The sequence below is a fragment of the Xenopus tropicalis genome, chromosome 3 (assembly GCF_000004195.4).
Source record: "Xenopus tropicalis strain Nigerian chromosome 3, UCB_Xtro_10.0, whole genome shotgun sequence".
Lineage (NCBI taxonomy): Eukaryota > Metazoa > Chordata > Amphibia > Anura > Pipidae > Xenopus > Xenopus tropicalis.
Genome location: NC_030679.2, coordinates 129435632 through 129496579, shown reverse-complemented (window position 1 = coordinate 129496579; position 60948 = coordinate 129435632). Strand labels below are relative to the sequence as shown.

The following is a 60948-nucleotide window of genomic DNA, read 5'->3' as shown; positions in this document are numbered from 1 at the left end:
TGAAGGCCGAGTGCTTTTATACAAGTCAGAGAACTCAGAACTGTCTTCTAAAATCCTCATATTGTACAACAGTAGGTACATTATTTATTATAATACATACGTTTTGCACAGGTTATAACTGATGATATGACACAGCTCAGGATATTCAAAGCACTTGTATATTATACACACAAAAGCCACAAATATCCTGTAAACTTTCATTCACTGTGTAAATCATATCCCAGGAGACTAAATCATTTTTCTGTGGGATCCAATCATTTCTTCTTCTAGTTATCAGGCCCAGACTGGCAATCTGTGGATTCAGGCAAATGCCAGAGGGGCTGCTGTAAGATGCCATAGTCACTCACTAGTTATTGGGCTGGGGAGCTGTTTGGTCCTCTGTGTACTTGAAATATAAGGGCCTACTTTGAACCCCAGTCGCTAGTTATGCTATAGGGGAGGTGGGTCCCAACTGAGTGTCAACGTTGTTTGGATCCTTCCTCAAAGCAGCACCAAATCTAAAGTTACTGCCACATACAGTTATGACCCTAATGCGTTCGAATGTTTTTCATAAGACTACAGAGCTATCATTAACTATACGGAACCCCCCTGCACAGGTAGCGTTACACTAGCGCCCCACATGGTGCACACCACTGCCATGTGTCTGCCACTCACAAGATGGCCGCAATTGCCTACAGCGAACTTGTGGCGATTTGAGCCCAACCCAGCATAAGATTCGAGAGATGTGATTGGGTAGAGTTGGGCGCGCCCATTCCTAGACAGAGGCGGTGACGTTTGGCACATGCGCACTTCACGTAGTAGTGGGATAAATAAACATGGCCGCTTATGCTTCATGAGTTAGAAAGGAAAAAGAGCAGGGTATCGGGGAGGTAGCTGGCATAGTGGTTGGCAAAATGGCAGCGCCGGTAGAAGGAATGGGAGGCCTGGGGTCTTTGGTAAGTAGAAATGTGAATGCCTGGTTCCCTATGGGTATGTGGGGATGAGGCAAGGGTGACTGGTAGAATCGCATTACTATGTACAGCATGTAGGTGAGGGGCTGGGGCTGTAAGGCACCCTGGGCATTACTCTTCCTTATTGTAACCTGCGTCTATTTGGTTGTCAGGTATGAGGTCCCTCTGGGCAATGATAGAAAGGTTTATTAGCCAGCGAACGATAACTCTGTGCTAGACCTAGGGTTGTCACCTGGCTAGTTTGGGCTTGGCATGTATAGTTAAGCTAGCATAGATAGGTAAGTTATGGTATGTTTTGATTTATATAGTGCTACTTATGTACTTAGCGCTGTACAGGTAGGTGTTCCTGAATAGGTGGCAGAGTGGCGCAACTTGCATACTCTGTGTCTAAGCAAGATATCATGTTTTGCCTGTGCCAACACACCTTGTGGGTAGGTACCCACTGGGCACACTTTTAAAATGTAAAAAAAAAGGGGGAAAGGCAGGCAGTCTGACAGCCATGTAGTTACAGAATTATTATGCCAGTGTTTCCTAGTTAATAATGATTTTTGAGAGCCATTGATTTGCTTGTAGGTTAGCATAGGGGGGTGGTAGTATGGGTGGCAGGAAGACCATAGTGGAACAGCTTCCTTCTAGGCTTGTCTACTTTCTCATCATTTGCAGCTTCTCAGTAGAAAACTGGCAACACATTGGGGGTCAGTCTGGGTTGTAAATGGGCAGCAAAGGGATGGGCTTGGGCGCACTCACAAAGTATGCTTTCTTTTCATAGGGGGCAACAGAAGCGCTCTCAGTTGCACAAGCTCTGTCCCTGCCCGCAGAAGCCTATGGGAATGATGTAAGTACTGATGGGCATGGATCTACATGGCACAACTCGTGGGTGACGCTTGTTTCACAAATCCAAGAAGGACGCTCATATTCTATTCCTTTTTCTTCCTGCAGCCCAACCTGGAAATGATGTGGGCCATGAAGGCCTATCAACATGCAGAAGTATATTTCAATGTAAGTGTATCTTAGGCAAGGCATGGAAGAGGGAAACAGGGTGCATTTATAGAGAGCAAAGAACTTGCTCATGCCTCATCAGGTGCAACCAGGCAATGGTTAAGGTTCCAATACGGTCACAAAAGTGGTGACAATAGGGGCAATGGTTCATGTGCTTTTACATTAGAGTACTATTAAGCCCAATGCTTGTGCCCTTACAGATGACAATGCCACTTCATGGGTCCATATGGAGAATGATTACTTATTCCAGTGGTATCTAATGCACCTTTATTTCATGATCTCTAGCTTATATCATCGGTGGACCCCCGCATTCTGAAGCTGACGCGTACAGATGATGTAATTTACAAAACTTTTCGGGAGGAGTTTCCTGAACTTCAGATTGGCGTATTGGATCCTGAGGAAATGAAGTCTCCAGCTGCCAAAGAGGTAACATGTATGTCTGATACACATATGGCAGAGAAATGGATTCTTCTTATGGGATGGAACCTGAATGCCAGCCATGCCAGTTTCATTGCCTATTGAGACCTAAAACCTGTACCCAATTTCCTTGGGTATTGAGTAATAGGTTTGGGCATGGCTTCAAATATTAGTTTATGCAGCTTCCCCTATGCACTATGTGTAGCTATTCACTAAATTCCACTAGCACAACTGCCCAGTGTTTATCATATGGATCTTATATGCTGAACAACAGCCTATATTAATCTTATTAGAAATGGCGCCCCTTCTGCATGCAGTTTGAGACCCAAGTAGAGGATTTTAACTACGGGACCTTGCTCCGGTTGGACAGCAGTAAGGACTATACTGAGGAGAACAGCATCTTTGGTGAGTATAAGGATGAACAGAAGGCTGGGTGTGTAAAAAGACTATGGGATTCTGAGTTTTATGTTCCCTACCTCCACAGGCATGTGCTCTCAAATATAAGCAGTGCAGCCTCTGGGCCATGATGTTTTATGGGTATAGGTTTAAACACCTTAAAAGACACGAAAAGCCATACCAATGGCTTGGCAGAAAATAAACGTGACACCCACCTGGGCCAATTTGCCTGTGTCGCAGTGAGTGTGCCCCCTGCACAATTTTCAGATTGACCAGTGAGTGGAAAATTACTTGCAATTTGTCACTTCATTGACCTAAAACGTACTTACCTGGGCCTTACTGGAGCAGATGATCACCAATTGGCAAATAGCAATCTTCTGCCCCACGAGACCCGCTGGGTCTGGACAGTTATACCATTGAAGTTTTGGGGCTATTGCAAGCTTATTGCTGCCTGTGATGCTGGAAATCATGTGCTGGCAACTGCTCTGGGTTCCATTGCACTAACCCAGGTGTGGGCTTATGGTAGGTAAGATAAAGAGAGTGACTTTTAAGTGTCACCCCTTTAATACTGGCCACCTATTAAATCCACATTCTGCATGGCTAGTTAGCAATGAATGTAAATGCATGCTACAGTCTGAACTGATTTATGTGCAGCCATGCAGCATACATCTAAATTAATTGCTAATTAGCCATGCAGGATGTGGATCCAATACATGGTCGGTATGACACATGGGGGATTTTGCCCACTGCTGCCATCTGGCACAAAGCAGGGGAGTTTGAATCAACTCTGTCCACCTGGCTTTGCCTCTAGTGTAGTTTATTGTAATGTATATGCAGTGGGGACAAATGAAATCAGAGCTTAAGGAAACAGGATGTTGCCCCCTGGGCCTGTGCAAGTGTATTATTTATTATAAAAGAATAATGTGTTGCTTTATTTTTAACAGCTACCCGAATCCAGTTTTATGCCATTGAAATTGCACGGAACAGGGAAGGATGCAATGACGTTGTTTTCCATCGCAGAACCGCAGCCAGCTAGAACTGGAAGAGTCTTCAGCCAAAGCAGCTTTACTGCACAGAAACAGTGGGGAGGGGGGGGTCATAATGGGGATCATCCTCTAGCTGCTGTCACAGCCATATTCCTGGATTCCATAGCACTGGACCAATGAACAGCGCAACTAACATTACTCATACCCACAATCCTCTTTATCAAAAGAACAGGCAGCCTTGTGTTTGATAAAGGAATACTAATAATGAGCAGAGATCTAACTTATAATGAGTTAGGTAAAGAGCACTTAGTAATATTTGCCTTTGGCAGCTAAGCAGAGGCTCTGGTAATTCTACCTGTGTACAACTGCTGCACAAGAAGATTTGTACAAGCACCACAAGTACACTGCCATCACTTAAACTCTCCCTGCACAATAGCCTCTCAACGTTGCCATAGTTTTATGGTATCCTTCTGTACAGTCAGTTGGTTCTGCTGCAGCTATGCCTCTATCATTTTATTCTGTTTTTTTTTTTTTTTTGCTGGAACAACACAGCAACCGTTTAAAGGGTAAATTCACCATTCATATGATATAGACAGTAATATCATTTTTTCATCTGCTATGCAGTTTCTATGGTCTGACTTACCTTAACAACTAGGAAGTGGTTTGAATGAGAAGCTGAAATAAGTGAGGGCTTGAAAGTCATTAAAATTGTAGCTGTTTAGGAATTTATAGGTCAAGGACCTCCCCCCATTTAAAAATTGGAATGAGTCAGGCAATTAATTCAAAAAAATAAAAAAAGACCAGTTGAAATGTTGCAAAGACTAGGATATCATTTGTGCTGGTTGTAAATTCAATTCAACTGATACAACTAACAGTTATAATCTGTGCCATCAGTGCTGTTAAGTGCCTTGTCACCAATTGATATCAATAAAAAACTGTTGCATCCATGCCACCATAACGTGTCACAGACCTGTCATTTATGGCTGTATACTTTACTTCTGCCCAGCCAAACATAGATCTCTCCTCTCCAGGACTGAGCAGCCTGTGCACATGTATCCTTACCACACAATTGCACACCTCAGAACCCATCCACAGACCACTTGTGTCTCTGTGTTTAGCTGTAGTCCAACACTATCAAGCCCAAGCAGCTTATGGAGTGGCTATGTATCTCCCCAGGAAGCAGTGTTGTAAAGCAGTTTTTCATTCATATAAAGACCACGGTTTTCCCCCATACAAGCAGGCAAGTACAATTAAACTACTCCATTGCGCTGCTAGAGAAAACAAAATCCATCCATAATGTTGGCACAAACAAATATAAAACACTAATGAAATAATACCAACAAATGCAATGGTACATTGCACACCTCTTCTTTAAGTGGGCCAAATAATCCGCAGCCAAAAGCGCCCCCATTAACTTCCATGCAAATCGCATACAGTGGGAAGTTGTTCTTTATATTTATTTTAGCGTAAGCTAGTGATGTGTGGGTTGACAAATAGTTGACCCTAACCCACCTCTCTTAAACCTGCACCGGACTGGCCCGTGATTTCCCGTCTATTTATAAACCAAAGCCCATCCCACATATGATGTCACAGAGGGGGTGAGGCAAGGAGGGCACACACCTATAAATAGATGCTGCCGAAGCCAGAAGTGGGGCTCATTTAAGTCGCCGGGCAGGGAGGAAGGCAGAAGGCCTGGACCCGTACAATCCTCCTTTTGATGTGCAGATGTCAGCCCGATCCTTCCCCTCACTATTGTATGCCACATTACTGGAGATGTTGCTCATAGCAACCAATTAGAAATTAGGTTTGAACAGTCACCTACAAGTGAGAAAACAAAAACAAAGATCTGATTGGTTGCTATGGGAAACATCACCGGTGATGTTGGCTTAAGGTGGCCATACACGTAGCAATTATGATCTTTCCTGCAACCACTGGTTCCAGGAAAGATCGTTTGTTTCCCCCACTGACATTCAGGGCTGAAAATTCAGATATGAAGGTAGAAACAATAGGGATTCTACCTCTACCTGCCGATTCAGCCCTAAACGCAGATTCTGCTTGGGCACCCTCAACTGCATCCGATATCTGCAGCCTTTGCGATATCGGTCGTCTCGTTAATACGCCATACATGCCCCGAATACCAGTATGTATGTATGTATACCATGTATGGCCAAGCTTTACACACTATAATAAATATGCCCCTATGTGTTGCCTATGTTCTTCTATACTAGCGCATAAACACATTTAAAAAACAGTTGATCTCCCGTTAACGTGTAAGGGTGGTGTATACAGAACAAGGTGCTGGCAATAATCCCATCCTAGAAATCAGAAGAAAAAGGGACCTGTGATTGCCCACAGGCAAAATAAGCAGAGAGGGCTGCGTCCTCAGTAAAGAGGATTGTTTATTACAAAATGTCCTTGCAGAACCTTTCAACCCTTTCAGTGCAGTCTCTGCAGAGCATTACTCCATAACAGCACAATGCTCTGCCAGTCCTCCGTTCATCCACGCTGAAGGGAAAAGGGATGGGGGCTGTAAGGGGCGATTTACTGGTCACTCAGAATGAAACATACATACATATATATATATATTTGTAATTTTCAATAGGGAGTTCAGTCCTGGTGAACAAGTGTGTGTTTTTTCCCCTCTCATTCGCTCAATTACTCCTCGCAAGCCTCCATTTAAAAGGAGGGGCAGCAGGAGGTCCACTCGTCATTATATATATATTTTCCCCATCCGTAGAAAGAATTCAAAACGTTACCAAAAAAATGTGCAGGTTTTTATACAAGGGAGGGGAAGATGATTTTGGGAGAGGAGATGGTGGTCGGCGTTGGTGAATGGAGAGGTCAGCTCATCATCTCGTTACTGTTGGGGCCGCAGGATGAGTTTTTCATGGAGTCGTTCACTTCTCGTCGGAAGGCGGAGAGGTTCTGTGTAAACCTGTAGTGGATGAAGAACATGCAAGTGATGATGCCAGTTATACATATATGAGCCCATATGTAGCATCTGAGCCACAAGCTAAAAGGCACAGCGGATTTTGTAATGAAAATAATGATAGGTTGCAAGCGGGACAGTCTGAACATAACCCCAACTTACTATAGGTTGAAGGACATCAAACCGGGGACAACAGCTATCCAGATTTCCACATTCAGGCATTAGTGTCTTGGCACAATGATCAAAGTGGACATAATCTCACTACTAATGCATGGGTTAAAAGAATGGGTTGCGGATCAAAAATAAACTTTTGGTAGGATGTAGACTGATATTCTGAGACAATTTGTAATTGGTCTTCATTTTTTGTGTTTTTTTCATTATTTAACTTTTTGTTACCAGTTTGGAATTTCAGCAGCTATGTGGTTGCTAGGGTCCAACTGTAGCTCCACAGAAGGGAAAAAGTCAGAACAAGAAGGCAAATAAAAAACTATAAAAATTAATTGAAAAGTTGCTAGGAATAAGCCATTTTTTAACACACTAAAAGATAACTTGAAGGTGAACAACCCCTTTAATATAAATGTAATCTTTTGAGGAGCATTTTTGCAACTTATGTTTTATTTTTTTATGATATTAGCAGTTGTTACACTTTTACAAATGAAAGAAAGGGTAGTAAGAGTAACTCCTCCTGTTCTGCCCAAGCAGCTGGCCAACCAGAAGCTTCAATTACTGATAGATACCTTTCTGCTCGGTTCTATCACTGAAAGTAACAGGAGGGATGGACCTGAGCAGAAATGTCAGGAGAGGTTTCTGTGCTTAGTCAGAATGCAGAACACAGCGCCTCTACTCCCTTAGGCACACCTAGGAAACTGATAGAATTTACCTGTCTCTGTTCTTAGTGAGTAAGTTCCCCTCAATCCCCTCCATAAGGTTTTCGAAGCACAGGTGCATGGCTTGCTGCTTCTCGGGGGGCTGGCTGCTTACAATGCTACTCCGCAGGTCTGAGAAGTACTGACAAACGAACAAAGTTAGGGAGGCAACATGAGGCAGAATGAGAAATATAGGATGGAAGAAAGGTGGCAATACAGAGTGTTGAAGTGGAGTAAATTGGTACCTTCTCATTCAAGAGTATTAATCCCAGAAGAGGTCTGCTCATTGACCACTGATTCCGGCAGTCTTCAAATATGATGATATTTAGAACGGTGGAGAGCATCTGGGAGGGTGTGGAGGAAAATGGGAGAGACATGACATTCATTTAAGGCAGAATTAACTTTCATATTTATTAACAGATTCTGCATGTTACCACTAGGTGGAGCCAGCAGTGAACACTAAAAGCAACTGACTTACGAGCATAGGCCCAAAATTACATAAGGGTCACCTGTGATAGATCTCTGCTATTGCAGGCTAGTAGCTGCTCTAAAATGGCTTTCCACCGACAACAATAGGAGTTGCCGGTGGAAAGCCCTCCGCATTGCTTTTGCACGAAGTTTTTACCTGCAGGCAACTTTGCGTGACTTCAGCAAAAATGAAGCAATGCAAAGGGCTTTCCACTGGCAACTCCTGTTGTTCTCGTGGAAAGCCATTTTGGAGTGGTTAGTCGTCCTGTCTGTGGGTTCTTACCCTAAAGGTAGCTGCCGATAGCAACCAATCAGTAATCTGCACGGAACAGCCTACTACAATACAGACGATATAAAGTAAATATCTGTCTGGTTGCTACTGGCAACTATGTTTGTAAATCATTCCCCAAATGTTTAGCTAAATTTCATGGAAAGAGTACAGAGATCAGTGACCAGCCCGTGGGTGTGGGTGTTACCTGCTGGATCATCTCCGGGTGCTGCTGCATGATGTGCAGGAATCGCTCACTCTCCTGCGGTGGGGGGGCTCCCCTTTTCTTACCGCTACGAGACAGCTGCTTGAAGAGGTATGTGACAATGTGGTCCAGACAAGAGCAGCAGCCTGTGCACACCATGGTGTCTTTGGGAAGGGAACAACCAGTCAAAAAACGAATGAAGAAAAAGCAGCGGCAAATGGGAAGTGGACATAATGCTAACACACAAGACACAATAGGGGTTATGTAATAAAAGGCACTACGTTTCTGTAGGTGCAGTAACCCATAGCAACCAATCAGGCAGAATTTACTGGTCACTTGTTTAAAAGCAAACATCTTTTTGGTTGCTATGGGTTACTGCTACTGGGCAAAATTATTGGGTCTCATTTATAAACACTGGGCAAATGTGTGATCTAATTGTTCAGCCTGCAGCTGGTTAAAGAAAGGCAATCACTGGTTAGTTCCGATGGGTTACTGCCTGAGGGGAAATTTGCCCAGTATTTATAAATAAACCCCACTCCCTTTTATTACATATGGGGGTATGATACACAATATAGCACACTACACAATGTAGCATGTTACACAATATAATAAGTGTTGGTGACTTACCCAGAGCTGTGAGCCCCTCAGATATGGAGGACAAGATATACATAATAACATGTGGCTCCAGGCTGGCAATGAAAGACATGTGATCTTGAGTGAGCACTTCCAGAAGAGAGTAATAGGACTGACTCAGCTTGGGGTAATCCTGAAACCAGAGGAACCATACTTAGTAATACACATATGCATACATCCCTCCCCTTCCCACATATATACATAGACATAGAATGTATATACCAGCAGGTCACTGTGTGGCACGGACAGCAGCAATTTGACAAAGGTCTGCAAGGCATTGTCCAGAGCCTCATCCCCGTACAGACGGAAGACTCCAAAATTGACGTAGTTCCCACTAAGAGCAGCTTTCAGCACCGAGAAACAGATGGAGATGCCCTTCAGCTTTAGCACATACAACTGCTCCTTTGGAAGCTCTCCTAGGGTCAGGATCCTGTTACCTGGTTGAAAGAAAGATTGCCTCATGTATAGAGCAAAGGCTGTGGTGTGGGGAAGGGGGGCAGAGGCTACAGTAGAGAAACTACAAGGGTGCAGACTAATATCCTAAGAGAGGTGGTGGAACAGATGGAGACAGTAAGATCAATTGGCTTTGGTTTATGCACCATAAGTGGTGATCATTTTGCTGGTCTCTCGGAACAAAAGGATCCCGTTAGGAGACGAAACGTCAAACTGCAACCTCTGAGACCTGCAAGAGAGACAGCAAAGTAGAGGTTAATTATGAGGAAATAAACTGGAGCTAAAAAGGAAGGGTTCACTACAGAAAGAAGGATGGTGAAAGAAGAGTAAAACCCAGAGACACTGACCTGTTGTGTACCAGCTCAGCCATTAACTTGAGGATGGGAGTTGTACAAGCTGGGTCATGGAACCATAATTCTATAGCCCTCTGTAGGATTGGCATGTAAGCTGGGTATCTGAGCAACGCTAAGGTAGAATACAGAGGCAAATCTCTACTGACTATGGCAAGTAATGTAACAGTTATTCCTAAGCTTCTCTCCCTCTTAACATCTGGGAGACTGCCTATGGTGTTGGACCAAGGTCCCTATCTAGGTCTGTAACCTTCATGGTCTGTACTTCACTTGGCAATAAATATTATATCAAGCAGTAGCATTCAGTCATTTCTCTCCCACTCTCTCTGTCTATCTTTCCTCACATTTCAGGATACATCCAGTCAAACAGCATCATAAAGCTGCTCTTTGCATTGAATGCGAAGGCGATACCTCGTAGGTCTCTTACCAACCCAACCAGGCTCCTCTGCACAGAAAGAAAACATTTTATGTATCAAGCCAGTGGATAACATGCACAAATATTCTATATATACAAATTTGAAAATGTTTCAGTTTATAACACAGATGTCCCAGTGTGTATCCCATTTATACAATAGGGCTTTTCTCTGCTCTGTATCTCAGTTTATAGGGGGATCCCCAGTGTGTATCCCATTTATACAATAGGGCTTTTCTCTGCTCTGTATCTCAGTTTATAGGGGGATCCCCAGTGTATATCCCATTTATACAATAGGGCTTTTCTCTGCTCTGTATCTCAGTTTATAGGGGGATCCCCAGTGTATATTCCATTTATACAATAAGGCTTTTCTCTGCTCTGTATCTCAGTTTATAGAGGGATCCCCAGTGTATATTCCATTTATACAATAAGGCTTTTCTCTGCTCTGTATCTCAGTTTATAGGGGGATCCCCAGTGTATATCCCATTTATACAATAGGGCTTTTCTCTGCTCCGTATCTCAGTTTATAGGGGGATCCCCAGTGTATATTCCATTTATACAATAGGGCTTTTCTCTGCTCTGTATCTCAGTTTATAGGGGGATCCCCAGTGTATATCCCATTTATACAATAGGGCTTTTCTCTGCTCCGTATCTCAGTTTATAGGGGGATCCCCAGTGTATATCCCATTTATACAATAGGGCTTTTCTCTGCTCTGTATCTCAGTTTATAGGGGGATCCCCAGTGTATATCCCATTTATACAATAGGGCTTTTCTCTGCTCTGTATCTCAGTTTATAGGAGGGATCCCCAGTGTATATCCCATTAATACAATAGGGTTTTTCTCTGCTCTGCATCCCAGTTTATGAGATGGATTCCAGGTATATCCAGATTGCTGAATAACTTCATCTTCACAGTCTACTTATTTCCACTATTACATTCCTTCTTTAACATTCACATTTTTTACCTTGGCTTCTTGCTCATTAAAATTGTTGCTGTTGAACATCTGGGCAAGTGACTCAAAGGCAGCAGTGAGTGGCATCATAAACTGAGAAAACTGCTCTTCATCCTCACCTGAGCAGAGAGAGAAAGAGAAGGATGAGGGTATCTATGCTAAAAGCCCATGCCCTCTGTCCCTATTTGAACTAAGCAGGCAATACCTAGATCGACCATGAGAAGACGCCCTAGAGCAGTGTAGAAGGTTGTTCGGCAGCGCATGTCTGACAGGTTGGATTGACTGTTAATTCCCAGGAAGGAGAAGTGCTCGCTCTGCAACAAAGTCCATATTAGAGAACTGCATTTCATTGATGTTCTGGTGTTCAGGCTTCTGTATTACTTTGAGGCAAGCACCATATTTGTAAGAATTTGTTATGTACTGAACAAATTTGGGGTATCCTACTCCTCCCCACCAAAAGCTTTCCTATAGTCTGCCACAGAACTGCTGCTGGCATTTTAACCAGGCATGCTGGTGAAGGAAGATAAAAATTTGAAGGAGGAGTCAAAGAGATCAACTGATATTCATATATAATTAAACACTGCCATTGGAAAGTCATTAGTAGCCTCTGCAATGAAAATATCACCCTTATCCTTTGAGAAACATTATTTAAATATTCATGTCAGAGGCACAGTAAAACAAACATTGGCATGTCTCAGCAAGAAGAGTCTTCATTTCCTACACACAGTTATGGCACAAAAAAATAGCTGCATCCCCTTACTTACCGTATGGTTGTTTAACATGAACTGGACAGCGCTGAGCTTCACCAGCTTTCTGACACTGCTATAAGTGCAGGTAGTTAAGGACAAGCAAAATGGTACAAAAAAAGGACAGACAAGTCAGCCCCAACTGATATCATAACCTAAAAATTACTGCTAAACAGTATGGGATGAGGCATGCACAGAATAGGATAATGATCCCAGTTCATTCTTGAAGTCAACAAGTAAAATTTAAAAACTATGTGCACATTGGTGATTGGAATATAATGAGTAGTAAAATGCGGGCTGCCCCGATACTCACAATACCCTGACACCCTTTTCCTGCGTACTGCTGATGGGCTCCCCATCCCTCTACTATTATTGGTGTTGTGCCAAGCCACCCCCCTCAACAATAAAGGTTGGATTACTGCTAGTATAAAGGCCTGATGCCCACATTACCCACCTAATTTTTTTCTGCGTGCTGCAGATAGGCTATTATTGGTGTCCCCATAGAGGAAGGGTTAGTGCTGGTATAAAAAAACCAGATAAACACAATACCCCAATACCCACCCAATTTTTCTGTATGCTGCATATGGACTCCCTATCCCTCTGCCATTATTGGTGTTGTGCCAAGCCAGCCCCCTCTGATGTCACCATAGAAGGAGGGTTAGCATTGGTATAAATGCCCCTTCTCAACATAAGGCCAGGTTGGGCCAATGCTGAAAAATATCCAGGTTAGGACAGGATGGGTTTTAAATTGCGTGTGTGAATACAAACACTTTCTGCATACTCCAAAATGTGTTGTGTACACTGGTGTTAAGCCTAAACTTCATTGCTGGCATAAATACATAGATAGTAGGTATAACTGACAGCCATGAGCTTTTCAAACAATATGATTAAAACATGGCTGAAGGCCGTCCACAAGTATTGGTCATTTTGTTTCTACTAAGTGGCAGGGCTGTTGCACTACTTCCTGCAGAGAGAAACCCCGTGCACATTAAAGCTTAGGCCCTCGCTTGTTTTCCATTCATCTGGCGTAGTCTACATCTGCGTGTCATAAATAGGAGAAAGCAAGCAATACCAGGTGAACCGAGAAGGTAGGTGGAGGCAAACAGCTTAGAACAAACCTAATGACCAATACCTGTGTTGGTCTTTTAGATAACCATTCATTTCCCTCCAAACAACCCTATGTGGTTAGTAACCAATCAGCTCAGGATATCCTATTGATAAGTCATTCAGCAGCTGCAGCGTCTTGGATGTGATAGGCTCACAACGACCCCAGTACTTCAGATTAGTGATTCTGTGCAAGAAAAAACAGTGATTAGTTTTTTTTATTATAACAAATGCATGTGCCTGGCTAACAAGATACATAAACCTATTTCTTGATTATACAGGAGGAAACTAGCTTATAAACAATGTTTTTAAAAATAGAAAGTAAAAAAGTCAGGAGCTATTGCTACATCATTAATATCATCACGACAATGATACAGCTATAAAATAAAAAAAATACTAGCAAGGGACTGTCTGGTTATGGGTTAGGAAACAATGCCTGTTTGGTAAGGTTCTCCATTGTGGATCTCCCACGTTTGAGAGATGCTGCTTTCAAAAGTTAGTGCTTGTTAAAGCCAAGCAAACAGTCCACCATTTTTTTCAGGACCACTTGGCCACCGGGACTCGTCAGAGTCTATGGAGGATTCTTCAATTTGGCTTTTCTGTGCAACCAGAATGGCAGCTCCCACTCAGGAATTAACACCTATGCAGATGAATATGGTTCTCTCAGCAGATTAACCCCAAAATATATTTTATGGAAAATGCACAGAAGAATAAAGCAAGCGTGAACCCTAGCTGGTACATATATTGTACAGTGAAGTTTTTTTTCTTTTTGAATCATGCATCCTACTGGGTGGGTCATTTTATACAAAATAAATATCTAAATTGTGCCTAGAAGTGTGATGAGGTGTACATCATACTAACAAGACACAAAGAAATGTGCATGTAAGACAAGGTGCCATAGAGCAGAATAAAAATAGATGGCACAGACCCAGTAGCCAAGAGCAAAGATCCAGGAGGCAGAGCAAGGTGCTTTATGGAGGCAGGTAGAGGTTAGCAAACACAATAAGAATACACAATGCATTAGAAATGGCACTTTTGGAACCTTACATTTTTCCAATGAAGATACTCAGCACCATAGTCTCGTCATTAAGACCGAGGACATCAGAAAGGCGACGATAAAGCTGCAACCCAGGAAACAGAGGAAATGTCAGTTTATGAATTAGGGGATGCACGGCCTAAAATTTCCAGTAATGTAGCCTAAAGCTGGGCTTTCAGGTGTAGCTGGGAGGGCAAATATGCATTTTCCTCAAATCTAAGCACAACAGCCCAACCCTGCAACTGCTTCAGGCCCCACAGTTTGGGAACCGCTGGTTAAGGCTGACAGCAACTTAAATTTCTGCATTCCTTACAGATTTGAGCCTACCACTGGAAGCGCCGACAGTACATTTACCAGTGAAATATACATAAAGCAGTGGACAATGGAGACAAGTAGAAGGGGGTGAAACAGATGCCCATTTTCCCACTTATCCTATGTTAGTAAACCCTCAGAGCACAAAGTTCTGCCAACTTAAATCCAGTCTCACCTTGGAGGACTTTTGCACCTGGTCTCCGATATAGATTTTCCTAAATTGCTCAAAAAAGCTAAGCATGGACAGTTCCAGCTTTTCATTGCCAGCCTGTGCTAGGCGAGAGTCTGTGAGATTCATCAGCTGAAGGACTCTGTAAGGAAGACAATGTGATCTAAAAGGTTAATGTCACTGCTGCAAACAGGGCATAACCCTAACTAAACAATTCTAGCTCTCATGGGCTCCAGGTTGGGATATGCTCTCTGCAATGAGAAGGCCAAACCCAACAGCCCCTCCCATTTTACCATTCTTAAAAAAGATCTATAATTCTTACCGGCACACTAGCTCTCCATCCATAGCATCCTGCTCATCTGTGCTGGCAAAGGAGACTCGTCCACCAATTACAGCCCCAATAATGTAGACCAACCAAGTGAGGCGACCTGATGGGAAATGAAGGAAGGGATTAGACACCTACATATTTGTTGTGTGAAACGCAGAAGTGGGCTAAAAGTGCCCACTATAAGGCATATAGAGCATTTGTATATAAGTAATCTCTGCAGGTCCATTTACATTGAATCAGAATTCAGTTACATTCTACAGCCCATCTGATCATTGGTTATTAGTAGAACCAGATTTCTGATAGACAAGAAAGCTCACATTCATAAAAAAAATCAGTGATAGGGAAAATTAAACCCCAAACAACCATACAGTGCCCTCACCTTCCTGCACAGCGAGTTCCATGCTGGGGGCAGAGCCACTCTGAAGCAGTTCTTGATAGGTCTGTGCTGATTGGTCAAACAGCTGAACCAGCAGAGCACAGGTCTTGTCATACTCACAGCGCCCAATGGTTGAGAGCTGATCCAACTGCTGCTGCACTAGACCTGCATCCTCAAGAGGGTCTTCAAGGCCATCCCTGTACCAAGATAATTAATAGATATAATTGTTACTTGGCGTGCATAACAGATTTAGTCATAGGAAAGCAAATAAATTGTCACTGAAAAATGGAATGCTACAATATCCACATACGCACGTCTGACCACAATTCCATAAATAACAAAATGCTCTAAGGATTTGTAGTATTTACCTGAGGATTATATGCACGGATTCCAGTCGAGATGTCACATAGGCTTTCGTCACCTCCGGTGTGTAGGTCTCCAAAAGGTGTGGTTCTGTTGCTTTAACATAGGGAACGGATGCTGCAAGACGTTGCCACAAACTCAGGAGGTAATGAACAGAGTTGGGGGCAAATTCCCAGTGCTAAGAGGTGAGAAGCCAATAATTAGGGACAAATAATTATATACACAGCCAATGATACTCATAAGCATTTTTCCTGGACGTGTATGTAATCACCTGATCACTGTCCCCAACCTGAACTATTCCTGTTCAATGTGTCGCCATATTTGTTATATACCAATAGTGTGCTTTCTTATATTATTCATACCTGCAGGCTGGTAACAGTGAAGTTAGCTATGAGCCTGATGACTTCTGGATAGTTCTCCACCTTCACAAGCTCCCCCAGCTGGTAGTTACTCTTCAAGCGGGCTAAAAGCCGACAGAACTCGTGGTAATTATTGGGATCAGAAAGGCTCTGCAGGAAAAAAAGTGTACTTAACCGTTATGCAAGTCCAAAGAGGAAAAAAGGAAATCAGTACACAGTTTGCAGCCTCTTTATAATTTATTACTGAGCCCCAGAAGCTGTTTGAGTATTAGGAAATTGGTCACCCTTGCCTTGATCCTCACAGGCCTGCACTGGCAATCTGTATATTCTGGCAAATGCCAGAGGGGCTGCTCAAAGATGCCATAGACAGTTGCTATTTATTGGGCCTGTGGCGGGGATGGGGGGGAAGTATGAACATCTGTGTACTTGAAATGGCAAGGCCTATTTTGAATCCGGACCTGGATCCACACATGGGCAAACTGTTAGATCCAGACTGCTGCACCTCCCCTAAACTTACTTGAGGATTTTCCAATATCCTTTTCACTCCATCGACCAGATGAGAGAGGAACTTGGCTCTTTCTGCATTATTAAATAAGGAACGCCTTACAGAGGCAATTTGTACAAGACAGGACAGGACCTAGGGAAAGAAAAAATGGGCAAAATAGTCATTCAGGTCAGGTCCCACATGGTGGGGAGGATTTAAACAATTTGCTATTAATCTGAGTGAGCACTCACCAGTGGGGAGAAGTTGGGCGGAATGGAATGATACAGATCAAAGAAGAGCTGTAGTGTTGAGGAATCCAAGAATGCTGCAAAGACATAATCAGGTCACACATGCGTCATAAGAACAGATCACAGTGTCATACTGTTTGCTGGAGGGGACCTTTACTAACATTGGGGTTGACCTATTACTCTGCCTAAGTAGTCTTTGCTACTAAAATGCTAGCTTGATGGGGTTCTAAACAATATCATTAACAAACCTGAGCGCCAGCTTGTGGGGATCTGCACTGTACAGAGGTCATCAGAGGACTCATCTGTAGAAGTACCGATGAAGTCAAAGTTGAGACAGTTGTGAGTTAGTTTGAGAAGCTGCATGAGAAGATCATGTTGGGACCCATCTGAGAGGAGCAGAGACTTCCCTGAGGCCTGTAAGAGTCAAAAGTCAGTGAGTCTTAACACAAACACATTTAGGGAATCCAATGGACACAGGGAAGAAAAACACAGAAAATGAATCTATTTATGAATAATGAGTTAAACCAGGGAAACGTTTCCCACATCACACTATCAAGTGTTTCATTTTGTCTACCCTTCTGCCTTCAAGCGCAGGGAGTGTGGGACAATATCAAGCTGGGAATAAGGTTGGGTTACACTTGACTTTAATGTACAATTCTGTTTGCAGCAAACAGAAGCAAATTCTCCCATGCCTTGAAATCCCCATTCACCTTGAAATTAACTTTTAGTGTGATGTAGACATTGATATTCTGAGGCAATTTGCAACTGTTTTTAATTTTTTTGTAGTTTCTGAGTTATTTAGCTTTTTGTTTAGCAGCTCTCCAGCTTGGAATTTTAGCAGCTATCTGGTTGCTAGGGTCTTACCTACCTTAGTAACCAGGCAGTGGTGTGAATGAGAGACTGGAATATGAATAGAAAAGGGACTAAATAGAAAGCTAAGGAAAAAAAATAAAAATGTATCCTCACAGAGCAAGTTTTTTGGAGAACAGGGTCAGTGACCCCCATGCTAAAGCTGGAAAGGTGTAGACGAAGAAGGCAAATAATTAAAAACTATAACAAATAAATAAAAAACTAAAAGTAAACCACCCCTTTAAGGCTTCCACCTCCACAAGGTTAAGGGGAGGCAAATAAAAATAAATATGATTCACCAGTGCTTTATATGCATTAGTACAGTAGCATGCAGTACTATACAGACTAACTGCAACAGTACACAATCTGCTTATCTTCCGTTACATTGGCTAAAGGAGCCCAAACATGGGCTGATTCTAGCTGCCGATATCGGTCCCTTAGACCGATTCGGCAGCTAATCGGCCTGTGTATGGGCACTATCGACGGGCCTGCCCGACTGATATCTGCCCTGAAATCGGTCAGATATCGATCGGGCAGGTTAAAAAATCTAGTCGAACTGACTTTGCCTATACCCGTCGTTATAATTCGGTCTAATTAGTCTGGATTCTCCCGATATTGCCCACCCGTAGGTGGCAGACATCGGGAGAAGATTGCCAAGCGAGCGGATCTGAAGGAGTATGGCCACCTTAAGGGAGGTTCAGAGATATACAAACTAATAATACTACAGTAAAGAAGGGCTCTGAAGATAGTAAATGCTAACAGAGCAAATATACCATGCCCCCCCTGCTTTCTCCCAACAGTGATAGCATGGCCCCTTTCTGCTTGTGTACATGGGCAGATTTTAATAGTTTAGAGGATGAATAAAAAACAGGTGGGGGGGGGGGGGGAGGAGGGAATAGCTTGTAGCACCTTTATTAACAGAGCTCGACACACAGTAATATGATTTTTAAGAACAAATATATTGATGGAACACATTTCTATAGGTACAGTCCTTGGACCTAAAAGTCAACGCACCTGTTTGAGTAGGTTGCATGAAAGTGTGAAGATATCAAACAGTGCGGAGTCTCTGAAGGATGAGGCGATTTTGCGGTGCTTTGTCAGAGGATGCGTGGCATCTGCCTACAGGACCATACAAACACCCAGAATTGCATCACACATATTACACATTTACTCACATGCTGCAGATATCCTTGATTACAGGTCGTAAACCCTCAAGCTGTAACTGCAGCAAACTCCAGCAGCTAACAGGACTATCACTATTAATGTGGGATGAAACTGGTGAAAAGGGACGCTGACAGATTGGATAAATATATATTTTATTGAGAATGAATGCCATACAGAGTCCCTATTTCATTGACCACATTTCAGATGGTTAAAATGCAATATTTACAAAGACTGGCAATGTATTAAAATATATACATACTAGCTGAAACATAAATGTAAACCCTCCCTAATAGTAGGTTACAGTTTCGCTTAAATGACATGTAGAAGCATTCTGTGGCTGTTAAAATGGTTACGTACGTCACACATGTAATAAGGGCGGTTTGGAAAAAGCTCTTTAGTGTAACTTCAACCTATCCATACCCCAAAGAAGGCATATCTAACTAGAGGCTTCCCATTTTTAGGCGTTAGTACATCATTAAGAGAACACTGAAAATTATCTTAGATTGTAAACTCCACAGGAGCAGGGATTTACTTGAATGTTGTATAATCTCTGTAAATCACTGCCACAATTTGTCAGAACTTTATAAATAAAAGGACTAACACTATTCATAATACATATGACCCAATCTAATTCATGTAACAACCTAATCCTAGCTGGGCAGCAGACAAGAGACACGTACCAAGTTACATTAACATTGCTTTCCGTGTTCTCGTCTGTGTACATGGCTGCAGGATAACATGGGAAATCAGCACTCACCTGATTGATTTCATTTGTCAACTGCGATAAAATACTGACTCCAATAACACAATATTCCACACTGTCCTGGGAAAACAAAAAAAAAAAAAGAATTTATTTAAAAACATTATCAAAAATCAAACAGAAGCAAGTACACAATACATGCATGGAATTTCTAAATAGGGAAAGTATAAGGAGAGGGAAAGCCATAGATAAAAGGTGATATTTCTCAAGGGCCCTCCCTTCCCCCTCAGGAACTACACAGTGTTGCCAAACTCTTAAGCTGGCCATGCACGCATCGATATAATCGTACAAAACTACACGACGTGAGGCTCCGAATTATCATCCAGGTAATTTTCGTACCATGGTACTTGGTTGTTTAGTTCATTGGACAGGTTAGAAGTTTGGTCGAATAATAATAATAAAATCTGTGCACGTATTACGTATCTGAGAATATTCTTGGGGGACCTACAGTGCATTTCTAGTAAGTCACTTTTGTACGATTGGTGTCTGCCAACAATTTCATGTTCAAAACATCCCCCAATTTATTAGTTTTAGGACTATTTGTATCCTACAATTTCAATCTGAATGTTAGTTTTAGATTGTTGCGTAAAATGTAGGATCAATACCCAAACGTTTACTAGGAGCTCTATTAACTGATACATTTTGAAAAAAACATGTTTTCCTGTGACAGAATTAATTTAATGTTCATCTTCCGTTCTGATATAATGGCAATAACGGTCATTGACTTCTAACCTGCAGGAAACGTGTCACGTCTCCAATGACATTCCGGAACACATATTCATCCTTCTGACTGTCAAACCAGCCTAATTTGGTGATCCGAGCATATAGCTGAATCAGAGCCTGTGTCACGAAGGAGGCAAGCTTAGGCCGGGTGGCCAGATACGTCAGCACATAATTCCCTGAAAAAGGAAAGAAAAAAAAAGAAGAAAAATTAAACCAAACCAAAGCAGCCTCTATGTATCTATATCTTAAAGGGGTTGTTTGCCTTTACATAAACATTTAGTTTAATGTAGAGAGCGCTATTCTGAGTCAATCTGCAATTGGGCTTCATTGGTTTTTTTTTATTTGTAGTTTTTGAATTATTAAGCTTTTTGTTCAGCAGCTCCCCAGTTTGAAAATTCAGCTGCTATTTGGTTGCTTGGGTTTGATTTAACCTAGCAACCAGGAAGTGATTTGAAAGTGAAAATGTAAGACCATTCTATAACATAATAAAAGTTAACCTGACATTAAAATTGAAGCAGAGCTGCATGTCTGCCACCTAGTGGATGAATTGCCCCTTCCAATGGGATGGAAATGAAACTTAAAAGTGATGTTAGATGACAGTTATTATATCCACTTATGTCTTAGTGAATTTTTCATTAGCATGTTGACAGTTAATGGGACATTAATTATGTATATTAAAACCAGTAAGTGTTTTATGTTGTGTCTTGCTTAGTACACAAAGGGTAATCTTGTGAGAATTACGACGCATGCTTTTATCAAAACCTGCTGCTCAGTTAAACTGAGGGGATCAATTCCACTGTGATCATTTTATGATTTTACCAGCAGGAGAGCCTATGGAATAAGATACCTTAGTATCTGGGCAGAGGAAATGGGCCTCAGCTCCCAAAGCCACTGCAAATATGTAGATAATGAGGATCTCTGCACAGAATCTATGCCCATACACGATACTATGCATTAAGTGAAGTTCAAATGACATTAATAATTACAGCACTGGAATTTAAGCAACCCATCATTAGTATGGTGTAATGGAGTAACAAAAAATTTTTCATGCTGTGAGGGAGCCACCCGCAGGGACCCAAACTAATCAATAGAGTCTAAATGCAGGATTTGGGGTGAATGCTTATTTGCTTTCCTAGATATTTCCATAGAGAGCCCAGTATGATGGACAATTAAGTTGATATGTTAAGTGTATTCTCCAGAGGCCTTTTTTTAAGCCAGCAGAGAAGTACCCAATTGTGTTATACACATATACATTCATTACAATTGTTCAAGGTGTTTTTAAGTTATGTTTTGTATATGTAATTACAATTGATAACAGTGTTTGTCTGTCTCTTTCTATTCTCTGCCCTGGTGGCCCTGACTTTTGAAACAATGTGGCACAAGGCAGCCGAGTGACAGATCTGTCTTTGCCAAAATATTTCAGCCAGCACAAGTAAAGTGCAAGCAGGGCTTAGCCCCTGCGCGTTTATTCAAAAAGCAACGTTTCGGGGGCGTACCCCTTCGCCAGGCTAAGCCCTGCTTGCACTTTACTTGTTGTGCTGGCTGAAATATTTTGACCGGACTGTGTGGAGAGTGCCGACTCTAGGCTGTGCACCAAGTAGTAATTCTCTGGAGGAGGTAAGGGTGTGCTGGTGTAAAAAATTCTTTCCAATTGTAGATCTGTCTTTGCAACATTATTTAAAAAGTAATAACCAGTAGTTAAAGGGGTTGTTCACTTTTGAATAAACTGTTTGTATGATGTAGAAGAGTAATATTCTAATACGATTTGAAAATGGTCTTAATTTTTTATTACTTTTATTATTTTTTGCAGTCTTTGAATTATTTAGCTTTATGTTCAGCCACTCTCCAGTGTGGAATTTTAGCAGTTTTCTGGTTACTTTGGGTCCAAATGACCCTAGTAATGAGGTAGCCTCTCAGAACAACTGTTTTATGGGCTCCTGGTGTAAGTGATCCCCATTTGAAAGGGTCAGAAGAAGAAGGTTGTAAATAATTATAAAACTATAGTAAGACCAATTAAAATGTTTCTAAGAATAGGCCATTCTATAACATACTAAACCAGGGGTCCTCAAACTTTTTAGGGGTCCAGTTCACGGTCCCTCAGACTGCTGGGGGGCCGGACTATAGCTAGTCCTCAAACTATGGGCCCTCCCCCCCCCCCCGCTGAGTCCTCACCCCTGGCTACTTACTGTCTGCCTCAGCGTGGTCCTCGGCCCCAGGGTGTCATGTCACACAGGCCAACGTTAATGATGATGGACAGGTAGTAGCCAGGTGTGAGGACACAGCAGGGGCCGGGTAAATGACCTTGGCCCGCAAGCCATAGTTTGAGGACTCCCGTACTAAACGTTAACTTGAAGGTGAACAACCCCTTTAAGCAAATGCAGCTTTCAATAGCAAATACATTTACAAATAACTATAAGCGCTGAAAATCTGTAATGAATGGATACTGGAGAAGAGGCTTAGAATAACAATTTCTTTTATTAGGCAACCATTTATTTTTTGGGGTTTGCAGTAGCATCCTTTACAGGTTATTTGGATTCAGAGAGTCTACAGGCACTCAAGATGAGGAAAAGGGGGGAAAATGCCACCTTGCAGACAATAAAATAGGAAAATAAGGGGGTCCACATAGACATAATTATCTATAGACGGAACCAGTATCAATAACCTGTTAAGGAACTCTTTTAGAACTATTAGACTAATGTAATAATGTACAGGCAAAAGCATTTAAATTTCATCTGTTTCAGTCCCTGCCCCCCAGTGATATGGAAACTGAATCTTAGAAAGAAACACATGACAAGCTGCTGATACTCACGGATGTCAATCCTTTGCTCCAGAGGGAGGGGGTTAGTGCTTCGTGACACCAATTTGGTGAGGCAGGTGGCGGCCAGTAACTGAGAGTATGAGGACTGAGAAAAGAAGCAAAAAAAAAAAAAATAAGTATTTGTATGTGAAAAATATTACTAACCCATAGATCATTATATGAGCTTTGACAACTGTTTCCACACTTTACACCACTATAGTACAGTTATATGCATGTTCTCCATTAAATCCACTTTCTTGTAACTTTTAGTATGATGTAAAGACTGCTATTCTGAGATAATATGCAATGGTCTTCACTTTTTATTATTTGTGGTTTTTGGTCCAAATCACCCTACCAACCAGACAGTGGTTTGAATGAGAAACTGGAAAAAAAATAGGAGAGGGTCTCAATACAAAGATAACTAATACAAAATCAGAATAAAATCAAAGCTTTAAAGAGTAATTGTTTTTTGGCTGCTGCGGTCAGAAAGCTGGTCAGAAGTGGAAGGCAACTAACTCAAAAACTATTAAAAGTTGCCAGGAATTCTATAACATACGTTAAGTTACCTTATAGGTGAACTGCCCCTTTAAGGTTTTCAGACAATTTGGGCCTTACAAATGTTGCGCAATGTGGCCATACACTGGGATGGCCAAGCAGCACATTTCAGCCTTTAAGTCAATTGTTTTGTTAAAAACAGTTTGCAGTGAGACAAAGCTGACTACACCTTGTCCGGGTTTGAACTCGTTAGGTGCCTCCATTTACTTGTGCACTGTTATGCATCTCTGTGCAGGAAGCCCACCAATAGGTTGAAATACCTTTCAAGGAGGCACCCATATGTTACACACATACATTAAATCAGTGATCCCCAACCAGTGACTTGTGAGCAACATGTTGCTCCCCAACCCCTTGGATGTTGCTCCCAGTGGCCTCAAAGCAGGGGCTTATTTTTGAATTTCTGGCTTGGAGGCAAGTTTTGGTTGCATAAAAACCAGTTGTACTGCCAAATAGGGCCTTCTGTGGGCTGTCAGTCCATATAGGGGCTATCAAATAGCCAATCACGGCTATGAAATAGCCAATCCTTATTTGGAAACCTCATGAACATTTTCACACTTGTGTTGCTCCCCAAATATTTTTTTTTATTAGAGTGTGGCTCACAGGTAAAGAAGTTTGGGGATTCCTGCATTAAACAATTACACAGGAATGCTAAATTGAGATTCTGACCAACTTGCTAGCAATGTAGCACCCACAATAGCCCCACTTGCTATTGGAGAGATAGTTAGTGCAAGCAGCAGCTTGGCGGGACATAACCGCACAGTTCCACACGTGCACATATACGCCCTCTTGCCTTCCTATCCTGCCCTGTGTAACCTACATTTACCTTTCCCTATCTTACATGAATTATTACAAACTGTAACCCCCACTCCAAGGAAAAGCCCCAGTTGCCCCATACGTACACTTCCCCTCTCAAGCAACAGTTGGCATTTGCTTAGACACTCCGGGCTGTTAGTGAACTCCACAAGCGCCTTCTCAGCCTGCAGCCGGGTGCTGGTATCTGTAGTCTCATACAGCTGCTTGCACAGGATCTCTAGCTGAGCTAGACTCTACAAATAAAAACAGAAAGGATTACATTTAGTCAGAAAATCCACCATTTTAATTCCTCAAGCCAAAATAACATGTTTGTGGGAAAGAGAAACTGCCATCAGAAGCACATGATCCAATGAAAGCAGAGTCAGACCTACTCATGACAGTCACATGGTGAAAATGGAAGCAAACTTGCCTAATGCCAATACTAACACTCTACTGTGTGTTTATATCTCTGCTAGTTAGTTTCTTCCCAAGCAAAATGTTTGATATTTACTCAAAACACAACAATGATAACACATAATCTGAACTATGTTATTGTCTGGTCAGGTCACAGAAAAACAACCACTTTACTCCTGTTTCATGATAGAGCCTGGGCCTGTTTATTATATGCTGCATAAACTATATACAGGTATTCAATCTGATATCCAGAAAGCTAGGGACCTGGGGTTTTCCAGATAAGGGATCTTACCGTAATTTGGATCGCTATACATTAAGTGTACTACAAAATAACTGAAACATTAAATAAACCCAATAGGATTGTTTTGCCTGATTATATCTTAGTTGGGAACCAGTACAAGGTACGGTTTTAATATTACAGAGAAAAACAAAATCATTTTTGAAAATAAGAATTATTTGCTTATAATGGAGTCTATGAGAAATGGGCTTCCCATAATTTCTGGATAACAGGTTTCCAGATAACAGATCCCATATCGGTCATGCATGCTGATAAAATCTCTTCATTTTTACTTGGCACAGGAAGTATCATGGTACTTGTATTATTAAATACAGACACAAGGCTTTCTAATAGATAAATCTACAATAAGGAAGTGAGCATTTATAGAATGTAATGCCTATTTATAAATAGGGTATGTTGCCTTTAAACCTTTAAATACCATGGATCATAGAATCCAAGGCACAGGCTGTTAAGGACCATAGTGCCAGTGCCAAGTTTCCAGCTGGCTCTTTGAGCTATGTCATGCCAATGTTTAAGCAGAAACACATGGTGGGGCTGATCAAAGATCCTCTGGAACCAAAATGGTTAAAGAGACCTTACAATCAAATGAACATAAATCAAGCATAGGAGTCTTAGGGCTAACAGTGCTCTTTTCAATTCCTGGACAATAATTGTCTGTTGAGCTTGCACAGGGAAATGTGATTCAATGGTCATGACTCCAGCTGTTCTGCTACAGCTCCTACCAGCTACCCATTCCAGAGTTTGGTGGCCACAGGTTGCTGGGAGTTGCAGTGACCCTATGACAGCTTGGGGTCCCTCCATGTAAACATACACCAAACACGTCACTGGAAAGGGTAGTGAGAAAGAGAGCTGGGAAACACAGTGGATGTAGTGCAGCTTTTTGATAAGCAGGGGGTACGCAGGGCAGCGATCTGCTAAACAGAGATAAGTGGGAAAATGCTGTGACAGAGTGACACAGCGTTAAACAATACCCTCCTACCCTGTCCAATCAGCTACTGCGATGCTGCAAATTCACCCTCACATACACACACTAGCTGCAAATACCCAGAGCATCCCCTGAAATCCCATTCTTCCCTGACCAGTGCTCAATATTGGTCAGGGAATTCTGCCACTACTTTTCCTTTTTAGGACTGTTGAACCCCTAACCAACCCCTTGTTAGTAACACCTTGGTGACCAATTGAAGGACAGAGTTACTCACAATAATTATAACTTGCTAATTATCACAGTGACCAAGGGACAAGTGTTTTGCTTCCTGGGCAGACCCCTCCCCCCTCAACTCGTGCTAGTTGTGTTTATTTTTGGTATTATAAAAGTTTAGACTATTCCCCATTTAATAGCTTCGTTGGAAACTAAGCTAGCATTATCTGTGCCTGACGATCATAGTCTGTTCCTACCCAACGTGCTTACGCTGCACTAAAATTCTTGCTATGTCAGAGCCAACTCTCATGCAATATTATCCGCACCAACAGGGGAGCTAAGCAACCCCTAAAATGCTGCAGTTACCCACAATGCCACTGTGACATAGTAAATCCCACGCTGCCTAGGGAGAAACCTGATGTAATTGCATAAGATATTATATAAATAGGATAGAGCAAACACAATTTAGTTAGTATTCAGGGTGAGTAATAATTAACTAAATGTGTAAACACTTAAAAATAATAAAGAACAGTACCTCTGGGGATCTATACCTCCCAGCATCCTTAGCTAGATGTCAATTGAACTAAGGGGAAAAAAAAGCCCCTCTTTACCGGGGACCCTAAATTATGGCTTCATATTGCTTTTATCCACCCTATGGATGCCACATGGTATAAAGAACGCTTACACTAACGTGAGCACGCAATGAGCCCTGCAGACTGCACTCGAATTTTAGACTCATTTCTAGCACCTACTGCTGGCTTTCTAATTATTATTCTCAAATAAGCCACATGTATTGGTTTATTAATAACGATGAATTAATAATGATAATAATGAATGCAGTTTGTTGAAGGGAGACTTGTCACTGGATGAAAAGGGACATGGCTGTAACTTTAAACATACATTATGCACTGGGGATGTTAAACTGGAAGCCATTCAGCTGTTGCTAATTTACACCCACTGCCACTCAGCCCCCAGCAGTCTCTGTCTGTCAGAGGATGCTGGGAGTTGTGGTTCCATGACAGCTGCAGGTGTATAGGCATGACATGCCAGGTTGGCAGATGAGGTGCCCAGGTGACTGTAATGGCTCAGGGCTACAATAGTGATGGCGCTGTAGGAATGAAGGCAGGCTGCAGCAGTAGGAGACAGGAGGGATCCCCCCCAACCCCCAAGGCTGCCCCTGACAGAATGACATTTGGCTCAGCTCCCCCCTGTGTGTTGGTATAGCCCAAGCACAGGCTGCCCCTGACAGAATGACATTTGGCTCAGCTCCCCCCTGTGTGTTGGTATAGCCCAAGCACAGGCTGCCCATAACCAGCATGGAGCGAATGGAAGGCGCGATGTACACGAATACAGTTCCCTGCTTGGCAGACATGTCTGCATACTATCGCTGCGTGTGACTGCCGACAACACAAACCCCTCTCCTTCTGTTTACATCCACTGCACATCCAGCAGGCCTCAGGCTCCTGTCACTTATTGCCTGTATTGTTTCCCTCTGGAGACCCGCACACGCTGTCTACCTACAGCACCGTAAATAGAGGACGCGGCGACACAGTTCACCCCACCCAGCCACCGATATTTATGTCTATTTTAAGCCTTAACCATAAGGTCCCCCTCACCTGCACAGGATCCGCCATCTTGCTCCATTCATGCTCCTCTGTCCCCCCGAGAAACGGACTGCGCATGCGCACACCTCTTGCCGTAACTACTACGCATTCTCAAACAGGGATCCCCGCAACCATAGACAACAGAGGAGGGGCAGAGGGCGGCCATAGTGATTAGGCTTTGGAGGTTTTTGGCGGCCATCTTGGTGAAGACAGGAAGTCGGTGACGGCCGCTTGGAACGGAAAGTAAATACAGCACGCCATCTTCGGGAAGTGGAGTCCTATTGATGGGGAGGGTCGGAAGGTGTACAGAAGTCACCTGATAGGGTGCTCCCGCCATGTTGGATGAGGCAAAAACAGCAACAGCTACCAGTGTTATTTTGGAGCTGGCGTTTTAGCGTGCAATGAATTACCGATGTAGATATAGCCTTTTGCTGCGTTTTAAATAGGAATAGGCTTGCCTTCTGGTGCTTCCCCACACTCCTACTACTAGAGAGCCGCTCATAAATGCTTAATTTTAGCATTTGGCTTAAGCACCGAAAAGTGCATTTGAGTTCATTTGATAAAAAGGAGATATAAATCCTTCAGGTTTAATGCTTGTTGGTGGCAGTGGCTTGAAAACCTACCCTGCTAGATTGACAGGTGGCTAAAGCAATCATGGTACAGGACTCATGAGGGGCCATACGTTTGAGCTGGCCATACACATACCAATAAAATCATACAAAACCTAGTTTCATACGTTTTTCAGACCGTGTGTGGGCTCCGTGTTCTCGTTACGATAATCTTCGTACCATGGCGATTGGTCGTTTAGTAAATAGGACAGGTTAGAAAATTTTTGTCGGATAGTGTTACAATCTGCACATGTATTGTGTATCCGATGATATCCTTGGGGGACCTACAATGGAAATCTGCTAACTGTTTCATGTATCCTACAATTTCAGTCTGAATGTTAATTTCAGATTGTTGCATTTAAAGTACAGCCTATATCTGAACGTTCGTCTGAAGAAGACTAAAATCTGAACATGTATGGCCGCCTTTATATGGCCACCTTTCCAGTGTTCTTTTTGTTTGCACAGCACCCAGTGATCCCCAACCAGTGGCTCAGGAACAACATGTTGCTCCCCAACCCATTGGCTGTTGCTCCCAGTGGCCTCAAAACTGGGGCTTATTTTTGAATTCCTGGCTTTTGGGCAAGTTTTGGTTGCATAAAAACCAGTTGTACTGCCAAACAGAATCTCCTGTAGGTTGCCAGTCCACATAGGAGCTACCAAATAACCAATTCTAGCCCTTTTTTGGTATCCTCATGAACATTTTTCATGCTTGTGTTGCTCCCAAATTCTTTTTACATTTGAGTGTGGCTCAGGGGTAAAAAAGGTTGGGGATCCTTACTCTAACCCATTTATTCAATTTTTCTGTCAGCCATCTCACTTGGGCCACATCAACCATAAGTCAGTCCGCATCAGTCTTGACCCATGCATGTCAATTCGCACGTAAGTTTACACTTAAGCGTACACACTTCGATGTGCACCCCTCTACGTGCTTGCCCCTCAACAAAACTGCTTATCCTTGACACGTGCATAGCATGTAAAGATGCCAAGACCCTCATTTTGCTATGAGGTGATCACTTTTCCTGACTGACGCAGATCATTACTTCCTTCTGATTTACTGGGTTGACTTCGGCTTGTTCTTCGACTACTCTCCTGATTGCTCTTCCTAGCTGACCTTCAGATACTCTTCTCTTCCTCTCCAGTATGCTTTAAACCCAGCCTGTTTTACAGATTTGGTTTTTACCTCACAATCCAGAACTTTCCTTTCCTGACACCTCTGCCAGTACTCATGTTTGAGTAGTCAGTGAGAGACATAGCTGTTATATCACCGACTTGAAGTCTGCACCTTTGGGGAGTTGAGCACCCGCCCTCTGGACTGGAATATATTCCTCCCAATTAAAACATACATTCATTACCCCCAGTTATGAAAAAAAAACACCTGTTTTTGAACCCTCCAGTCTTGACAACGTCCAATCCATATCTGTGCTTCCCTTTAGCTTGAAACTATTTAAGAATTTAGTATACAACCAAATGACCTGCTTTCTACAATCTGGTTCTCGGCACCACTTACAGTATATTGTTCTAACATTGTTCATCAACTTTAATTTGACCTAAATTCGGAAAAGCACAATTTCTCCATACTAATACAGGTCTTTGTCCTCTCCTCCTTGAGTCTCTTCAGTCAACATTTGGTTCCCCAAACCTGGAACAATTTAGGGCATGCCCTCAGTTTGCCCTGACAAGCCTTAACCCACTCAAATTGCCACCCATTATTCAGAATGGTCATCCATCTTATCTCTTTTTCAGAGATAAAAAGAGACCAAAGAAAAGATGGGGGTTGTAGTGCATTTTTCATCAAATAAGGGCGCTAGTTCGGGGCTCTTCTTTTTCAGATGCTCCAGTTTTCCTTATTTCTCATTTTTATCTCTATCTTTGAACAGGTTTTCAGTAGGAATTAGATCTTATTTCTGGCCACTTCAGAACAGTCTTGCATTTTGTCTTTACTACTCCTGGGTGCTTTTGGGCTTGCTGCAGGTTATTGTTTTTCTGAAAGACCCAAGATCTGCGATGGAGACCTAGCTTTCTGACACTGTATTGCGTATTGCATTTCTAAATACCTTGGTAATCCGAGTTTGTGATGCCAAGCACAGATTCAAGGCACCCAGTTCCAGGGGCAGAAAAACACTGGCAACACTTCAGTGAACCTCTTCTATGTTTAAATGTAGGGATGGTTCTTTTCGTGTTTTTGCTTTATTTTTTTGTAAACATGTTGTACTTTACCAGCCATCTCTAATACAATGTTATCTGTCCACAGGCCAGAAGAGTTTTGGCTTGTTTGAATGTACTGTGGTAAGCTCCAGTTGTCCATTATTATGTTTCTCTTTCAGCAGTTGGGTCTTCTTGGGTCTCCTACTAGAGAGCCCCCTTTTCTCACAACTAACTCGTTAACTTGAGTTAGTTGTGAATGGAAAGTGTTGCACATAGTGTTTGAAGGCCAGATTTAATCTGTCTAGCAGTTGATTGAGGATCTTTCGCCACAATTCAACAGTTGTTCTCTGCAATCGTTGATTGGCTACCATGCAAAGGGCCTCATACTTTTTGATTACATTGGTGATGGACTTGTAGCTTTAATAATATCCATTCTTTTTTACAATTTTCTGCTTTACCTTCTTGGACAGTTCTTTGGGTTTCTGTTTTTCTCATATAATATTCATTCTTTTTTACAATTTTCTGCTTTACCTGTTTGGACAGTTCTTTGGGTTTCTGTTTTTCTCATATCCAGTGTGGTGCACACAGACAATTCAAACTAGTTTAACCCATGCTTCTTCCATGGCAGACACCTGCAACTCATGACAGGTGAGTTTACTTACAAATGAAAGGAGAATCCACCTGCTTGAAACACTAGGGAGCTGGGGTATGTCAAAGGCTTTCAGTCTCTTTTAATGGGTAGGATCATCTTTTAGTATCATGCAGAGACTGATATTCTGAGACAATTTGCAACAAAGTTTTTTAACATTATTTTGTGTTTTTTTATATTATTTGCAGCAGTATTATGATTCTCGCTAAGCCAATATTGTAAAATATTTTTTATAATTTTTGTCTTTCTATTAGGCTCTATCCTATCGATCTTCCCACCGGCCATTTAAACCAATGTCTTGCTGATAAGGCAAGGGGTACCCTAGTAACCACATAGCTGTTTACATTCCAAAATGGAAGACAGCAGAACAAAAAGGTAAAAAACTGCCTTAGAATATCATTGTCTGATTGCATGATGTACCACTGAATGTGAACATCATGTACGAACAGCGTAGTTGCCAGGGCAAGGTGCAGGAAATACAAAACTGAATGCTGATTCTTAATGCAGAAAGTTAACTGTATGCTGATATGATGCAACAGCTTTTGTTCAGTTACACTTAACACCACTCAGCCTCGCTATCTCTGCCTGTTTCTGTGGTCTCACAGTAATCTATTTCTGAATTTTTTCTTCCTCTTGTCTATTTATATCCTGCCTGCTTTTCTATATGTGTGACACAAACTGGAGCACAAGCAGAAAATGCGGAAGCCGACAGCTCGATCTCTCTCCGCTAACCACGTCATGTTTTATAGAAGTAAACTGGGCAGAAAACAAGCCTTCTGTATATTTTATATGCTCACATGTAAAAAAAACTATTTATATAAGTGCTGTGTATGCTCTGTAAGTGACTTTTTGCATTTCTCTGAACATTACGTAATATGGATAAGGGTTGCGTTCTGATTTTTGAAGGAGAACTAAATTCAAAAAAATATTGGGTGCCTTTTACCATGGTCCATGCTCTTCTTCTTTAAAAACAAACTGGGCTCAGCGGGAAAGAAATTTGCGCAAAAGTCCCTTCTGAAATAACCCACATGTTGTATGGGGTTCTTAGGTTTTTCAATTTCTATCCTGTCCATTATAAAATAATTTATTTAAAGCCAAAATTCTGTTTCTTAATGTGTAATTGTTAAAGGGTCAATAACACCTGGAAATGTAAAACGTCCCTTTTGCACTTTGAAGAATTCGCCATAATTTCTAGAAGGCATACTATATTTAAGGATCCATACACGTGGAGCTGTTGACTTTGTGGGTTATACATGCCCAGGTTTGGTTGGGCATTTTGGCCAATATCGATCTTATTTTATGATCAACTGGATATCTGAGGCACTTCGGGGGAATCCGTTTAGACAGACCATCCTTTATGCATTAGATGTGGAAGTGAGAGTATTCACATCCCCAAAATGCTTCTTCTTGGATCTAGAAGGATGACTAAACTGCATCTGGCATTTGAATAGTAAGATAGGGTGGCCTGCGAATCCGTAGACAATAGGTAAAATCTGACAATTTCCAAAGACAGACTTTTCAAATTCTCTCTATTTCTTGAAGTCATGGCCAAGTACGGAGTCAGGCATTCTCTGCCTTCAGTCCTCTTTAGGTGTCTGTTAAGTCTTTTATGCACATTGTATATATGGCTCTGGCTGGAAGTGTCCAACAAGGTTAATGTAAATCCAGTGATGTGGACAGTGTCCAAATATAAACTCACCCAGACCAGCTCAAAAGAAGCATTCATTAAAAACTGGAGTGCAGGCAGGCATCTATGGGGCATTAAAAACAGAGGCATTGAAAACTTTAAGGAATTATGTATAAAATTTGCAAAGTCCACAGAGTTTAGTTGCCATATAGCAACCTGCAACCATGTAGCAATACTTTTTCTCATTGGTTGCTACATCATTTATACTGCATATATCCACTCTATTTGCCAGCACCACCACATTTTCCTAAAACAAATAGCAGCTTTCATCCAGCGGCCATTTTCCCTTTTGAACACATCATCAGTGACATTTAAATCTACAAACAGCACATGTACACAGAGACCTTTATTCCATGTAAATTTCATCAAGAATGCAGGCTAAAGGTGGCCATACTCGGTAAGGTCGCCAAGGGAGCGGATCTTCTCCCAATATCGCCACCTATGGGTGGGCAATGTCGGGCTAAATCGGTCATTCGGCCATGGGGCCATACGATCGAATTAGAACGGCGGGTATAGGCGCCATTGGTTCCGGGACCGCATGAATAAGCCGATGCGGTTCCCTGATCCGACAAAATATCAAACCCGTCGTTAGTGCCCATTCACGGGCCGATAAGCTGACTAATCAGTCTAATGGACCGATATTGGCAGTGTATGGCCACCTTTACACAGAACTTACTCCGGAGAGGAGGTTAGGATCAAAAGTAGGAGCAGACAGCTAGAGCAGAGTTTCTATGGAAACCAGCAATGCCTTCTCTTCATTGGCTGCTAGACTGGAGGGCATGTTTAATAATCTGAGTTGAGAAGAACTGGGCATGCCCAGGAGCCAACAGCCAAAGTAAATTCCTAAGGGAGGGGCTAGTGAGTTAGGAGGGGAAGGAATCCTAAGGACAAGGAAAGGTTAATATAAATTCAAAGTAAGTACTTACTGCATATCTAAATTCCCAGATCCCTGCTTGCTTCTCTGAGATATGGTGCTGGCAGCCTACAGCAGTGTGAAGACTACAGTGACATCACTGAAATCTCTCTTCCCTTCCTGTAGGCTGCCAGCGGCAGTAGCCTTCAGTAGCAATGAACATGTGTGTAACTTGATCCTGTCTCCTGTTCTGAGCTACACATGCCCACCAGCCAATCAGAAGGGGATCTGCCAGAGGGGGAATGAAACACATGTGCAGTATGAAGCAAGGAGGGAAAGGAAGGGAGAATACTTTTATAAAGATGGCTGCCTGTTCTAGAAAACAGATAGAAAATATGAAGTAAGTGTAAGAGTAACTATTTGATTAGGTGAGCCAAAAGTGTGGCTAGGAGGACTAGTGGGCAGTATGCTTTTTAAATTTTGACTTGCATTCTCTTTTAAGGGAATGTTGCAGCCTTACTATTAACCTCTGAACAGCCAGAGTGGCAGGTATTTAAAGATTTTAAAGAGGCTGTTCACTGATTAAATCTTTTTGTGGGGGGTTAATGTGTCATGTAATGTTTATATTACAAGCCAAGTAAATAAAACCTGTTTCGGCATCTGCAAAATGTGAGCATAAACCCATGCATTAAAGAGAAGTCCATTTGTGCTTCATCCATGCACAGTACATTATGCAAACATTAGTGCTCAGAAACTGAAGCACCAAACATATATTCCCTGTGACAGAGTTTGTTTCACAGCGGAAGCTAAAGTGAGGGAGGAACTGAGACCCTGTGAGAGAGGAAGAGAGTGCAACAGTCTGCAAGAAAGAGCTGCCTAGGATAAGAGCTACTGCACGAAAGGGGACAGAGAGAAAGAGAAAAACTGTGAAACTGGGCAACAAGGTGCCACTGGGGTATAAGTGAGGCAGTACGGACTAGACTACAGACAGGCGAGTAACTAGGAGGTGCGGAGGCTACAAAAAGGAGTAAAGGCTACATTAAAAATGAGAAATATATAGTGCAGTGCTTAGAAATTAAAATATGAAGGTGGAAACCACTGATCCTGGAAAATGAGGGAGTGAGGGTGGTAGGAGCACTGTGAGCACTAAGGGGGGGAGGCAGAGAGAGAGTAATGTGACAGGGCAGGCAGGTGGGGAGCTTAAACAGAAGAAGGAGTATTGTCCATTACAGCACAGAAGGATTAGATGGGCAAATGTAATCATAAAATAATTTAGGTGCAAAGGGGTAGACTGCTGTAAGTATGGAATAATAAGTAAGTGGTAGGCTTGGTGGGAGTTTTATAGGATAGCGGAAATCATGTCAAGAGAATTGGAAAGATAGGAGAGATCTTGATTTTGTAGGATAGTGGAAACTGTGTAAGATTGGTTGGGCATGATTAGTAAAGTAGGCTAGATGAAAGAACAGATAAGAGGTTGACAGTCTAGCTGGGAATGTGGTAGGATACAGCTAAGAGTGTGTTTGGTACGATAGCCAAGAGTTTGGTAGGGTAGCTGAGAGGGCGTTATTTGAGTTTGGAAATATAGGCAAGAGTTTACTTAGAAAGCTGACATTATACTAGAAGACTTAGGCCAGAGTTTGGCTGGAGAACTGATAAGGTTCTAGAAGAGTTTAGTAATATAGGTAAGGCATCAAATAGCCGTGAATGAGTTTGGGTGGATAAATAAATGCTTGTTAATATAGATCAGAACGTGTTAGGAGAGCTAGACATCCAAGAACAAGCTGGCATTAGCTGAAAGCACACTAAGGCTGGTAAGAGTGTTTCAGGCTAACTGAAGGTGGCTAGAGGGTCTGCAATGGATGGAGGAATTGTGAAGCAAGGGGCTCTGCACCTGCAGCACCAGCAGCGATTTGGGAAGGTGAGCTTTGTATGCCATAGAAATGAGTACATTTTCCTTTTTCACCTTTTGCTGTTGGGTATTTCTAACATCATATAATATTGCAATGGCCTAATTGTATAATGTAAAATTGCATTTATTTTTATTTTAGTTTCCAAGATTTCAAGACACTAAATTATATATGTCAGTGTCTCCTCTATGCTTATGCCCTTATGTCACCCTATACCTATAAGGCTTTTTGGCAGAGTTTATGAAGTTGGATGTGAGAGGCATAATGGGGTGTGAGTGCGGCCTTACAGGGTGAGGCCTAAACACACACAAAATTTCATGAGTTAAAATTTCTGTAGCTATATTTTAGTTGTAGTCACCTAAAGACTTGTGTCTTGTATGGCAGCTTCAGACGTGGTAATCTATGGGTCGTTATTTAGAACAAAAGTTTTTTAATTTTTTTAACTCCCAGCTTGCTAACAAACTCTTCCTGCAAAATCCACTGGCAGACATGAAAGGCTATAGACACCATCTCCCCTACTATACCTGCTATCCCACAGCCACAGTCCCTTCCCAGAGGCTATTATCCCCCCACTGCTACTATAGACACCATCTCCCCTACTATACCTGCTATCCCACAGCCGCAGTCCCTTCCCAGAGGCTATTATCCCCCCACTGCTACTATAGGCACAATCTCTCCCTACTATACCTGCTATGCCACAGCCACAGTCCCTTCCCAGAGGCTATTATCCCACTGCTACTATAGGCACCATCTCTCCCTACTATACCTGCTATCCCACAGCCACAGTCCCTTCCCAGAGTCTATTATCCCACTGCTACTATAGGCACCATCTCTCCCTACTATACCTGCTATCCCACAGCCACAGTCCCTTCCCAGAGGCTATTATCCCCCCACTGCTACTATAGGCACCATCTCTCCCTACTATACCTGCTACCCCACAGCGACAGTCCCTTCCGAGAGGCTATTATCCCACTGCTACTATAGGCACCATCTCTCCCTACTATACCTGCTATCCCACAGCCACAGTCCTTTCCCAGAGGCTATTATCCCCCCACTGCTACTATAGGCACCATCTCTCCCTACTATACCTGCTACCCCACAGCGACAGTCCCTTCCGAGAGGCTATTATCCCACTGCTACTATAGGCACCATCTCTCCCTACTATACCTACTATCCCACAGCCACAGTCCCTTCCCAGAGGCTATTATCCCCCCACTGCTACTATAGGCACCATCTCTCCCTACTATACCTGCTATCCCACAGCCACAGTCCCTTCCCAGAGGCTATAATCCCACTGCTACTATAGGCACCATCTCTCCCTACTATACCTGCTATCCCACAGCCACAGTCCCTTCCCAGAGGCTATTATCCCCCCACTGCTACTATAGGCACCATCTCTCCCTACTATACCTGCTGTTCCACAGCCACAGTCCCTTCCCAGAGGCTGTTATCCCCCCACTGCTACTATAGGTACCATCTCTCCCTACTATACCTGCTATCCCACAGCCACAGTCCCTTCCCAGAGGCTATTATCCCCCCACTGCTACTATAGGCACCATCTCTCCCTACTATACCTGCTGTTCCACAGCCACAGTCCCTTCCCAGAGGCTGTTATCCCCCCACTGCTACTATAGGCACCATCTCTCCCTACTATACCTGCTGTCCCACAGCCACAGTCCCTTCCCAGAGGCTATTATCCCCCCACTGCTACTATAGGCACCATCTCTCCCTACTATACCTGCTATCCCACAGCCCCAGTCCCTTCCCAGAGGCTATTATCCCCCCACTGCTACTATAGGCACCATCTCTTCCTACTATACCTGCTATCCCACAGCCACAGTCCCTTCCCAGAGGCTATTATCCCCCCACTGCTACTATAGGCACCATCTCTTCCTACTATACCTGCTATCCCACAGCCCCAGTCCCTTCCCAGAGGCTATTATCCCCCCACTGCTACTATAGGCACCATCTCTCCCTACTATACCTGCTATCCCACAGCCACAGTCCCTTCCCAGAGTCTATTATCCCACTGCTACTATAGGCACCATCTCTACCTACTTTACCTGCTATCCCACAGCCACAGTCCCTTCCCAGAGGCTATTATCCCCCCACTGCTACTATAGGCACCATCTCTCCCTACTATACCTGCTGTTCCACAGCCATAGTCCCTTCCCAGAGGCTGTTATCCCCCCACTGCTACTATAGGCACCATCTCTCCCTACTATACCTGCTATCCCACAGCCACAGTCCCTTCCCAGAGTCTATTATCCCACTGCTACTATAGGCACCATCTCTCCCTACTATACCTGCTATCCCACAGCCACAGTCCCTTCCCAGAGGCTATTATCCCCCCACTGCTACTATAGGCACCATCTCTCCCTACTATACCTGCTACCCCACAGCGACAGTCCCTTCCCAGAGGCTGTTATCCCCCCACTGCTACTATAGGTACCATCTCTCCCTACTATACCTGCTATCCCACAGCCACAGTCCCTTCCCAGAGGCTATTATCCCCCCACTGCTACTATAGGCACCATCTCTCCCTACTATACCTGCTGTTCCACAGCCACAGTCCCTTCCCAGAGTCTATTATCCCACTGCTACTATAGGCACCATCTCTACCTACTTTACCTGCTATCCCACAGCCACAGTCCCTTCCCAGAGGCTATTATCCCCCCACTGCTACTATAGGCACCATCTCTCCCTACTATACCTGCTGTTCCACAGCCATAGTCCCTTCCCAGAGGCTGTTATCCCCCCACTGCTACTATAGGCACCATCTCTCCCTACTATACCTGCTGTCCCACAGCCACAGTCCCTTCCCAGAGGCTATTATCCCCCCACTGCTACTATAGGCACCATCTCTCCCTACTATACCTGCTATCCCACAGCCACAGTCCCTTCCCAGAGGCTATTATCCCCCACTGCTACTATAGGCACCATCTCTCCCTACTATACCTGCTATCCCACAGCCACAGTCCCTTCTCAGAGGCTATTATCCCCCCACTGCTACTATAGGCACCATCTCTCCCTACTATACCTGCTATCCCACAGCCACAGTCCCTTCCCAGAGGCTATTATCCCCCCCACTGCTACTATAGGCACCATCTCTTCCTACTATACCTGCTATCCCACAGCCACAGTCCCTTCCCAGAGGCTATTATCCCCCCACTGCTACTATAGGCACCATCTCTCCCTACTATACCTGCTATCCCACAGCCACAGTCCCTTCCCAGAGGCTTTTATCCCCACTGCTACTATAGGCACCATCTCTCCCTACCATACCTGCTATCCCACAGCCCCAGTCCCTTCCCAGAGGCTATTATCCCCCACTGCTACTATAGGCACCATCTCTCCCTACTATACCTGCTATCCCACAGCCACAGTCCCTTCCCAGAGGCTATTATCCCCCACTGCTACTATAGGCACCATCTCTCCCTACTATACCTGCTATCCCACAGCCCCAGTCCCTTCCCAGAGGCTATTATCCCCCACTGCTACTATAGGCACCATCTCTCCCTACTATACCTGCTATCCCACAGCCACAGTCCCTTCCCAGAGTCTATTATCCCACTGCTACTATAGGCACCATCTCTACCTACTATACCTGCTATCCCACAGCCACAGTCCCTTCCCAGAGGCTATTATCCCCCCACTGCTACTATAGGCACCATCTCTCCCTACTATACCTGCTGTTCCACAGCCACAGTCCCTTCCCAGAGGCTGTTATCCCCCCACTGCTACTATAGGCACCATCTCTCCCTACTATACCTGCTATCCCACAGCCACAGTCCCTTCCCAGAGGCTATTATCCCCCCACTGCTACTATAGGCACCATCTCTCCCTACTATACCCGCTATCCCACAGCCACAGTCCCTTCCCAGAGGCTATTATCCCCCACTGCTACTATAGGCACCATCTCTCCCTACTATACCTGCTATCCCACAGCCACAGTCCCTTCCCAGAGGCTATTATCCCCCACTGCTACTATAGGCACCATCTCTCCCTACTATACCTGCTATCCCACAGCCCCAGTCCCTTCCCAGAGGCTATTATCCCCCACTGCTACTATAGGCACCATCTCTCCCTACTATACCTGCTATCCCACAGCCACAGTCCCTTCCCAGAGTCTATTATCCCACTGCTACTATAGGCACCATCTCTACCTACTATACCTGCTATCCCACAGCCACAGTCCCTTCCCAGAGGCTATTATCCCCCCACTGCTACTATAGGCACCATCTCTCCCTACTATACCTGCTGTTCCACAGCCACAGTCCCTTCCCAGAGGCTGTTATCCCCCCACTGCTACTATAGGCACCATCTCTCCCTACTATACCTGCTGTTCCACAGCCACAGTCCCTTCCCAGAGGCTATTATCCCCCCACTGCTACTATAGGCACCATCTCTCCCTACTATACCTGCTGTTCCACAGCCACAGTCCCTTCCCAGAGGCTATTATCCCCCCACTGCTACTATAGGCACCATCTCTCCCTACTATACCTGCTATCCCACAGCCACAGTCCCTTCCCAGAGGCTATTATCCCCCCACTGCTACTATAGGCACCATCTCTCCCTACTATACCCGCTATCCCACAGCCACAGTCCCTTCCCAGAGGCTATTATCCCCCACTGCTACTATAGGCACCATCTCTCCCTACTATACCTGCTATCCCACAGCCACAGTCCCTTCCCAGAGTCTATTATCCCACTGCTACTATAGGCACCATCTCTCCCTACTATACCTGCTATCCCACAGCCACAGTCCCTTCCCAGAGGCTATTATCCCCCCACTGCTACTATAGGCACCATCTCTCCCTACTATACCTGCTGTTCCACAGCCACAGTCCGTTCCCAGAGGCTGTTATCCCCCCACTGCTACTATAGGCACCATCTCTCCCTACTATACCTGCTATCCCACAGCCACAGTCCCTTCCCAGAGTCTATTATCCCACTGCTACTATAGGCACCATCTCTCCCTACTATACCTGCTATCCCACAGCCACAGTCCCTTCCCAGAGGCTATTATCCCACTGCTACTATAGGCACCATCTCTCCCTACTATACCTGCTATCCCACAGCCACAGTCCCTTCCCAGAGGCTATTATCCCCCCACTGTAACCATAGGCACCATCTCTCCCTACTATACTTGCTATCCCACAGCCACAGTCCCTTCCCAGAGCCTATTATCCCACTGCTACTATAGGCACCATCTCTCCCTACTATACCTGCTATCCCACAGCCACAGTCCCTTCCCAGAGGCTATTATCCCCCCACTGCTACTATAGGCACCATCTCCCCTACTATACCTGCTATCCCACAGCCACAGTCCCTTCCCAGAGGCTATTATCCCACTGCTACTATAGGCACCATCTCTCCCTACTATACCTGCTATCCCACAGCCACAGTCCCTTCCCAGAGTCTATTATCCCACTGCTACTATAGGCACCATCTCTACCTACTATACCTGCTATCCCACAGCCACAGTCCCTTCCCAGAGGCTATTATCCCCCCACTGTAACCATAGGCACCATCTCTCCCTACTATACCTGCTATCCCACAGCCACAGTCCCTTCCCAGAGGCTATTATCCCACTGCTACTATAGGCACCATCTCTCCCTACTATACCTGCTATCCCACAGCCACAGTCCCTTCCCAGAGGCTATTATCCCCCCACTGCTACTATAGGCACCATCTCTCCCTACTATACCTGCTATCCCACAGCCACAGTCCCTTCCCAGAGGCTATTATCCCCCCACTGCTACTGTAGGCACCATCTCTCCATACTATATCTGCTAAACTCAAGAACAATGGGATATGGCAGGGATGAGTGTGCTGTGGAACCTGTCCCAAGAGGGTGATGTCAGGTGTAATTTATGTTGTCATGTATTAAAGCGACTAGACACGACATTTTACTGAGCTTTCCCAATATTCAACTTAGGGCACTTGTGCCATCGGTCTTGGCTTTGACATGGAACCCAAAATGTCCACTGTGGTTATAAGATACAGCGAATAGGCCAGGCCAAATAAAATAGGGAAGTGTCTAGATTACACAAACTGAAAGCGTTGAACAGAACTGAATTTCTAATTTTCTTTTAGTGTGTGGGAAACAGAGAAACTGGTCTCTAACAGCTCTTCCTGTTTAATCAAGTCAGTAATTAAATTCTCCTTTAGTGTTATATACATAGACTGGAAAGGTGCAAAGTGCAAAAGTTATTACAAACTGCCATATATTATTTTATACTCTGCATTGTGCCTGTGTCAGCATTAACAGACGCCAGGGACACTACAGTCATGTGGCCAAGCACTTTGTTTTGTGAATGCAAATTTGCACCCATTTCTGTGCCTAGCACTTGCACCTGCTTTTAGTAATTCAGGCTCAATATTCCATGAACACTTAAAAACAAATATTTTTGTTTAAATATAATTGTGGAGCTTGCAAACCTTTCAGAAGAATAAAGAGATGGTGAATGAAATAGTATGGCACATCCATTATATATTTATATACAAGAGGAGAAGAGGCAACCCTAGTAGCAGAGCCCAGTGGCCGTTTAAGGTCTATGTGATGGTTTTACATGCGTACAAGTGCTATTTTATCAGAAGGCATATACCACAACACAACAAACCCAAGAGCCTTTGTGAAAGGGCAGTATCGTTCACAAGTGAGTTACTGAACATAGGGCAGGAAAGAGTGTTTCTAGACTTGTTTCTAGGTTGTGCTACCCTATGCCAGTATAGAAGAGGCCACTCTTTATAGCCTATAAGAAATACATTGTATCAGTGTGGTCCCCAAATTTTGGTGAATTCTCAGCAAATGCCCCTTTTGGTCATTTGTTAAAGAGGTCCAGAGTGAATTGCTCCCTTTGTAAAGTCTGGTCCAGTTGTAACCATCTGGATTAAATTTTGTGCACAACTAAAAATCTGCCAGTGATCATTCGGAAATGTTCTATCTTTAGTGGTTTCTGAGATATTAGCACTTTTAGACTGCTAAACGCAGGCTATTGGCTCAACAGCTTTTACAGAAGGTCAGAGTGGCAGCAACTGTAACTGTCTATGCACTTTCTATAAAGTCAATTAACTGTAGGGTTGCTGACTTTTAGAAAGAACTTTAAAACATAGAAAAATATTAATGATTTAATTATTTGCTTCTTAATTTTCATATCTCAACATTGATTTAGCCTCTTCACCAACCTGGCAGTTTACACTGCTATTTGGTTGGCCTTTAGGGCAGTGGCAAACGGGAAGATTAGTCGTTGTCGTGGGCGACTAATCTCCCTGCAATGCCACCGGCAAGAATGTAAATCGCCAGTGGGATGGTATGTGCATCCCTTCGGTTGCCCGAAGTTGCCTCGCAAGGAAACTTCGGAAAACCGACGTGATGTGTATGCAATTTACACTCAAGAATGTAAATCGCCGGTGGGATGGCATACGCGTCGCTGCGATTTCTGGAAGTCGCCCGAAGTTTCCTCCCCCGTGTGACTTCGGCAAATCGCGGCGCCCCATATGCCATCCCACCGGCGATTTACATTCTAGCCGGTGGGATGGCATAGCGTGGAGATTAGACACACTGAGCTACTTAGTAGCAGCTATTTGTCATGGCTACTAAACACCAGAAAATACCCTGCCACAGACAATAATGTGAATTGCTTCTGCTAAAACACATGTAGAGACAATTATTAGTAAATTATCAGCATTGTCTGTTTCTGTAGCTGTGACAAGTAGCTTCTACTAGTAGCTCCATGTGTCTTCATCTAGGGCAGTGGAACACAGGGAGATTAGTCACCTGCAATAATTCTTGCGGGTGACTAATCTCTCTGACATGCCATCGCACCAGCAAGATTGTACTTTGCCAGTGAGATGGTATGCACATCACTTCAGTTGGCCGAAGTTGCCTCGCAAGGAAACTTCGGGCAACTTCGAAAAACCGAAGTGACGCGTATGCAATTTACATTATTGCCGGTGGGATGGCACGTAGGGTTTAATGAACTTTCCAAATGAGTGGATCTTTCTAGGTTTTGGTATCAGTTGCAGTACACAGTGCAGAACAGTACAATTGAATGCACTTTCACAATCACCCCTCCCCCTTGGATCTTTAAGGGCTTTGGCACATAGGGAGATTAGTCGCCTGCGACAAATCTCCCTGTTCGCAGGCGACTAATCTCCCCGAATTGCCATCCCACCGGCGACAATGCAAGTCGCCGGTGGGATGGCACACGCTGCGCAGGCGATTTCGGTAAATCGTGGAAGTTGCCTCGCGAGGCATTTTCGGCGATTTGCCGAAATCGCGCCACCGCGTGTGCCATCCCACCGGCGACTTACATGTTCGCCAGTGGGATGGCAACTGATTGCAACTCGGGGAGATTAGTCGCCCGCAAACAGGGAGATTTGTCGCGGGCGACTAATCTCCCTGTGTGCCAGAGCCCTAAAGCTAAACTCCCTTAAAAACTGAACCTTATCAGTAAGCAGCAACTAGGGAAGGTGGCACGGCTCATTCATACAAAATGAATGATCCCATTTTTCAAATAACACTTCCGATGTCAGAGGGTGGGAGGGATGTAATCAGCTGTAGGCTGCACATAATACTAAATGTTTATTGTAATGGGGACTAGCAATTTAAAATGCTCATAGGTCACACATGTTGTCCTGACTGTGTTGTCCTCATGTCTCCCTACAGAAATGGAAGAAGGTGTGGGGAGTGCTCTACGAAGCTACCTGCTCGGGCCTCGCACGCCTGGAGATGTTCGAGGGCTCCCAGCCCCCAGACAGTGGGCGCAAACCAGAGTGCTGGAAGCTGCTCCAGCTTAGTGAATGCGTCAGTGTGTCAGAGCGCAATGGGGAAGGGAGCCCAAAAGACACAAGATCATTCTGCATTGAGACTGCCCAAAGAGTGTACCTGCTTGCCAGTGAGACGTCTGAACAGCCAGGCTGGGTAAAAGCTCTTTGCAGTTTGGCATTCCCTCAGGTGGGTATAGAGTGCAGCAAACATGCTCCCCTAACAAATGGGCATTTTTATATCCAACATGGGAAATACACAACTGTATTGTTGTCCTGCATTGGATCAATGCATTGTGTGAAATCTATTGTGTACAGTGTAGTGGCACCATAGCTCAGGAATATACAATTTGCAGCACTCTAGCTGTTATGTACTACAAACCTCAGCATTAACTGGCAATCACTGACTACGAGAAAATGGTAGGAGCTGTTGTAAAAGAACATCATGAAAGCCACTGGCTGCTGTGCCTCATATTCACCTTGTGAAGAACTGGGTTTTTACCTTTATGACCTGTGTGGCCAAGATTTTCTTGCATTTTAAGCAGTTTGGCTGGTATGAAAAAAGCTTAAAAATATGACAGCCATTGGCTACCTCTCTTCCTCTGACTTCATGTGCAGTGATCCAGGATTGGAGCAGTGGCTAAGGGATTCACTGACTGTGCTCCAATTGGAACCATTATAGCACAGAGGTCCTCCCTTCTGTCAGATCTCTCTGGTGGGCCCTGGAAGGAAGCAGTAGCATCCCTGAGCCCAGCACAGAACCCAACTTGCTCCCTATGGTACACAGGAAAAATTACTGTTCCACTATGTATGGTTTACATTGCCCCATAACATTCTGGGCTATGCTATGAGCAACTTACTAAACATTTGCAAAATTGCTCAGAGGAGCACTTCACTTTTTAGCCTCCCTAGTTATGTTAGAGAGTTTAAACATTTGAAAAAATGACCGTTTCAGGCTGCAAGTGCTAAATGTGTTTCCTTTAGAACATCCTGCTCTGTGTCACTGCAGCCACCCAATTCCTGTAAAGACCAATGTTTCTTGTCAGCTGAGCTGGCTACAGAAACAAGTGTCAGAATACAATTTGCAGGTGAGAAATGTAGAGAAAAAAAACAACCCATTACAGTGGCATGGCTGCGAGGTATGGCAGACCCACCTTCAGGGCTGGAGTTATGGGGGTCCTTAGGAGAGTTCAAGTTTCCAATCATTTAGAAGCCTGCTACGTTTTTATTTTTAATTTCATTTTCAATTGTTTTATATTCCCCTGATTTCTGGAAAGGTCATCTTGCCTATAGGAATGAATAAGAAGTGCTGTATGGGACGTATTGGTCCTGCTGTCACCACTTTATGTGGCTTCAATAGTATTCAGAGCAATGACAGGTAGAGGGGAATGTTTTGTCTGCTGCTGTTCTCTGTCTGAGGGTGACAGTGTATCATCTTTTCCCTCCCATCTCTTGTACCAGGGTTCTCTTGTCTCTTATCTTTCCTGACACTTTTAATAACCTATTTTCATCGCTACAGTTGCCCAAACTTCTGTGGCCAAGCCACCCTGGGCTGCTGGAAATTGGTTGCTATTAACTTTTCCATATGAAAGTATCCAACCACAGGCCTCCTTAAATGCTCCCTTGGGTATTGGGTCATTAGGATGACATTCCAGGGATTTTCAGAAAGGTTGAAAGGTTTCCAGTTGGGACTGCAAACCAGGCTGTATTTACAATGTTCAGAACAAGCAGATCTTAGGGTTTAACTCATAAGTCCTTATTTTTTTCTGGAGCTTTTATTAGCTATGTAACTGTCTAGCTGAGTGCATTTCCTAAAAATCTCGAAATTCATACCATAAATGTAGCTATCATGGGAATATCTTGGCAAAAACATATACACTTTTTTCCACTCTGTGTGTATTTTTCTGCACCGTGAAAAACTAGTTACTTTGTTTGCCTGAGATTTAGTAAATACAACCCATTTATAACAAGTCGGGTTTGGCACGGAGCGAGTCACTTGGAAAGACAGGGTAGGGGTTGTTTGGCTAAGGGTAAAGCAAAGAAAAACTGCCTTGAAAGAAAACTTTGTAAATTCCAACATAAATATACACAAACATTTCAGTGGTGAGACGAAGGATTCCTGAAATGCTAGCGATGGGTGTAGTGCCCACCTAGCTTTCCATGTACTAAACTTAGGGTCCCCCTGTGGTATAAAGATACCTCCCAGCTTTACTGAGTAAAAAACCTGACTTTATAGCCCATACCCTCAAGGCAGATGTTTCCATTACTTATTACGTCTATGTTGCACATAGCCAAACGTGCTGCCTTCCACTGACTTAGTTGGGAACTGTATGACACGGCTAGTAGAGGTGAGATTTGGCTTGGAAATGTTGAAATTCATATATTCTAGCCAAAGATCACCTGTAGCAGAAGTGTCAGATGGTTCAGTACTTGCACAGAGCCATGCATAATCACAGTTTTTTTTGCCTACAAGAACTTAAACTTGAAGGAACATTGCTGCTTATCTATATAATGTATTGTATTAATAGAAACCACCATCTTTATACACAGGAACGTTTGCCTTTGGAGAGGAAGACCAGCCAGCCTCCCGAGTCAGGTCTCCATCTGCAGGAAAATGAGCTCTACAGCACTACCCGAGAGACTGGTGAGACTATTTGCTTGGGACTTTAATATGAGAGGCTCTGGAATTTAAAACTGGCTAAAATATTTAGGACTGTGTTACATAAGGGGATTTGTGGTTGCAACCTTTAACTCTCGGATATTGGAGAAAATATCCACCCTTTTGTCCCTGCTTAATATTGAGTATGAGTTCTTAAATTCATAGTCCTCCCAGGTAACCTTCAGCTTTTCATGGATGTGGGCTTTTTTCCCCATTGTATGTTGGGCTGTTGACCCTTCCAAAACATTCTACATGATTCAGAGGAATGCAAACCCCCCACCCACAATCAAAAATAAAAAAATTAAAAAAAACCCCCACCTACAATGTCTGTCCTTTCTCTGAAGCAGCAGCCTCAACATACAACAGTGATCCCCATCCAGTGGCTCGGGGGCAACATGTTGCTCACCAACCCCTTGGATGTTGCTCCCAGTGCCCCCAAACCAGGTAGTTATTTTTGAATTCCTGACTTGGGGGCAAGTTTTGGTTGAATAAAAACAAGATTTAGTACCAAATAAAGCCCCCTGTAAGCTGCTAGTGTGCATAGAGGCCCCTAATAGCCAATCTTAGCCCTTATTTGGCACCTCCATGAACTTTTATGGTGCTTGTGTTGCTCTCCAAGTCTTTTTATATTGGACTGTGTCTTACGAGTAAGAAAGGTTGGGGACCCCTAACATACAGGGTCTACTATACTGTTTGCTCAGCCAAAGGGTAAATTTGTGATGCTTTAAGGAGCTACTGGGCCTATTTATCAAAATTCAAATTGGTGAATTTGAACTGTATGTATAACTGTTAAAAAAAATTGAATCATTGAAAAAATTTAAATTTGAGCATTGATAAATCACCACCTACATCTTAAAGTGCAAAAACATCTTGCCATATAAATCCATATACTGTAGTACCTGGATTAAAATAAGGGGACTGCCATTTGACTATGAACAATGGCAGTGGATATGTTTTTCCACAATAGAACTGTGCCATACAGATGCGAGTAGAGAAATATCTAGAAGATATCAAAAGTTCATACTTCCCCTGAACGAGAGAGTGAATAAGAACTTGCTCATAAAAGAAGTTTTGTGAAGTATGGCTCAATGTTCTGGGAAAGGAAATCATTCTTTGGCCAGACCATTATCATAACGTTGCAATGTAACCTGGAACTGATTTCAACAGTCTCCTCTCCTCCAACAGGGTTTGTAGTGCGAATTAGACCAACTGAGGCATCGGTTCGGTGCGGTCTCAATGGAATCTACACACTTTCAACTGAGAACAGCTGCCTCTCTCTTCGGGACCGACAGACTGGAAGCTCCCTGTATAACTGGCCTTACCCTTACTTGAGGAGATTTGGCAGAGATAAGGTGAGAAATACTCCACCATTCTACTCCAACACTATGGGGAAGGTTGCAGATCACATGAAAAATCAGGGACACAAATAGAAAAAAAAATGAGGGAAATAAAAAATGTGTGCCATACTCTGCCTTCCCTATGCTGCCTGTGTGTTCCATACTCTGCTTGCCCTATGCTGCCTGTGTGTGCCATACTCTGCCTGCCCTATGCTGCCTGTGTGTGCCATACTCTGCCAGCCCTATGCTGCCTGTGTGTGCCATACTCTGCCTGCCTTATGCTGCCTGTGTGTGCCATACTCTGCCTGCCCTATGCTGCCTGTGTGTGCCATACTCTGCCTGCCTTATGCTGCCTGTGTGTGCCATACTCTGCCTGCCCTATGCTGCCTGTGTGTGCCATACTCTGCCTGCCCTATGCTGCCTGTGTGTGCCATACTCTGCCTGCCCTATGCTGCCTGTGTGTGCCATACTCTGCCTGCCCTATGCTGCCTGTGTGTGCCATACTCTGCCTGCCCTATGCTGCCTGTGTATGCCATACTCTGCCTGCCCTATTCTGCCTATGTGCCTTACTCTGCCTGCCCTATGCTGCCTGTATGTGCCATACTCTGCCTGCCCTACCCTGCCTGTGTGTACCATACTCTGCCTGCCATACCCTGCCTGTGTGTGCCATACTCTGCCTGCCCTATGCTGCCTGTGTGTGCCATACTCTGCCTGCCCTATGCTGCCTATGTGTGCCTTACTTTTTCTGCCCTATGCTGCCTGTATGTGCCATACTCTGCCTGCCCTATACTGCCTGTATGTGCCATACTCTGCCTGTCCTATGCTGCCTGTATGTGCCATACTCTGCCTGCCCTATGCTGCCTATGTGCCTTACTCTGCCTGCCCTATGCTGCCTATGTGTGCCATACTCTGCCTGCCCTATGCTACCTGTATGTGCCATACTCTGCCTGCCCTATGCTGCCTATGTGTGCCTTACTTTGTCTGCCCTATGCTGCCTGTGGAAGGTGAACCTGGCGAGGATTTTTTCTGGGATTTTTGGAAATAGTTGTCAGCGTGTCCCAAAGATGTGTAATTATGTGCTGGGGGTTGCTGTGCTATCCAAATGGAAGAAGGGTGCTATGGATTTAAGGGTGTGGCTTAATATGACTTCATGAACTTCTTTCACATATGAATGAGGGGGGATATCCCTACAGTGAGCACCAACCATTTGGTTTTTTGCTGTGCTACCACCATGGTATGGCATGGTCTTAAAATTTCTTTTGATCACATAGGTGTGGTTTAAAGTGAGTGCTGTTAAAAATGTGGTCAAAACTGACTTCCATTATCTGCCCACATAGACCCTTGGTACCACAGAGCACTGACCTAGAGTATATATATATATATATATATATATATATAGCTTGTTCTTATCTGCTTTTATTTGCTTTTGAGACACAAATTGCAAAGCTTCTGAGGTCCAGGAGAACTTGTTTCTCATAATAAACCTAGTGGCTCCTGGTCCTTCAGCAATAGTACATCTAACCATTGGACTGTTACCCACATATAATAACGTGAGGCTGCTTCCCACACATGTAATATGAGGCTGCATTCCACTTACCTAGAACTCTAGTGACAGCCTGGTTTCCACTTATGTACAACGTCATGGTGAGATGACTTTTCCTCATTACATAAAAATTCTAATATGAACTGTTTCCCACATACCCAGCAATCATTTTTGGCTGCTTCCCACATACATGGATCTTTATTGTGAGGCTGCTTCCTGCATACCCAGAACTCTAATGCTTGACTATACAGGTATTTCCACAATACACTATCATGACAGTTGTTTTTATTCCTTACAGAGCATGTTCTCATTTGAAGCTGGCCGCCGTTGCACTTCTGGTGAAGGAAGCTTTGAGTTTGAGACTCCTCTTGGAGGTCAAATTTTCCAGGCAATAGAATGTGCTATCAACAATAAAAAAGAACAAGTGAGTGAAGAAGCCCCACCAGGTTCCAGAAAAAGAACCACCTCACTTGTACCTAAAGGCCCTGCTGTTTCAGGGCCATGTCCTCAGAGCAGTGTGGTTGGCAAGCCTTCCATTCAGGAGGAGAGTGAATATGCGGTGCCCTTTGATAAGGTGGCACAAAACCTCTTAGCTACTGGTTTTGGAGGTCTTTTAGGACCCCATATTCCTCAACAAGACAAGCGTCCAAAAGCTCGTCCAGCAGGTCAGGCAGAGCCCATTTACGATGAGCCTGGGACTCCTCACAATCCTGTTTATGACGAGCCGGAGGTGATAAGGTCTGAGGCCTGGAAGACTCAGGCCACCGATGCTCATGAAACTGGTTATGAATTCCCCTATTTACCAGGATGGGATGATTATGCAGTGCCAAGGGGCTCCGGGGCTGATGGCGAGCAGCAAAGAGAGGCAGAGGAATGGGGGACAGGAGGAGAAAGAGAATATGATAATATTACTTTAAAGGGTGGAAATGACAACTGAGGGGAACATTTGAATCTCAGTTGTAGCAAGTTTGTTGGTACCTCCCGGCAGTGGCATTGCTGTACAGGACTTGATTTTACTGCTGCTTTTCAGTAAACTGACTTTCCAAATATCTTAAGCCTTACAAATAAGACTGTCAGCCATTCCCAGTACCGGTATGCATTGCAGTAAATGTTGGGGGATCTCTGACCAAGGAATTATTGCAGCTGGGATACCCTCGGGGGCAGTAATCCTACAAAAAAAAACAATGAGGACCCCGGCGCACCCCAACACATTACATATCACATGTACATTTGTGCTACTTCTATAAACTCTCTGCCAATAAATGTGTGTTTGTGAATCTCCCTTATTTTTATACCCTTTTGAAGCTCTTACTTTAGCAATAATGTCCAAGGCCCATCGGGACTGCCACCCCATGGCCCCCCCACACCAACTTTGCCAACACTGCAAGCCTCCAACCACACCCTGCATGCATTGCATACCCCCTACTGCCTGCTTGTAGTCGTGATCAGGGGTTATGGGGGATATGATGCCAGGCAGACTTAGAAAATATACTTAGCTCAGTTGTGTGCATTTCGGTGAGGCGAGTTTCTCAACTTACCTCATGGCAGCAGAGTCTCTGTGGCCCCCAAGGAAGGGAGGCGGGGTGGAGTGATGATGTCACAAGGGGCAGGGTGATGGCATCACAGGGCAGAGAGTGGTTGGATTAGAGTTGGTAGCTGTGGCTGGTGTAAGGGTTCGGGATGATCCAGGACTATTTATAGCTAAGTTGAAGGCAAAATGGGCAGGGAGGCAATAAAGTTAGGGGAATTTCAAATTGCTGGTAAATTTGTAATACTGACACCTAGTTAGCTGGCTTATTTCAGCCAGCAAAAGCACCCTGTGTGCCATAGAGTCAGGCATAGTATCTTAGTGGTGACTGGCTTGTATTGGGATCAGGTGGATAGGCTCAGCATAGAGAGACTTCTTTAGAAGCACCAGGGTAAGGTCCCTATACAGCTCTAAGACTTTCATTACATTACCCATTGTAACTGCTGCCCTCAACCAAAGGCAGAACTACAAGGTATCTACGTAGCTGATGACTGTCAGTATGGCTCCTACATGTTGTCTTATTATTTGGTAAATAAAGGATTCAAATGAATTTGCTCATTGTTCCACTCCTCATGCGTGGACATATATGAATAGGTAGGACTTCATTATGAGACATCTCTGCAGTTCTACAATAGATCAGCAGAGGGCAGCATCTTTCTAATTTTCAATGCATATAAGCTCTGGTATGGCGGTACAGAATCATCATGTACATACAGCACTTTTAGGGCACATGGGATTATCAGGGCGTGATGACTGCAATGTTTTTCAAAATGTGTTCTCAAAATGCCCCACCTTTCTGCCCCATGAGGACTGTCAATGTATTTTTAAAGACTTTGATATTCTGGTATTTTTGCTTTCCTAATTTTTCCCCCTCACTAAAAAGATATAACGAAGATCGTGATCACTGCTGTCCTGTCAGGGAGAACTGCAGTGATCAGCCGCCTTTTTTCACAGGCAACTGCATATGGCACATAGGTATCCCATAGGAACACTCTCATTGCACATACTGGCACCATTCATTAAAAGGCAAACTATACCCCAAAAAAATGTAGGTCTCTATAAAAATATATTGCATAAACATCTCATATGTAAACCCTGCTTCATCTCAATAAACCGTTTTCATAAATATATACTTTTTTAGTGGTATGTGCCATTGGGTAATACTAAATAGAAAATTGCGTTTTAAATACTAAGGGCAGGGGGGTGCAGGGCCCACCGGGGCTACTGCTTCAGGGGTCCCCACCACCCGTCCGACCTGCAGATCGGAGTGGGCACCCTGCGGGTATTGGGTCTGAGCCCAGTTTGACCCTGACTAGGCCCCATCAGCCAATTAATGGACAAAGTTCTCTCTTTTACCCCCACACTACTTCCTGTTAGAGCTGCATTATTTCCTTTCAACTGATCTCTGAGGGAGCACACAGCCCATCACTAAATGGCGGCTCAAGGGAAAAGATGTAAAAGGGCAATATTTACTGATATATATATATTCCACTTTGGCAAGACTCTTTAATAGGTCCCTTAATATGATATAAACTATCTGTTGGTTAAGTATTTATTCTGAAGGTATAGTTTTCCTTTAAAGGTACTTGCATCTAAACAAGTCAAGTGCAGTTGCACCCACCTAGTGTGAATTGCACGTGTTGACCCAGGGTAATGTGCATTCTGACACCAGGGAACCCTGAAGCTAGGGTGCTGCTTATTCCAGGGTTTCCCACAGCACTTTGTGCCTAAAGAATAACGGGCAAATGTGATTTTGTTACTGAGTTACAGAAACATTTTGGGTAAAAAAAAATGGAAATTTGTGTCTGAAATTGCACACTGCACTTGCATTTGTAAATGACCCCTTTATATCATTCCTGTCAGTCCCTGTACCAATGGAGCTTACAATCTAATCTGTATGTTTTTGGGAGTGTGAGGAAACCAGAGAACCTGGAGGAAACTCACATAAACATGGGGAGAACATACAAACTGCTTGCTGATAATGTCCTGAAGCCAGCGGCCAGGGCTGGAACTAGGGGTAGGCAGAAAAGGCACCAGGCTTTTCGCAATGATGAAGGGGAGCCAGGCAGGTACCTCCCCTGCCTACCCCTAGTATGGGCTCTCTTGCCCTGCCCGCTTGTCATTGCGCAGTAGGGTGCAGGGGAGAGGTGGCCGGCCATTCACTCTAAAGTTGGCCATACACATAGCAATTTCATTCCCACCCTCCACTGACGCTCAGGGCTGAATCATCAGATATGGAGGTAGAAACAATAGAAATTCTACCTCCTTCTGCCGATTCAGCCCTGAAGGTAGATTTTGCTCAGGCGCCTGATCCAAATCTTTTAACCCGGCGATCTACGAGTCGACCAATATCCGCTATAGCCTTTTGTGATATTGGTCGCCTCGTCAAGCTGTCATACATGCACCGTATATATATCATTGGTGCGTGTATGGTCAGTTTTATAGAAGAAGAGCAGCTGGGGAGGGGGATATCTGTACAGCTATAGAGGAAGCAGACCCCATGGTCCAGGCCCCACTGTCACCCCCGCTGTTTCTCTATAGTTATGGCACTGCCTGGAGTAGAATCAATCCTAGGACCCCAGGTCTGCATGGCAACTGCTGTAAAAACTACTGTCCAAAATGGCATACATTCCTTATGGTCAGGCAGTATGGCTAAAGTCAGCCAAGCAGCCAGTCTGGGCATGCATAGTCAACTTTAATATGAGCAGACACCTCCAAGGCTCCATACCACACATAGTATTTACAGTTGCCAGAGAGTTACTATAGACAACTGTGCCCAGTGTACTGCTAGCTCGCCAAGAAATGTCCTCTCAATGGAATGATACAGAGTGGCCAGGCAGGATGGCAGAACAAGTCAAGGGCAACTCCAAGTTACTTGTTAAAGCACATGATGATGAATTAATGCCACTGCTGTGGAATCTAGGTCTCAATAAATCTTTTCAGGTTTAGCAGCTGCTAATTGTTATATTTGTGGAGGCCCTATGGCTATGTGCCTATTCTCTAAAGAAATCTGTAGGTTCTTCATCCGGTAAACTCATAGCCGGAATATTAAAATAGTCTTTTGCCGGCATAGGCATGTGAGCATCTCAGCCTTGAAGTCCAGGTTCCCTAGGCTTCTATGTTTTGTTTCCATAGTTGTTCATAGACTTCAGGATGTTCTCCTTACACAGGTCTGCCCAGTGTCGGACTGGGATGCCAGGGGCCCACCAGAAAACCTAAGACCATGGGCCCACTCTCCAAACTATTTTTTATCCACTTCTTACTCAGTCTCTATATGTTCCTAGTTTTTTATCTTTACATACTATATTCTATTCTATATATTTAGTTGCTTTGTTCCCATAGAAAAATAAGTAATGACCATGAATTTGGCCAAATGGATAGAAGTAGGAGGGCCCACTGACACCTGGGCCCACCGGGAATTTTCCTGGTATTCCTGTTCGCCAGTCCAACACTGGGTCTGCCTTTTATTTAGGGTTGCCTTTTATTTGGGAGAAACTTCTTACACGTCCGTATAAGGTCTGCCTATGCAATGCCTCTATAGAAACCTTAATGTGCCTTGGAGGGAGCAGGTAGGGGGTTACCATTTTTTTTCTTGACAGGGCTTGATTAAGGGCCTAAGGGACCTGGGCGCAAAATATTAATGGGCCTGTTCTGTGGAATTCAGTATTAAAAGAACAACACAGGAGGGCTCATTTTGATCCCCAGCATTGAATGGCACATAGTCCCCCAGGACTGAATAGAACACAGTCCCCCAGCATTAAATGATACATAGTCCTCCAGCATTGAATGACACACAGTCCTCCAGCATTGAATGGCACACAGTCCTCCAGCATTGAATGGCACATAGTCCACCAGCATTAAATGACACATAGTCCCCCAGCATTGAATGGCACATAGTCCCCCAGCATTGAATGGCACATAGTCCCCCAGCATTGAATGACACACAGTCCTCCAGCATTGAATGGCACACAGTCCTCCAGCATTGAATGGCACATAGTCCACCAGCATTAAATGACACATAGTCCCCCAGCATTGAATGGCACATAGTCCCCCAGCATTGAATTATTATTATTATTTATTTATAAAGCTCCAACATATTCCGCAGCGCTGTACAATAAGTGGCACATAGTCCCCCAGCATTGAATGGCACATAGTCCCCCAGCATTGAATGGCACATAGTCCCCCAGCATTGAATGGCACATAGTCCTCCAGCATTGAATGGCACATAGTACCCCAGCATTGAATGGCACATAGTCCTCCAGCATTGAATGGCACATAGTACCCCAGCATTGAATGGCACTCAGTCCCACAGCATTGAATGGCACACAGTCCTCCAGCATTGAATGACACACAGTCCTCCAGCATTGAATGGCACACAGTCCTCCAGCATTGAATGGCACATAGTCCCCCAGCATTAAATGATACATAGTCCTCCAGCATTGAATGGCACACAGTCCTCCAGCATTGAATGGCACATAGTCCCCCAGCATTGAATGGCACACAGTCCTCCAGCATTGAATGGCACACAGTCCTCCAGCATTAAATGACACATAGTCCCCCAGCATTGAATGGCACATAGTCCTCCAGCATTGAATGGCACACCGTCCTCCAGCATTAAATGACACATAGTCCTCCAGCATTGAATGGCACACAGTCCTCCAGCATTAAATGATACATAGTCCTCCAGCATTGAATGGCACACAGTCCTCCAGCATTAAATGATACATAGTCCTCCAGCATTGAATGGCACACAGTCCTCCAGCATTGAATGGCACACAGTCCTCCAGCATTAAATGACACATAGTCCCCCAGCATTGAATTATTATTATTATTATTAACATTTATTTATAAAGCTCCAACATATTCCGCAGCGCTGTACAATAAGTGGCACATAGTCCCCCAGCATTGAATGGCACATAGTCCCCCAGCATTGAATGGCACATAGTCCTCCAGCATTGAATGGCACATAGTACCCCAGAATTGAATGGCACATAGTCCCCCAGCATTGAATGGCACATAGTCCTCCAGCATTGAATGGCACATAGTCCCCCAGCATTGAATGGCACATAGTACCCCAGAATTGAATGGCACATAGTCCTCCAGCATTGAATGGCACATAGTTCCCCAGAATTGAATGGCACATAGTCCTCCAGCATTGAATGGCACACAGTCCTCCAGCATTGAATGGCACACAGTCCTCCAGCATTGAATGGCACATAGTCCCCCAGCATTGAATGGCACATAGTCCTCCAGCATTGAATGGCACATAGTACCCCAGCATTGAATGGCACATAGTCCCCCAGCATTGAATGGCACATAGTCCTCCAGCATTGAATGGCACATAGTACCCCAGCATTGAATGGCACATAGTCCCCCAGAATTGAATGGCACATAGTACCCCAGCATTGAATGGCACATAGTACCCCAGCATTGAATGGCACATAGTACCCCAGCATTGAATGGCACATAGTACCCCAGCATTGAATGGCACATAGTACCCCAGCATTGAATGGCACATAGTACCCCAGCATTGAATGGCACATAGTCCTCCAGCATTGAATGGCACACAGTCCTCCAGCATTGAATGGCACATAGTCCCCCAGCATTGAATGGCACATAGTCCTCCAGCATTGAATGGCACACAGTCCTCCAGCATTGAATGGCACATAGTCCTCCAGCATTGAATGGCACATAGTCCCCCAGCATTGAATGTCTCAGTAACTCCCAGCAAAACTCTATAGCATCCCCAAAGTCCCAACAGTACCTCTATTAAAGAGGGTACACAATGGTGTACAAAGAACAATTGTGCCTGCTTTGTCTTGCCAAATTGCCTTTGTTGTCTACGAGTGTGGCAGTTACAAAAATGTACAAAGCTGCCTTATTTTTTGTAAGGGTTTTTTTTGTCTGGAAAAACACAGATTTTGGTTATTCTGTATAGAAACATGTGCTTATTTATGTCTTGATCTTTTGTACTTTGGAGGTACAGGATGTGCCGCCTGGGTTTCCATGGTTTATTGCAGCTTTTTGGCTTAGTCTATATTTTGTCATTTATTTTCCCCTTCCTTAAGCCACTCTGCAGTATTGTGTTTTATGCTCGTTGCTCACATTTTACAATGTACTTGATGGTCTCCCAATGTAGAACTATTTCCCTTTCAGGTGCCATTATACTGCTGAGCTTTTTCCATTCACAGGTTACTCTTTTCCCTTTTGATTTTGATGGTTTTTAAAGCTTCTCTGTGACCCATGTGGCCTTTAATTTAGCAGCATGATCAAAGCGAGTCCTTGGCGAGGGCCATACAAACATATTTCAGCATTTTTAAGGATGAAGCAGCTCTTTCCTTGCAGCTGGACTTTTATTTTATACCCATTGATTTTCCAGTGATTTGTTAACTCTACTGTATGTCCCTGGGAATCTATATAGTCCATATGTACTTGGGAGTCTTTGTGGGCTATATATCCCTGGTAGCCTATTAAGTCAATATGTCCTTAGGAGTCTATATAGTCTATTTGTCTTTGGGAGTCTATTTAGTCTATATGTTCTTGGGAGTCTATATAGTGTATACATCCATGGGAGTCTATATAGAGTATATATAATGTATGTATCCTTGGGAGTCTATTTAGTGTATATTTTCTTAGCAGTCTATTTAGTTTATATGTCCTTGGGAGTCTATGTATTGTATACAGGTATGGGATCTGTTATTTGGAAACCAGTTTTGCAGAAAGCTTTGAATTATGGGATGGCCATCTCCATCAGTTTAATCAAATATTTCAAATGTTAAAAAAGATTTCCTTTTTCTCTCTAATAATAAAACAGTACATTGTGCTTGATCCAAACTAAGATGTAATTATTCATTATTGGAGGCAAAACAAACCTATTAGGTTTATGTAATGTTTAAATGATTTTTGGACAAAGACTCAAATTAAGGAAAAACCCAGGTCCCGAGCATTCTGGAGACTAAATAGGAGTCTATTTAGTCTATACTGTATGTCCTTGGGTGTCTACATAGTCTATATGTCCTTGGGAGTCTATTTAGTCTATATGTCTTTGGGTGTCTACATAGTCTCTATGTCCTTGGGAGTCTATTCAGTCTACATGCTCCTTGTAGTCTATTAAAGGCTGGAACTAGTATTCAGAAAAGGCACTGCCTAGGGCTCAAGAGAGCGAGGGCCTGAGCTTGTACCTTTTTTGCCTGCCTTCCCCTAGTTTTGGGCCATCTGAAGTCTGCGAGTCTTCCAAAACTGGTGCAGAGATTTGGTGCCTGCGGGTGTGAGTGCTGTTGATGTGCGTACTTGTGTCAGGCTAAGAGGAGGGGAGCAGGTGGGTGCAGGGGGCACTTGCCTTGGGTGCTGTCAATCCTAGGCCTGGCACTGGTCCATAGTTTATATGTCCGTGGGGGTCTATATTGTCTATAGGTCCTTGGGAGTCTACTTGGTCTTTATTTCCTTGGTAGTTGATTTAGGCTATATGTCTTGAGAGTCTATAGAACCTATATGCCCTCAGGAATCCATTTAGTCTATGTGTATTTGGGTAACTCCGTAGCCTAAGGGCTCTGGCACACGGGGAGATTAGTCGCCCGCGACAAAACTCCCTGTTCGCGGGCGACTAATCTCCCTGAGTTGCCTTCCCCTGCCATCCCACCGGCGAACATGTAAGTCGCCGGCGGGATGGCACACGCAGCGGCACGATTTCCCGAAATCGCCGAAAAAGACTTGCGAGGCCAGAGCCCTAATAATCAGACTTCTGACATAAATGCCTACATTTTATTGTTACTTGCAATGGAGACTGCATATATTTCACATAGCTTTACATTTTGACTTTGCAAACTATGAGCGACCTTAGTGGGGGGGGGGGTTTGCTTTTACTAGTAGTAGCCTGCTGTAAATAGTATTGTCCTTGTATGCAGTTATGTCAGACCGTGGCCCCACTGTAGGGCCTCACACTTTGTCACTGTATTGTATAGAGCAGTGGTTCATCAGCAGGGCCAGGCCAAAAGCTTCTGGCACCCATGGCAAGCCCCCACCCAACACCTCTCACTCTAGCCTATAGGTACATGCTGTCTACCCATAGTTTTAGTTTTAAATTCCTGTTTCGAAAACAAAATTTGTAAAACAATGCAGATGGTATCGTGAGAATTTGCTTTTATTAAAATATATTTAATTAGATGGAAACACTGGCATGGTCAATATTTTTATGCATATCAACAAATGAAAGAGGTACTAAAAATACCAGACTGTGATCCCTGGCTGCTTATACACACAACAAACAGCAGGGGGAGCTGCATTTCAACACCAGGTGGAAGGACGTACGCTGGGTTCCCCTGCACCCTTTATGACTTCCCTTCCGATGGATAAAGAGGATTCATGGGGCATAGTAAAGCACAATATACCTTTATTCTTGATCTTTCTCGCTTGGCAAATAAAGGCCATCTTTGGAAAAAAAAACCTAAATAAAGCTGCAAATAAAATTTGAAAGGAGAATGAAAAAGCAGCAAAGTGCCCCTGAAATAAAAGCAAAGAAGCAAGGAAACTGGAAAATAAGCAGATTCCAGCAGAGAAAAGTGAATCATTCAGGCAGTACGGCAGTGCATAAACATGTCAGGAAGAAAGCAGCCCCCTTACACCCAAGGTAATACCACTGCGTAAATGACATAAAAGCCTTGCAGTAAAATAAGTTAGAATTAACTGTATAGTGCCTAAAATAAATTCCACTTTAACGTATTTCTAACGCACAGAAAGAAAAGCTTGCACAGTGGCATCACTAGATGTCATTGGGCCCCGCAGTAAAGTAATTTTAGGGCCCCCAAAATGTCCACAGGTTGGTCTGTTTTACCAATATATATTTCAATTGCTCATTAAGTAGGGCCTCATGGGGCCCCACTATACCTTCTGCCCCCCCTGCATGGTCTGCCTCCTCTGTAGTTACTCCCTTGAACAGGAATAACCATAGTAAAACCCAGGCCCGGATTTGTGGAAAGGCCACAAAGGCCCGGGCCTAGGGCGGCACAAATTTGGGGGCGGCCCGCCGCACCAAAATGTAAAACAGGGGGCGCCCTGGATTACAAATCCGGCACTGGTAAAACCCCCTTATAAAGCTAATATTGGGGAGACCAAACTGGTTTCTTTAGGGGGCAGTAGTGTAACTTGGGTGCTCTGGGCCCCCCAAGCAAAAAAATCTTCTGAGGGGGCCGGTGTGAACAGTCCCTCCCCCTTCAATCCCCCTGGTCCGCCTTCACTATATTACCCAGCCCACACCGCTATGTTAAAGGGACAGTAACACCAAAAAATGAAAGTGTATAAAAGTAATTACTATGTAATGTACTGCTGCCCTGCACTGGTACAACTGGTGTGTTTTCCTTA

General features: G+C 43.8%; 3 protein-coding genes across 3 annotated transcripts; 2 read left to right on the top strand and 1 right to left on the bottom strand.

Moving 5' to 3' along the window:
- The first annotated feature begins 811 nt into the window (after positions 1-811).
- pbdc1 (polysaccharide biosynthesis domain containing 1) lies at positions 812-4538 on the top strand. The gene is given in 6 exon segments (NM_001016364.2): positions 812-935; positions 1720-1785; positions 1890-1949; positions 2235-2375; positions 2660-2771; positions 3707-4538. Coding segments are annotated over 6 exon segments (513 nt in total). The 5' UTR covers positions 812-893; the 3' UTR covers positions 3799-4538.
- A 1591-nt stretch (positions 4539-6129) lies between these two features.
- On the bottom strand, positions 6130-28021 carry xpo7 (exportin 7). The gene is made up of 28 exons (XM_002932697.5): positions 27916-28021; positions 24557-24703; positions 23115-23208; positions 20315-20481; positions 19580-19645; positions 18673-18777; positions 17058-17223; positions 16813-16886; positions 16595-16714; positions 16081-16227; positions 15724-15896; positions 15359-15552; positions 14974-15079; positions 14658-14793; positions 14182-14255; positions 13241-13321; positions 12049-12112; positions 11490-11598; positions 11297-11403; positions 10277-10365; positions 9918-10025; positions 9717-9799; positions 9340-9554; positions 9112-9250; positions 8488-8648; positions 7789-7887; positions 7558-7685; positions 6130-6683 (listed from the first exon to the last, which is right to left on the bottom strand). The coding sequence occupies exons 1-28, from the start codon at positions 27979-27981 to the stop codon at positions 6590-6592; spliced, it is 3312 nt and encodes a 1103-aa protein (XP_002932743.2). The 5' UTR covers positions 27982-28021; the 3' UTR covers positions 6130-6589.
- Positions 28022-34679: 6658 nt separating this feature from the next.
- dok2 (docking protein 2) lies at positions 34680-51345 on the top strand. Its single transcript, XM_002932696.4, has 5 exons — positions 34680-35763; positions 44427-44714; positions 47075-47168; positions 48369-48535; positions 50362-51345. The coding sequence occupies exons 1-5, from the start codon at positions 35701-35703 to the stop codon at positions 50998-51000; spliced, it is 1251 nt and encodes a 416-aa protein (XP_002932742.2). The 5' UTR covers positions 34680-35700; the 3' UTR covers positions 51001-51345.
- The last annotated feature ends 9603 nt before the right edge of the window (positions 51346-60948 follow it).

Bases quoted from the DNA above. Each gene is read 5' to 3' on its own strand.
- dok2 (XM_002932696.4), top strand. From the start codon at position 35,701: ATGGATGGAGGAATTGTGAAGCAAGGGGCTCTGCACCTGCAGCACCAG. The intron at 35,764-44,426 runs GTGAGCTTTGTA...GTCTCCCTACAG, and splicing joins ACCAGCAGCGATTTGGGAAG to AAATGGAAGAAGGTGTGGGG. The intron at 48,536-50,361 runs GTGAGAAATACT...TATTCCTTACAG, and splicing joins GGAGATTTGGCAGAGATAAG to AGCATGTTCTCATTTGAAGC.
- xpo7 (XM_002932697.5), bottom strand. From the start codon at position 27,981: ATGCGCAGTCCGTTTCTCGGGGGGACAGAGGAGCATGAATGGAGCAAG. The intron at 17,224-18,672 runs GTGCGTTGACTT...TGACTCTTACAG, and splicing joins CATGCAACCTACTCAAACAG to GCCTCAGGGAAGTCTCTGCT. The intron at 9,251-9,339 runs GTATATACATTC...CTCTGGTTTCAG, and splicing joins TGCCACACAGTGACCTGCTG to GATTACCCCAAGCTGAGTCA.